At 43.6% G+C, this 71,606-nt stretch overlaps 1 protein-coding gene and 1 long non-coding RNA gene across 4 annotated transcripts; one reads left to right on the forward strand and one right to left on the reverse strand.

The window, feature by feature from the left end:
• Window positions 1-375: 375 nt before the first annotated feature.
• LOC104148213 (uncharacterized) lies at window positions 376-6,355 on the reverse strand. 2 transcript variants are annotated; one of them, XR_011138975.1, is made up of 5 exons: window positions 6,083-6,355; window positions 5,944-6,009; window positions 2,708-2,898; window positions 1,754-1,809; window positions 1,339-1,616 (listed from the first exon to the last, which is right to left on the reverse strand). It is a non-coding gene; the product is annotated as an uncharacterized lncRNA (long non-coding RNA). The 2 variants fall into 2 exon arrangements; XR_011138974.1 differs by lacking the exons at window positions 5,944-6,009; window positions 6,083-6,355 and adding an exon at window positions 5,463-5,711 and having other exon boundaries at window positions 376-1,616.
• BASP1 (brain abundant membrane attached signal protein 1) lies at window positions 5,666-58,852 on the forward strand. Of its 2 annotated transcripts, none has more exons than XM_009681264.2 (2): window positions 5,666-6,731; window positions 57,224-58,852. In XM_009681264.2, the coding sequence occupies exon 2, from the start codon at window positions 57,233-57,235 to the stop codon at window positions 57,962-57,964; it is 732 nt and encodes a 243-aa protein (XP_009679559.2). In that variant the 5' UTR covers window positions 5,666-6,731; window positions 57,224-57,232; the 3' UTR covers window positions 57,965-58,852. The 2 variants fall into 2 exon arrangements, with proteins under 2 accessions (XP_009679559.2, XP_068787560.1); XM_068931459.1 differs by lacking the exon at window positions 5,666-6,731 and adding an exon at window positions 34,404-34,466.
• Window positions 58,853-71,606: the final 12,754 nt, after the last annotated feature.

The raw sequence follows: 71,606 nt of genomic DNA on the forward strand, positions 1-71,606 counted from the left end.
ACAACTCATGCTATTGACATGCCTGGTGGTTAGTTAAGGAATAAGGGTTTTGAGGCACGAGTATTGTCTGGCTCTCATTTTCTGGGAAATATACCTATAGTTTAATGCTTCCAGATATTTTCGGTTTTAGGTACCTCAAATGTAACTATTTTGTTTGATTCTCAGTGTTATCATTTGCAGCTTGTGCTTGGCACACATAGATGAGTGAGGTACAAGAGGCAGACAGCATTAAATGTCGTGGCTCCAAGTTAAAGGAATAAAGGAGACTAAGACAAGATGGCTGTATAGGACTAAGGCTGCTCTAATTTATGTATGTTTAAGCTCCCCTCCAGTGACTACTTCATTCACCAGGGATCCTCAGAACACCTCATTTCAGTCAGTTTCTGTCTCAGAAATACCCTTTATTGGGTGAGGATGGGGGTGGGGAGAAAGGATGGGTGAGGTATGTAAATGAGTGCTACAACCTACAGCGATAGGATGCAGTAGGAGCAAACAACCCTACAAGTTCCACCTTGCCAGTGAACCCCCAGGTTTTGCTGAAGACAGCTTCTAGGACAGGACTGGCAGCAGCAACTGGTAGGTCTCAGGAATATTTGCCCCTCTTGGATAAATTTGAGGTGGGTGTCCATCTTGTCTGTTCTCTGGTATAGCTCTTTAGTGACACTGGAACTGTTAGGATTGCTTTAATTATAAGACTAAGTCTGCAAAAGTATAGGTGCAGGCACCCCTGAAGTGGCTTCACGTGACCCAGTTTGAATATGGAAGCAGTGCAGTGGTACTAAAGTCACGCAGAGCCTTAGTTAATCCTTGCCAAGAAGCAATGTGCCAGCTGAACTTGCTGGCTCAAGTTGGGATTATCTTGAAGAACTACATTTTGTGCTGTCTTTACACATCTGGGCTGCCAGGAAGCCCCTGTGATGAACTGGGTGTCAGGGAGCAGCAACAGTGGGGCTGCTCCATGAGGGAGGGTGAGCTGGGAGCTGTGGGGGACCCCAATGTGCAGGCAGTGCCCTCCCCAATGGCGCTCAGTCCCATTGTGTGGGCAGAGCCAGCTGCTGGTAACAGTGGCCATCAGCACTCCCAGAGAAGACAAGAGGATATGTCAGGATCCATCCAGGAGGCCCAGTCAGGATCAGCAGAAGATGGGGTTGGAGACAGAGCTGGGAATAGCCACCGCTACTGTGTCACTGGGGCAGGGACTGATGGCCCTGAGCTGGGCTGGGCTGAAATGAGGCCTGCGGCTGGGCAAGCTGAGGGGAGGCCTGGGCGGGGGAGGAGGGGGGCAGCAAGGCTGGGGTCCCCTCAGGGACCTGGCAGGAGGCGTCACACCCCAAAGTTCTCTCTCAAGTTAGGAATCCACCTTGTATTTCAAATAGAACAGCGTTTTAGTCCAATGAGTGACGTACATAAGCAGCCTTCAGCGCCGAGTTCAGAACATCATGTACTGGCGTACAGATTCATGTTTTCCTTGGTGTATTTGACGTTCTTTCCCACGCACCTCACTTCTCCTACCTTGTTGAGTGCTCAGTGGTAAATGATAGCTGTCACACCATGATAGCAGATCATCCAGTCGATCATGCATTTGATCCCGCATTACTGACATTCTTGTACTTGACCTGGGTGAGAACAGAGAAAAACTCTGCAGGGGAAGGACTTCTGATGCCAATTCTGACTAATATCCAGGTATTGATATTGTCTCTCTAGCTGTTAGGCGAAAGACATTTTGTGGCTGTAGAAGCCAAACAGTGAGTACCTTATTTGGCAGCTTCACTTGCAACTGAAAATGGAGCGAAGACATCAAGATCTAACCTGTAGATAGTCACAGAGAAGCATGACATATATAAACCATAGTAGACACACTAGCGGAGCACATTTGCGTCTTCTGTACATAAGCAACTCTTAAATATCCAGGGTAATCGGGGTAAGAGACAGAAATAATCTAGACAATCAAAAATAAATTACACTGACAGAACAGCAAGTATATTCATCTTTGGGAAAACTCCTATATAGACTTCTTTGGAGCAGGGATGGCTTTTAAAATAAATGGCTAGAGCAGGACCTCCTGGGAGGCACATATGCTCTGCATTATACGCTGAGCTGAATGGTGTACAGCAGGGTTCATAACCGACATGTCTTGACCTGGCTATAGGCAGTAAGTGCCATTTTTTCATGGTGGAAACAGTAATACTGGATGCATTGTGTAAAACTACACTTAGCTATCTCTACCGCCATAAAACTTTGGGTCATTAAGATAAAAAATGATCAGAAGCTTCATGTTAGGACTTAAGTTTGGACTGAGGCATGCCAGTAGTGATTTTAAATCAACGCTGTTTATTTTATGGGCGTTGCCTGCAAAAATATATAAAAAAAAGCACCTTGCATCTATTTGTGCTATGGCAGTTAGGTTTTGAAAAACATATAGCTGGTAGTTAGATATATGAACGGTATGATACACACTGAAAATAGAAAATGTTACTTATGCCCTACACTGACATCATGTTATTTTCCCCAGAATGAATGACTGTATAGCCAGGTGGATCAACAGGAAATTAGACTTTAATTACATTTTAAATACCCATTATAAAACTCACTATACACATATAATACTTTTATGAAATGTAAAAGAAATGCATTGCATGATAAAGGAAAAAATGTTATTATGAAAATGCTTATTGAGTAAATATGCTCGGGGAAAACCTCTACATACCAGAAACTGGGTTTTTCCTCTCTGCTTCACATAGGGAAAAATAGTCTTTGCCAATAAACTGAACAAAATGCTCCCTCTTGTGGTCCATGCTTGGAGATCAGCAGATGGCGGTTCTGGGTGCCAGGCTGGTCAGGCAGGTTCCTACTTTTCAAGTATTATTGCTATTATCGATAGCCTTATTGCTCCTTCCCCTGAGGAAAAAGATCAAAGGATGATAAAATAGAGAAATGGAGGTCCTAGGAGACAGCGAATAGAGGGATGGAGGTAGGATGGAAAGAGAAGGGAGGAGAGCTTGCAAGTCCTTTGAACTTGTGCTGTGATAATGTTAGAGTAAGACTTGTGGCTCGTGGCTCTGTTGCGAGGCAGAGTAAAAAGAGAGTAAAAAGATGATTATTATTCTGAAGAACAACCAAACACAAATTAAAGAGAAAACAAGGTATTAAGGATTGGATTTGTTCACTGATAGGGAAGATGGAAACATGACGCTGTGGTCAGGCCTGAACACAGACAGGGTTACGCAAAGTTGGGCCTGAAAGATCATAGGTGCACGGCTAGACAGTGGGTCTAGGCTGAGGCACTAAGATGGCATAACTGGCAAGAGGTGCCAAAAGGAGCTGGCTGAGAAGAAGGTGGTTGTAGATATCTTGGGTATCACAGCACTCAGCTGTCACAGCACAGAGTAACTGTGGATTTAAGAAAAGCAGTGAACTACTTACACATAAGGGCCTAGACATAGCTACTTTCCCGGAACAGGCCTTGTTGTCTGTCTTTTCCCAGCTGTCTCTCTTTAGTGCTTTTTCTTCTTGCTGGTATCAACCACTCCCTTTAATTCTTCTACATATGAGGAAGAGGTAGGGATACATTATACACATTAAGTTATGACAAAGAGACTGTCTGAAAGCTGTTTAGGATCCCCATTTGGATAGATTTGTGCTGTCTGATATGCATGTCTTGATGCAGCCAAGTAACCCAAAGAGCGGGTTTCATGGAGTCTGAATTTAGATGGCTGTTCAGAGATACATAACTTAACGTATAGATGTACTTAAAATAAGACTAGCTGGTAAAAGATGGCTTTCAGCTCTGCCCTCTAAGTGGTAAAAACAGCGGACCAAAACCCCTCCCAACCTGGAAGTAGCTAAGTAGCTATAGCTATTTCCATACCACTTTTGGTTGCACAGGCTTTCCTAAGAAAATGACTCAGTACACACTTGAGAGTTTTAGTTCCTCCACATGTTCGAGACTCTGGGTAACTTGCGCTACCAAGTCAGAGCTGGACTCCATGCAAGCGAACCTTCACTGCCTAAACCTACCTTGAAATACAGGAGAAGAGGCACTGTCCTTTTTCTTTTTTCCTTATTGTATTAGCTCACACTGGTCCTGCAGCAGCTGGCTTTTTTTACAGGACTATGTAGACAGATTCTATGTCAGGGCCTGGAGGGCACTGAGAGGTCTTAATGGCCTGAGCAGCTTGCCCTGGGGGCCTCCCTCCACACCCCCTGCTCCTGGGCCCAGGAGCCAGATTGCAGCTCAGCCCCGGCGGCCTTCAGTACCTGCCTGAGCTGTTTTGTTGGTATGCCTGTGCCTGAGCCCCGTCTCTGGCCTTAGTTCCTGGCTGGATTTAGGACCTATGTCACCATGTAACTTCAGATCTGTCTCACAAATCTAACGTGGCTCATGGAAATTAAATTGAAGAGAGGGATTTTCTCCGCTGACCTTGTCGAAGGCAGACAGACAGACCAAGTCCCATATTACTGCTCCCTCTACAGGGCTGCTCCGAAGACAAGAAGCTTGCAAGCGCACGAGCAGGCTGCCGCGGCCGCCTGCCCCGACGCCTGCGGGGGGCTTCGCTGGTCGCCGCCCGCGGGGCGCAGAGGTCCCCCCGCTTCCCCTCCAAGAGAAAGCCCCCCCTCCCCCAAGTCAAGCTGAGCTGAGCTTTTTTTTTTTTTTTAATATTTCCTCGATTCCCCGATTTCGCGCTGAGCGCTGTGCAGCCTCCCCTGTGCCGCCCCGCCCTCGAGTGTGCGCCCTCGCCCCCTCCCCAACCCGGCTCCCCCGCCCGGCGCAGCCTCCCCCCGCCGCGGTGCCGCGGCTCCGCGTAGCCGGCTCCGCTCCCCTCCGCGCCGCGCCCGACGGGCGGCCTCGCCGAAGGTGCGGCGTGGCGCAAACCGCTGGGCTCCGCCGCTGCGGGGCAAGGATTAAACCAGCGGAAAAAAAAGGATGGGGAGGAGGAGGAGAAAAAAAAAAAAGGCAAACGCAAAGCTGGAGGCTGATATTTGAACGGTGCGGGCCTGGCAGCTTCGGGTTTGCACAAAATCCCGGGGGATTGTTGCTGCAGTCGCCGGGGCAACAGGCCGTTTGGGCGGGGTGGCTTGTGCCCCCTCAGGCTCTCGCCGGCCGCGGCTTGGGGGGCGCGGGCTCCTTTGTGCGGCCGGCCGGAACAATGGGCGCTCCCCGCCCAACAATGCGTCCTCACCCATAGCGAGGGGGGCGAAACGTCCCCCCTCCCCACCCCTTGTAAGAGCTGATTGCACGTTGTGGTGCATCAAACAAACAAGGAAACAACCCCCCCCCCCAATCGGTTTTATTACCCGATATTTCTGCCAGAGCGAAATTTATGGGAAGTAGGATGGCCCCCTCGGCTACATCGCACACGGCAGCCGTGCAGCAGAACAGCCTCGCCGCGCCCACCACCCCCCGCCCGCGGCGCGCTGGTCCCTGGTCCGGCGACGCTCCGTCTTTTATCGAAAAGACAAACCAGAATTATCCTCCTGCTTCTCACTGCAGAGATAACGAGTCTCTCACTGGACGCCTGTCCCCAAACGAATGGGAAATGCCTTTTCTTTCCCCTCCCGAAAGATGGTGTTGCTGGTTCCGAAGCCGCGCCCGGCGCAGCTCCCCTCCGCCGCCCCGCACCGGCGTCTCCCGCGGGGGACTGCGCAGTCGCTGCGCGCTGGCAGCGGGCGAAGCGTGCCCTAGCCGGGCGCCCATCCCCGCTGCCCTGCCCGCTCTCGGGGAGCAGAGGGCGCCCCAGCCCCGCGCATCGGGCGCCGGCGGCCGCAGAGGGGCGCGGAGCGGCGCGCAGGGCGCACCCGGACTGTGGGAAGCTGCGGGCGGGGGGAGTATTCCAGAGAGCCGACGGGGTCTGCTCTTAGTTGGGGAGGGGAGCGCGGATCCGGGGGGTACTGTTACGCCCCATGGACGCTTGTGAGCGTGGGGAGAACTGAGAGATACCAGACCTTAAGCCCCGGCGATCTTCAGGCTAGCTCTCCAGCTGCAGGAGCACCCGAGGCAGATCCAGTCTCCTGCGAAATGAGTTGCTTTCCTTTGGTTTTTTTTTTTTTTTTGCCTCCCCCCCCCCATTTTTACAGAACAGACCCTCTCCTTAAGCATGCCGGTAGCACAGACGCCTGCGATATTTCAGCCTCTTCCGTCCGCGTCGCCGCTCCCAGAAAGGCAGCACACGTCGGCAGGCGTCCCGGCTTGCGCGCTCCCTGCGCGGCGCGGCGCGGCGCGGCGCGGCTTCCCACCGCGGGAAAGGAGAAGCAGTTTCTCCCTTCCCACTCCAGGATCCTCCCTGGGATCCGGCTAGCTTTTGGGGGACGGGGGATAAGGTTGCCAGGTGCGTTTCTGGACCTCCCGAGCGAGTCCTCCCGCCGCGGGCCAGGCTAATATTTAAAACCTTGGGTCCGTGCGCCCCCTAAGCGTGAACGCCGCGCAGCGCATCCCCTGCCTACGAGCCTCTAAAATAAATAAATAAGTGCGTGTGGCTTTTGAACTGCCCACACTGTCACAGAGAAAGGGGGGGGAGCGAGGGAAAGAGGGAGGGGGAGAGAAATGCAGAGGCAGCAGCCGCGGTAGCGGCGGCATTGCTCCAGCAGGCACTAGTCACTCCAGTCCCGGCGAGCGAGCGGGGGAGAGCCACAGCCCTCGGACCACGCCGAGCGGGCACCGGCTACCTGGGACTCTCTTGGTGACACCCCAGCACACAAATACACAAAGGGCGAGAGAGGAAAAATACCAAAAGGTAAGGAGCAGCATATCTCACGGCATTTGCATAGCAGACCCCGAGAGCTTTGCATTTATTTTGTATTTTATTCCGTGCGTGTCTCAAATGGGGCGGGGGGGAAGGAGATGTACGTTTGAACTGGAAGGAGTGGGGAGAGATTGGGAGTAGCCTCCCCAGGCACGCTTTAGGAGTATCGCTGCGAGGAGCTATTATATTCCTCGAGAGAGAGCTCCTAAGACCTAATTCGAGGCACAAAATGGATTAAAGGCTATTCTGTGGAATTTAAATGCCCGATAACGCTGCTGGGGAGGAGAGAGGGCAGGAAGCGATGGGTGTGGTGGGAAAAACAGTGTTTTATGCTGTATTTCTTTTTGGTGCCATCAATCTGTTTCTAAAGGGAGTCTGCTTACAAAAAAAAAAAAATAATAATAACGATGCCCGCACCTATCCGTGAAAGGAAGCGCTCGGAGGGGAAAACGCAGCACGCGAAGAAGATGGCAGGGCGGCTGGGAGGGGTGGTGGTGCAGGGAGGCGCCGGCGGGGCTGCGCGGCGGTGGGGGCTGCGCTGCCCGGGCGCCGTGCCTCCTCTTTCGGGGTGAGCTAACGTGGGGACGTGGGAGGGGATCCGGCAAGCAGCCGCAGACCCGCGGTGGCGCGGAGCCGTGGCGAGGCTAAGCGCAACGCGTGCCTATTGAGGCTCGCAACAATGGGATTGCTCCCGATTAGGCAATGCAAGGGGCTTGTTGCTTTAGCAGGCACGGGTGTGCGTGAAAATGACAGCGGGCGCGGCAACGGTTTTAATCCGGCTCTTGACAAGGCTTTATGTAAATGCTTTTTTCGGGGGGGGGGGGTTTAGCGGCGTTACTGCTATTTGGGCAGGGGCTACAAACCAGCCGTCAAACAAGGGCAAGAGACCGCCGCTGCCTCTCCCCGTGCTGCTTCTGCCGGACTGTCCGACTCCCAGACGCGTTTATTTCATGAATATTCATCGAACGCCTTCTCCCTCTTCCAACAGATGCCTTTCTTCCCCCCTCAGCAAAGGAAGCTACATCTCCCTGCAGCCTTTTTTGCTTTTTTTCTCCCTGGACCCACCTCGGTGTGTCGACCCCCCCGCCCCACGCGCGTGTCTTTAAAACGTGGCTCTTGCAGCGAAGTTCCCCGCGTCTCACTTGGGCTCGGGGGAACTAACGCAGGGCACGCACACGCTTGTCACGTCGGGTGGGTGCGGAAGAGCCCCACACCGCTGCTTTTCGGGGCTGGCCGAGCGGCACCGCAGCGCAAATGAATGAAGCGGCGCCGTAATTACCGATTCCTTTGTCTGGGCCCGGCGCATGCGCGGAGGCGGGGGCGCGGGGACCCGCCCGCCCCGTCGAGGATCGGGCCCGCGGCGGAACAAAGGCGCCCCGGGCCGCCCCCCCCCCCGCTCCCCCCGCCCCCCCGCGGATTGCATAGCGGCGCTCGAGTGGCGCACCGACACGCGTGACGCTGCGCAGCTGGCAACGTGCGTGAGGGCTGAGCAGCTCTGAAAAAAATTAAAAAAAAACCCCAGAAAATAAAAGAATCCCCCCGCCCCAACACATCACCGCCAGCGATTTACTGAGACTGAAATCTGGCTTTTTTGGCCAAGGAAAAAAAATGCTGCTGCTGCTCCTCCTCCTCCTCGCCGCCCGCGGCAGCTTTGGGTGGGCGCAGCGCCCCCCCCCCCCGCCCTCCCGCCCCAGCGCCGAAAAGGCGGGGGGGGTGGGGGGCGCCGTCAGCTGGCGCGGCCACCCGGCTCCTCGCCAAAGCGGCTGGCCGTTTGGCTCCTCCTCGGAGTGGGACGCGGGTGGGGGAGAGCAGGTCCATTTATGGGTCCTGTCGGTTCAAGAGAGCGCAGGGGGGTTAATTTATGTGCTGCAGTTCAGTGCCGTGGAAATGGTCGCGTCAAGGAGCCGTGGCAGCGGGCCGCGCTGGCGGGGAGACTCCGTCTAGGGGCAGGCAGTCTGGCTCTGCCCAGCCACACTGGCTGCCGAGGCATCTCGCTTCCCTCTGTCACCGCAGGGCAAGAACCTTCCTATAGGCAGGGCTTTTTGGGTTTTTTTGTGTGTGTGTGGTTTTTTTTTTTTTGATGCGACATCTTGAAATCTCTTTTGTTCAAATTGTTGCATCTTGATGCCGGTAGCGATACTTGTTCCTCCTCCTCAAGCCCCCTTCTTTCCCAGCAGATACTGTTGTTGAAAATTAGGATACGTGTTTTTCTTAAGGGTGAGCATTCTCAAGCACATTATAAATCAGTAATTTTGTAAAGAAGTGGCTATTGGTTTCTGACCATAGATAACTGATAGGTGTGCTAAACCCAGTTTAAGATGATGATACTGCAGGAATGGATGCCTGACCAGAGGGTGGCCATCAGTTTTATTACTTCCCCTCCAGTGCTAGGTACATTAGCTCGATACGTTACACCCCAAGACCCCTCAGTCTCACCTTGGGATTACTTGGTGTTTCTCGTCTTTTCCGTGAAGGCCACATCTGAAGAAGCACTGCCACCGGAGCCTTAAAATCTGCCATAATGTTGCCGCCCTGCTCCGTGGTGCACAGGTGCCTGCCAGGCACCTCCTAGACCACTGAACAGGCTTCGATACCCAGGTTTTCTTCCATTGTAGCTGCTCCCTGTTAAACGCAGCAGCACCGAGAGCGTGGGGTGGGATCACTGAACCAGGGGAAGATGCAGCATCTGCAGCTGCCACTGTCTCCAGTGGAGGCACCTTTCCCTGCAGGTTCCTTATGTATTCCGGGAGTTTCTGAGAATTTGGGTGGAAGAAGGAAACACAACCACCAAGCATGGGAGGAGAGGAGGGAAGGAGTAAGGACATGACCAAAGGTTTATACATTTGCTGCCTCTACTCATTGTCTCGCAGTTTTGCTTTGTGATCTTCCTACCTTCTGGATAATACGCAGTGGCTGCTTTCCTTTTGTGTAGCAGTTTTAGGTTCAGCTGGCGAGCATTAACTCTGTTCTATGGACAGAATAAACCCCCAAAGATGGGAAAATCATGGTAGCTCTGTCTATTCTTGTGCACTTCATGTATGAAAGAGCTGATTGTGTAATTCAGTTTGTTCATACAGAGCTGCCAAAAAGCATATCACGCAGCACTTTTTTCTGTTGAGATGAACCTCGGAGAGTATTGTGTCCAGTTAGAATAAAAACAAGGTTAACTGATAAAACTATTGTTCCAGTTATTGTATGAAGCAATGATCAGGGTGTTTTTTTTTTTTTTTGGCCTGTCTTCCTATGCTTCTTTGCATTTGAAGCGTAACACCCACTAAGACAACCTAGTAATAACAAATTGATTATTCTCAAAAAGAAGCATACCACTGGAGCATACCCTCTCCTTGAGATGGCTCCAAAATTTCAGCACTGTCTTCAGAACTGTCTTCAGGCCTTACATATCAGTGTGTTTTGGTCTTTCAACATTCAGTGTCTGGAATAAACGGCGTTTTCCAAATGAAGCCTCTTTATTTGCACTATGTTCCACTGCTAGCCTTGCCTCATGCAGCCAGCCATGAAGTCCTTCAGCAGAGCCTCTTGTGTCCAGGACACCTTCAGTTTAAACAGTTCTTCCCTTGTGTTGGCATCTGCACATGCCCTGATGGGATACACTGACTTACTATAAGTTGGAATACAGAATAGTTTGCAAGCTCAGAGCAAGGCAGAAACAGGCCTTCCCATGAAATCCTGGAAAACTTCCATGCGGCCCCATTTGCAAGTGCTCAGCTAGCATTGTGCTACTTACCTTTGAAAACTTACCTTTGAAAGTTGATTTTGCACTAGTTTTGAAAGCAAGAACTTCAAAATCTTTTTTCCCTATCTGCAAGAAGAGGATGCTACATTTCTATTTACACCTTCATATGCAAATCTCTGGCCTTGATTTAGGTCTGTAGGTACTGTAATACAGTATTACTGTATGGCTGTTGGGTGCATGGTAAATTTAATGGCTAAAATCTGAGTTCTTCAAGTAAGAGAACTGTATGGCATTAAAATATAATGAAGAGCCATCTGCCGACATTGAAGGCTCTACCTTCTTTCCTACAAGGGTAATAAAGGCAGTCCAGGCAGGCCATTTTGAAGCACTGCATGGATGCTTTGGAACAGCTTCATAACTAAAGAAAGAAAACCTAGGAGGGGCTTGGGTTATTTCTTTTTTGTCAATCAGGAATGACAAGAATGAGGTAACAACTAGAGAAATCAAAGAAATTCCTGAAAGCATTAGAGACTCGAAAATAGAAACCATATGCAGCATAATGGAGGTTTAATGCATTAGTAGGAAACGCTTTCAAGATTAAAAAGAAAAAATGCAGGGGGAAGAAGGGGGGAAACACCTCGTGTAGAATGGACTTTAAAGTCTTCTCTACAACATCTTGTATCTCACAGCTGTCTTTCTTAAAAGCCAGATAAGCTTCTCGCTTCAAGATGGAGAAATGTGGTTAGTATAAAAATGTAGCTATTGGTTATGTGATATGAAAATGCGTAAGTTTAAAATAGAAACTGATTGATAGCAACATGATTCCTCAAACATGAAAGGTGCCTGATTTGCCAGATTCTGAAAATAAAAACCTTTGACTTTTTTTCAGCACACCAATAAATGTAAAGAGATACTGATTTTTAGCACATGTGGAATGGCCAGGTTTTGCCTGAGAGCAAGATGTGTAGTAATTCCCTCTTAAACACAGTTAATGGAATTTAACTCTGAGGAAACATTTTTATTAATAAAACCCTCTGTCTTAGGATATAAATCAAAGGCAGATCTCTTCTGATGCGTTTGGTATTGTGTGCTGCAAAATACCGCTAGGCAGGGTGTGTAGTGATGTGACTTGTGGAGTATAGATTGGCAACTACCTCCCCAGGACTGCAGCGTTGGGAAAGCCACATGCTTTTTGGTTGCATGTTACATAATTTAGATTTTAGCCTGGCAGATAGTGCCGCATATGATTATAATCTGCCAATCCAGAGATTTCATTTTTCCTTACTCTGTAGGAATTTGAATATCTTTTCAAAAGGCAAGATTTAAGTTTATGCACTCTTCTCTTGCAGCTTTTCAGAGCAGCATGCACTTGGTGCTTAATGTAGACTGAAGGACTGATGGTAGGACCTTCATTTTGATTAGTGATTTTCTGTCCTTATGAAAGGTACAACACTGAATGTGTAGTAAGAGCAGGTTTTAACCACCTACTTTTTGCTACTTGCAAAGGTTTGTCGACTAATGCTTGCTAATGATGTCGTGATGATGGTCATAGTAACTTCCTGTTGGCATGAGTAGGACATGAATGCACATAAACTTTCCCTCCTGGCAAAAGCCTAGTAAGTATACTTGCAAAGCTTCCCTAAGGATTAATTTTATTGGCAGAAGTGTATGCCATCACCATTTTACAGGACAAATGGAAGCTGCTGCCACAAAGTAGTAAAATCGGTGACTGCTGTCCTTCTCATAGTCCAATAGTCCTTAAAATACTCAGTGGGATGTAGAAGGACAGAGCTTTCTTTTCTTTTTCAATTTATCTTCTGCTATTACTGTTTTTCTTATGTGACTGGTGGTGCAGAGGGGCTTGTATTCAAAAGTATCCCTTGAACTTATTAACCGCTTTAAGATAAAGCTGATGGTCACATAGCAGGATGCTGTAGATGTGCATTTGCTAAACAAATTTCAAATGACTGCTGAACTGTGGAGAAGAAATGAAGCAAATTTAGACAAAACAAAGAACAGATCAACAGTAACACAACTGATACATGTCTCTCTCCCTATCTAACTACCAGACAAAGCAAGTTCAAATCGGGATGTAGAAAACACAGTGTAAACCCCCAGCTGCAAACACGTAGTCAACATGGGAGAGTAAAACCGTGCCAAACACTTTGGTGTATCTGCTTGTCCAAGACAGATGGAGCCTGCGAATTTCTCCATCACTTTCCTGTAATCACAGTTTCTCAAAGCAGGGCAGTGTGTAATTCTGCCGGCAAAGAAAACAGGCTTTAAGTGGTACAAAACTCCACCGGGGCGTGGAAATGGATACGGCAAAACCTGTCACCACTTGATGCAGGGCTGAGATGATTACGGTGTTCTCCATTAACATGCAGAATTTCTTGTTGCTTCTTCTTTGGCCAGCACTGCTAAGTGCATGGGTGACTTCTGCTACAAATTGCAGAGTTGGTAGGAGGAAGCAAATTCAGCAAGTTCTGAGATGGTGAAAGCACCTTCTTTGGGTTTCTTGCTTTCACCACAAAAGCTTAGGCAAATGGGGAAGATGTGCTAGCCGCTCTAAACAACTGGCTCCTGAGCTAGATGGGCTGAGAGAGGGGGTATTCTTCTCATCCAGCTCCACTCAGCCCTGTGCGCGTGCTCCACATCAGGGAAAGCACAGCCCAATCTGGGAACAGCCAGGCTCGCTGAAGAGTGACAGAGAGCTGCCTGCTGACTCTTACTTTCCTGTTCAGACGGACAGGCCCTGTGAAACAAGGGAGACGACAGGTCCCCAGAGAGTAAAAATGAAAATTTGGCAAGATTTTCCAGCTACTTCCATTCCAGCCTTTGCTTGAGAGGATGGCGTGCCGTTGGTTACTAACTTCCATTTCACTAGGAGTTTGGCTGGCTCAGTTTAAGTCAGCCAGCGAGGCCTGCTGAATATACCTGAGTGCTCAGGATAGCCCTAAGCCTCTAATTTGAGTGCTTAAATTAGTGGACTAAAGCAAATGTGGAAGCCCTTCTCTTGTGAGCAGTCCATAAGCGTTCACAGTTGAGAGCCTCCTGATGCCACTAGAAAGCTGCATGTAGGACATAAGATTCAAGAAGGGTGACATGCAGTTATCTATGCAGACACATTTTTCTGATGGATCTGTTATCATTCACAGGGAAGGATTTAGATGAAGAAGGCATTATCCCTTTTCTGTTCTCCTTCCTCTTTTCCCACTCTCAGAGATCTTCATCTTGAAGAAAAAAATCCTCCAGTTCGAGGAGAACCCCTTTTAAGCCACTTGTGACAGTTTGAGATTTCATCAGTATCATGCATGTGAATGGTCTGCTCAGTGCTAATCTCCCTAGGTGATATTTAGAGAAATGCTCAGCTTTCTGCATAGTGGCCAGAGTTTTACATCCAGTTGCCTTGACTGAGGACATTGCCTTAATGAATAACACCTTTAGAACCAAGCTAAGTAAGTGCTGCCATGTGCATGAGCGTACTTTTCTCTGCTCATGTAATATTGAATAGAAGCTTTAAAAGCACTCAGGAAAACTAGCATCACAGTATTTTTTTGTAAGCCCTCAGATAATTACTAGGTCACTGCAAGTTCAGCTGTCATCCTCTTCTCTAGATGAATCAGTTGCTAACAAACGGATTCGTGAACAACTCACTGATGGCGGTGGCAAGAGCAGTGTGCCACATGCTCCCTCATTCCTGGCTGAACAAGGCACAGTATTGACAATGCATTAGGGCATAATGTCCCTTCAGTCCTGAGGTAGCTTCCATTACCAAGGACTCCAACTTTACTGCAAACCACCTACAGGTATTTGTTTCAGGTATTTGTTTTTGTAAACTTCCCTTGCAACAGCGCCGTCACCAAGGCGTTATGGAGAAATGCAAACATGTCAGGGTCAACAAATGGTGAATATAATGGAGTTGACTCTCTTCAAGTGGGCTAAATGTCGCGACTTTAAATACCTGCCATCTCCATTTTAACTTGAAGTTGATACGTGGATGATGGTATTGAGGGGTAAGAACTGCCTTTGCCTGCCCTTCTGCAGCTATTGACTGTGTGAGGCAAGGGGCTGGACGTCTGGGCCCTTCACCACCTAAAACATGGAGATCACAGGGCAAAAAAGAAGGAATGAAACAACTTACTAGTTCTGCACAGGTTTGTGGTCCAGAGAAAAATGTGTCCAGAAGTTTGCTGTGAAACAATGACGGTAAATTTAGAGTCTGAGAATGGAAATATGTATCTCAGCAGCTTTAACATGCTTTCTGCTTCAAAACTGAAGTTGTTTGGCACACTTGCTACTGGTTAAAGAAGCCTTTTGATACTCTTTTTGATAAAACCTTTGTATTCTAAAATATTAGCATGTACCTTATATATCTCAGTGCATATCACATATTTGTAAATGTGTCACAGTAAAAAATGTGTAACTGTCTTCAGGCTGGTAGTTCTCATTCATCAGCTAACCTTGGCTCTGCATCCTTGCTCATCATTTCCTTGTGGATCATTTATCTGTATTTCAATTAAATTATCACATTGGATCATTTATCTGTATTTCAGTTAAATTATCACATTGGTTATGTTGCTGTTCCCCTTGGCTAGCCTTTCTAGAAGATGGTATTTTCAGCTGTGAGCTAACACAACCTGTTCCAGAGAACATCCTGTTCATCACACACTAGCATGCAAGGTGCGCATGAGCAGATACACTGAATGCAGTTAAGATCTATGTCATAAGCTTAAGTGTACTGTCATTCCTGTCTAATAAGCAGGCATATGAAAACAGAGCCATTCATTTGTAGAACTTTAATTCTAAACTCTAAAACTCATGTTTCTAGACCCCAACTGTTTGCATGGGTATGACTGCCAAATCTGGATGTTCACTGGACTGAGATCATGTCAACATGAAAGCTTGATCTTAAACAAAGTTTTATGCAAATACTGTAATATTATAGACATCTTCTAGCATTTCCAGCCAAAAGCATTCAACACTTTTAACTTCTTAGCACTTGAAATATTAATGTGGTTCCTCCTTTTGCTGACTGAAAGGGAATATATATATTTTTTTCCTTTCTAAATGATGTTTTAGTTTTAAGCAAAATTGGCTTTTGACTAAATGAAAAAACTGTACGTGATGGTTTGCACTGCCAGTCTTATTTTTGAGAAGTACTGGATTTGTTTGGTTCTCGCAGGGCATCAAACACATTGCTGCACTATCACAATTAAACTACATTAGTGAGTAGCAAAACCTTCCAAAACACGTTCAGAGGGGAAGCATTTGCTATTATAATAGACAAAACTTGTCTGCCCAGTTGTGGCTTTGCTGGACTGCATATTGCATAAAGGCCAGTAGTTGTCACAGTCATATTGGCATGAGTTTCTTTCATAAAGAAACTTTTCTTTGGATCTCCTCCAGTTGCTTGAAATTTTCACTGTGCCCAAATAAAGCCTATCATCTGTAAATGATGGGGGCAGTAACAAGATTACTGTACAAATTCATTATGAAAGTCATCAAGATGAGTGTGGCATGTTCAGGCCAAATGAGTTCATGATGACAACTATACACACCTTTTTTCTAAAGGACAAGTTTGTTACTGCAGCGAGCTAATTTGTTACTGTGGTGAAGACACAACATTGCCTTTGGTCACTGTGGAGAGTCCCCAAGTAGGCCAGAGAACTGAAGTGGATCAGTTTAGACCATCTCCTGCATAGTAAGCTCCCAAAGAATACCAGAAAACTCAGAGGACCTTATTTTCATTAGAATAACAACTCGTCATCTCAAATAATTAACTCTTTAAATAGAGAAAACTCACAGTGATTAGGAAACCAAAATTAAATAGATAAAAGCTTTATTCACTGCCCACTCTCTTCCCACTGAATCCTTGCAAGTCTGAAATGCTAACATTGGCTCCAAGTGCTCCACTTTTTTCTGAGTTGCAGCAACTTTGCAGGATCCTCTCTGGCCCCAAAGAAGTTCCTTTCCAACACCTCTGGGGTCAGACCGTGGGGCTGCACTTGGGCAATTTCTATTCCTGAGCTGCAAGTTCCCCCCTTGAATCTCTTGCCTGTCCTACCCTGCTGTCTCTAGAAACCGTCTCCCCTCTGAGCAGTCTCAGGGACTCCCCAAGGGAAGGCGCTAACTCTTCTGACTATCTCACTCTTCTTAAAACCAGCAAATAAAATGAGACTGTCCACTGGAGTTCTATGCAATCTTGCAAGCACAGTGGCTTTGGTTGGGCTGTATCCATGGGGCATACGTGATCTAGAGTGCCAGGCATCAGCTGCTCCGCTCATGGTGTTCATGGACTCCCTGCCCTGGAAAAGAGAGCAACTAACAAACTTAATTATTACAAATGCTCTATTTTGTCTTAATTAATCTAGCCATATGATTCTGGCTCCCTGATCGAATTAGCTAGGGAGATAGTTAAATATAACTTCATGTATCTAGGCACATTTAACCATCCTTCCTAAGAGACTATATTTCAAAGTGCCGTAGTTACAAAGTCACAGCTGGGAATATCTCCCAGCTACCCTTCATCTGAAGGGTAAAAAATTATACAGTGTTCATCTTAATTAACGCAGTTAAATACATTTTTTTGTTAACAATACACTTCAAAAGTTATGGTAAAGTCTTTCATGAAAACAAGGAGGCATCTTTCTCTGTTCTCACACTAAGGACTCGCAAGTACTTGTGCTGTACCCAAGTAATGGAATTTCCATCGCTTAGGTGGATAAACATACCTTTAGACAGTATGGAAAATGTTTGCCCTTTGCTCTGCAGCGGGTGGAAGATGGTAAGCTCAGTTAAAATAATTTGAAATTAATAAATCATGGTAAAAATTCCTTGTCTCTGCAAACCTTTCCCATAAAACTTGCACTCTGTAGTCATAAGGAATTTATGGTCAGATTTACCGTAAAGAAGAATTTGTTGATCCGTGATGGACAGATGGACAACAGCAGTAACAGAGTTCGACTTTCTAGTTGTGCAAAACTTTTGCTACCAGAATTGAATAAATTACCTTTAAACTATCCTAAAATGAACACCTGAGAATTTTCTTTCATGTACTATCTGTTGAATATTTAAAGATAATAATATAATATATTATTATTATTATTATTATTATTATTATTATTATATTTGTGTGGGTTATATGCCACATAAAAGAGACATGCTGTTCAAGTGGATGACCATGTAAACCATGACAATGATCAGACATGACCTATCAAAGGAAAAAATGAAAACGTTGTTTTTGTGTAGTGTAAAGGAGAGAATGATGTTTTAAGAGCAGGTAAGACAATCACTTAAATATAAGCATTCTGCCTTGGGGCAAGAAGATCTCTGGAGGTCCCTTCCAGCCCTGCACTTAACGGAATTAGGAACATGTGTGACCTCTGGAATGTGCTTACTCTTGAGTTCAGAGAAGCTGGTTCAGTTGAAACAAAATCATTCCCAAGCATCCAAACTTATTAGCAGAATGTCTGAGCTCTGTTAAAATAGCGATGAAAAGATAAACCTTCTGCCAGTATGCTTTTTTGGATATAGTACATGCTACAAAGTAATATCCAAGCAAAGCTTTTCTAGAGCTGGCACAAGGAGATTTTATTTGATGCCAAACCGCATGGACTGTTGATCAAAAATTTCTGTAGAGTAGCTTTTGACCAAATCCCTGTCATGTACTGAAAGTTTGAGGCTCTTCTTCCAAGTGGGGCTGATATAAAAACTGGCGTGAAGTTTCCAAAAGTGATTGAGCCTTTTCAGTTCCTAAATTGTATTTCAAGATGGCAATATGCAGTCATGTGGGTATGTTTGAAAATTTTACTCCAGAAGCCCAGAATGAAATTTTGTAAATACACCTGAGGCCAGCTGTGTAATATTGATTTATACAGCACTAGTACCTCTTTTGTTACTTAATCTATAGGCTACAGAAACATATTGCTGGGTTATTCCACAGATGAGTGGAGGAGCTAACTGTGTAACGGAGGCTTTACACATGTTTTCAACCCATGGTTGCTCAAACTTAATGCTGTAATAACAATAGCTTTGAAGGTTGAGCCTGATATAAATTAGGCTTGTTTCTAAAGAAATCCTTGGTACATATTCATAAATGGTTTTAAATAGACTTAATGTGTAGCTGAACAAATATCTTTGTGCAATCTATTCTGGGTGCAGGTGGGCAGCTGCCGTTCAAGTTCCTGATTCAAAGGCATGGGCTGCCCGTTCTGCAGCTCCTTTGGGCTGCCTGCTTGAAATCAATCAACCTTTGGTACCTGAGGGCAACCAGAGATTTATTTCCTTTCCATATGGGCTGACTGGAAACTGCTTTGTGCTCCTGAGAAGCGCTCGCAGGATTCAGATGGATGTTTCTATTTAACGAATCAGATTCTTGGCTAGTTGCCCATATCTTGGCGTTGTTGGAGATGAGGAAATGCTCACCTTCATTTAACTGCTAACTGGGGGAATAGTTAGCTGCGTATGGATTTTGAGCTGTGCACCATAGCGCTATCGTATAGTTGCTTTCTGTATTAGGAACACTGGTTTCAGCATGTGCTGAGCATACAGACACCGTTTGATCTTCGGTGAATCTTTTAATAACCGAGATGTGTTTGGGAGCAGAACTGGAGCCATGGGCGTGATTCCTTTTTCATTTGCGTCATTTATCAGTGAGCATTTTCTCCGAATCTAACTGAGTTATGTCAGTAAAGTCAGAGTTGTGGGCTGCTAGAATTTTGTTGATTTGGATCAATGGGTGAGCGGCATGGGTGGGTCTGGTGTGCTGTAACAATGTTCGTGTCTGCATTCAAAACATAGAAGCATTTGCCAAAATCTGAGCACTCTGTCACGTTTGTCTTCTTTTCCTGCCTTTCAATTTTGGGTGGCCCCTCCTTGGTTCCTTTAAGAAACTAATGGTAAGTATATCTGGACAGCGTGGCTGTTGAAGACAAGTTTCATATTGCCTAAAGAGGAAGAATGATTATCATCTTAGTCCGTAGAAGATTTGTGCAGCACTGCTTTTTTATGTTGAGCAGATAGGTCAGGAAAAGATATGCCTTAGGCTAGGATTCTTTTGGTCAGAGACAAAATCCCTGGCATTAGATCTTATTAATATTAATACCTCATATAAACGAGCACAAAGGGCTGTAGAATAGTCTCTAGACTTCAGCACAGATACGTTTTTTCCAGTGCATGGATCTGCACATGAGAAACAGAGCAGGCCTGGTAATTACAGTATTTATTGATGATAAAGGGAGTATATGCTAGATATAGTAGGCTATACTGCTATGTAATAGTATATACTAGGGAGTGTATACTAGTGCATACATGGGCTTCTTGCTTCTCTGCAGTAGATCCCTGTGGGGGAGCTATTGAATTCGGATGGTATGTTAGGATGGTCTGAGGGCTTTCACTGCTGGAACTGGGTTTGAGTTAACTTTGTGCATAGGAATTGGCTTTAGCTGTGGTTCAGGGATGGATCTGGTCTGGGCAAAAGTGTGAGCGTGTTCCCAAGTGATCCAGCCCAGCCTGTTTCATCTGCTGCTGTATGGAGCTCTATAGAACAAGCAGTAGGTAAGCAGGATGAAGTGCTACAGATGTCCACACTGGAACTTAACTCAGAATTGATATTTCCTAGAAAATAGTTTTTTTCTCCAAGTGTTATGTGCATGCCAATGATTAAACTCCAAAGCTGGAATGGCTTGTCATATTGAAATATCTGATATGTATAAACCAGATATGGCTGACATAATTAGCATGCTTCTACCAAAACCTTTTCTACTTAAGAGACAGGCCAATGAAAATAAGCATGAACTTTAAAATCAACCCTCAAGTTTGTATTTCAGGATTAAAGTATGCTCTTGAGACTCCTATCTGCAACACTGGGATAGTAAAAACATTTCCATTTCCTACCATAAGGTAAATATCCACTTCCTAAAGACTACAGTTTGTAGAGTTTTGAGGTTTAAGACCTAAAATACCCAATAGTGTGCATAGCCTAGGGACTAACAAGTGTTAGTGTTAAAAAAGGCATATATCACATGCCTGTTAGTAACGCATCCTGAGGGTGTGCAGCAATAAGAGAACTTGTTGCAGTGACTATAGTGTGCATTATTTAAAACGTGAGTGTATTTTAGTAGATTTGGTAGCTTCCTCTATAGTGCCACATCCTATGCATTGTTTCACCAAATGAGAAGTGTAACATTGATAGGAGGGAAGTTTAAAAAAAATCCTATCAGCAGTTTCAACTGCTGAACAGTGCTTTGGACTTTACAATTATTATTTTTTACTTTTTAGAAAAGATTGTAATAAAAAAGTTTGAGATTTGGAACATGACAGCGGAGCAGGGTGAGGATCTTCATGCTGGAAAACGTTTGAATTCTTGCAGCTCCACTCCCCTAGGAATAATCATGCAGGTTTTGATTTCTGGAGGAAATAAAGGACAGACTTCCCCACTTTGGGCTAGTTAATCATTTAATGTATAAGCCACCCACGTGGGTAGTCAAGGTTCAGATTTCTGCTCTCACTGATTCCAGCTAGGGAATTGGACTTCTCTCTCTTGACTGTAAAGCAAATAAGTAACATATTCAGCAGCCTGTTGTCCGCTAAGGTTAGGTCAGTGTCAGCCTCTACTAATGGTTGCCCCACGCTGTATGACCCACCGACTGGCAAGAGAGCATCTGTGGTCAGAGTTTTTCAGTGCTGGTGTGCTGAAAGCTGAGTTTCAGCTCTGAACTGAACAGAGAAAATACTTGAAGCGTGCTCTTTTACACGTGAAGTGGCTCTCTTTAAGCAAAGGGCTAATACCTGTGAGTAATTCTTTGGCTGTCTGTTTGACAGTGAAAGGTCATATAAAATTACCCCAAATGCCAGACTTTTGAGGGCTTGGAAAGCCGTTTCCCATGCAGCTCTAGTTTAAGGTTAGTGTCTTTGTTTGAATTCATAAATTAAATGCCTTCCCATTCTGCCATTTTTCAGTATTCATTTGTAAGAGTTTCTGGAAGGTGTTCAAATCCCTAGGTGTCCGTCCATGCCTGGCATGGATGTTAACCAGAGAGCTCGTCCTGCTCTGCTTTAATTTAGAGGCAAAACCCCTAGGGTGAAAATAGTGACCCATTTGGATTTCACGTTGTAGTCTCAAGGCTCTTTCACGTCTCTGAAGCCCAGTTCCATCTGGGGTGATAGCTACTGCCACCTCCATGGTTAGGACAGCTGAGCTGATTCAACAGCTCTTTGCTGCTGCAAGAGGTGGGCTTGCCACTTGCCCTCCCCTGTTTACTTGTTTGGGTTTTGTTTTTATTTTGTGGCTGGGCTTATTTTCTCCCAGCTTAGTGAGCTGAATCACCTTACCAAGGGAGCCGCCAGGAGAAACTAGCTGCAAGGGAGGGGGAGCGGGCAGTGGGCCCGTCCCATTTGGACGCAGCGAGCTACCTAATTTGGCTCAGTTATATCGCCCAACTGCACCTTCACTGCATGGCTTTAATGATTTTTAATGTTAACCATGTAAGCATGTTTTTAATCTAAAAGCACGTTTTAAGACTTTCCGTCTTATGACTAGAACATGGAAACATCACATTATGGGATTTTAAAAAAAATTGCATACACTCTGGCTAATTAAAACCGATGGTGAAATTTTCCAGGAAAATGTTTTTTGTTTTAAAAGCTAATAAGTGAATGATCTGAGTGCCCAGGATTGAATTCTGCTCTAAAGTCACTGTAAGTCTGAATTTACGGTGGCCTTCCAGTGCTGGAAATCAGAAGTGAGTTCACTCAGACTGTGAGCTATAATGACCCTCTACATCTGTTACATCGGTATCTGTTTCGTATAAATTAAGACTCACTTATACCTTAAGGCTTCCTTTTTGTGTTTTTTTAAGGTGTTTTGATTCATGTGAAAGCAAGTAATAACCCTTATGGCTTATAGCCTGATCCTTTTGTTTACCTCTGCATTGAGAATAATAGGTAAAACTCCGGTGTGAGTAACTATAAAGTGGTAGAAAGAGTAAAGAAATGCCTCTGAGCATCTGATGCTTCTGGGCCTTGGGCAGAAGCCAGACATCTTATGGGATATTGTGATCCTGGCCCTGCAAGGGAGCTACAGAAAGCGCACTAAATTCTTGCTTAATGTTGTCTTTTGATTCAAATATTAAAAATAGTGAGTAGATTGTAATGATAAAACTATTATATTGGACTGGGTTCCTTGGGAAACTTGGGTTCCTACTTTCAAGTGCTTCTTAATGCTCATTTAATGCCAGCTGGAGGGAGCTGGGGGGATTTCCATCAGTTTTAATCATGGGGACTAAAATCTTAATTCCTAATACATATTTATAATCTCTTCAAAGGAGCTCTTATTTTTGTTATTAGAAGAGCCACTCATAGTTTTGCTTCAAAAGATAAAGGATATTTAGCTCAACGGTTTCATCTATAATTCCTGATTCCCATTGCAAAGTAGGTCATTGAGACTACAGATTATACTACTTGATAGAATTAGATCAGTAAAGCAGCCATCAAAACGTGTTACACGGAACAAATTGCTTCACTGGGGCTGGTTTAAGAAACCCTATATACTGTAAAAAAGGAACTTTTTTAGGAAGCATTTTTTATGAAATGTCATATCCTGTAGATAGCTGTTAAGCATAATTTATGCATATGTGTTGTTTTGACTTAGCGTACCTATGGGCTGGCTATGAAACTGGGCTTCAGTTTGTACAGTCTTTTGCAGTTACGTCAGCTGTGTCAGGCATTTGGCTGTAGGAAAACTGCAAAACTTGCTCGTGGGCAGGGGAGTTAGGACTGTTAGCCAAACGTAAGACAGTTTGTCAGGACAGTGAGGTAAGCGCGTTATTCTTGTGTAAAGCCGTTTTTTACGAGGCGAGCCCGCTTATTACATTAACTTTTCATACAGTAACTCACAAGCTCCTTCCGGCTTCCTGAACACTCGCTGAGAAGTGTTTTCTACCATGTCCTGAATCAACACTGTAAGAGGAAAGGACTACTGATAGGATTTGGGGGAAATCGACTGCAGATGAATTTCTTTTCTGATTTTGTCTGGAACTGGACACCAGCTGGGCATGTCCTAACCCAGCAGAGCCACAGCTGCAGATCTACAGCGTTCTGCTAGTTTATACAGCAGCCAGCAAAGCAGGGATATGCCGTGCATTGGGTACTTTAGCGAGTGCCAGAGTTAGCCCTGTCACCAGCAGCGCCGCAGCCACGTTCATAGGGACGCTCTGCGGAAGCTAGTTTTATCCTTCGGAGAAAGTTTTCTGCTTCTTGCAGAATTTCCCATGCATTTTCCCTCCTGTTTCCGCTAACGCAAGTATCAGCGTGTTGCACGGCTCCGTGCCTCGCGCTTCTGCTTTCCAAGCAAATGGCCCAGTGCTCGTTTCAGCGTTTGTCGCCTGGAGTATTAAGCGTCCTTGTTTCCTCCTTTTAAATTTTGAATAGAAATAGCATTTTAAAAAGTCAGTGCTAACCGTATGGGGTTTATCTTATTATGAATCTGCGATTTTGTGCACGGAGCATTAGAAACACCTGTAAAAGCTAGTGGTCTCTATTAACTTCAACCTTAGGTAACTGGATGTGTGTAATTGTAAGGTGGCGACATGAGAGACTGCAGTAATGGCACAGATCCCACTACATTACATTTGGACAGCTTTTATACAAATGAATGGCATTATAGAGACTGACTTTCTAATATAAATGTGAATGGCTCCGGAGTCAGTCTGTCCTTCAGCACAAATGGTCAGTAAAAATACTGTTTATAGCAAACCAGGGTTCCCTCTGTTATAGGGAACTAACCCCTGTTTTTTAATGGTTCTACCTCCATTAAACAAACTCATCCTGGACTCAAGAATTTAAGCTTGTAAAAGGTGTGATGTAACTTATATTCAGATAACAAGAAGTATATGGCTAAGTGTAGCATCCCTGGTACCCGTACTAGAAATCGTCAAAGAGAACAGGCTAAAACTCTATTTGATGAGCAGCGTTTCAGAATGAAGTTGTGATCAGATGAAGCTCTCTGGCTTCCCACCTGAATTATGCTACGTGCATTATTATTATTATTATTATATATTATTATATTTAGGGATGTGAGGGGCTGTGATTGCAGGACTTCATGCTAGCCCTGCCGGGCAAGCGACATAGTTGCACTGCTGCCTTAAAAGCTGCCTTGAAAGTCCCTGCCTATGCCAATGGTTGGCCACACTGAGCTGTGGGCAGCTGTATCTCATGCAGCCATGAGTACCTGGCCTGGCAAGCTTTAAAGTTAGGCTGGATGCATCTGCATTGCGGATGGTCTCGTGCGAACGTGTGGCTGGTGAGGCAGAGGAACACCCCAGCTTGCTACCTAATGCAAGTGGGGTCGAAAATCCATGCATTAAAAAGGCTCTGGTGACTGTAACAGCCCCTGCTGCCTCTTGGAGGAAGAAAAGTGGCTGTCTGAGAACTTCTTGAGAAGAGGAAGAACCTGTATTAACCTTGAGCTGAAACTCCAGTGCTAATGATCTGTAATCATGACAGAAACGGCCCCTTGTGCTCTTTTGCAAGGACAAACCTTTCTTTCTAAATCTCAACAAAGTGAGCTTCTGATATGGGTCAAATGGAAATCATGTTTTATTAAAAATCTGCTAAAGACAACTTGATTTTTAATTTCAATGGGAGAGGCTCCCCTGTGACCCTTGAAAGCATGCCAGTGGACTCGTCCAGCACATGCCTCAGTAAACAACAAATGATTCACTGAGGTGCTCTAACGAGGATTGATGTGTCCACCCAATTAGAGGGACATAAAGAGCGCTCCCTTCAAATTCTGGGTTCATTTGGGTTGCTCGGCTGTTTCCACAGTCTAGCAGTGAAGCATTGCTGCAGGGGTATTGCTGGCCTCAACAACTGGCCTGTGTGCATTGTCGTACGTAACAAGGGCAGATTTTGTACAAATGTTTCTCCTATGAAGTACTCAAACAGTGAAATTAAAAAAAATCTGAATAGTGAAGTTAAATCAGTCATTAGTGCCAGCTTAAGCCAAGAACAAGACCTCCAAACTTAGCACTGCTACAAGCGTGATTGAGAAGACTCTTGAAACGCTTGTCTTAAGGAGCTTATAATTTCTCCATGTTACTTGAGTTTGATTTTCTCATGCCTAAAATATGTGCAGTGTTGGGAGGTGAGAAGGTGTAATGCTTCTGGTATAGTGGGATTAATGCAACCGATCAGATGCAGCAACGCATGGAAAATTCATTATTTTGAGACTTTTTCCTCTTTTACTTGGAACACCGTTTCAAGTTTCCATTTTAGGCCTACATGTAATTTGCAGTGCTTCAGAAAGAATTTCCTCATGTCATATTGAAAGAAAATGAAAAATAAGACCATTTTCTCACTATACAAAATATTTCTACTCCCAGACAAACTGTCCAGTTGTTTGCATAGAACAACGCATGAAGTAGCCAAAGAGGGGCATCGTGCAGATTGCCAATGTAACAAAGATCGGATTACGTTTTGTTTTTCAGCTAGGTGCTGCCTAAACAATAGTGGAGCACTTCAGACTTTAGAGCATATCTTGCAGGTACTATTTAAGGATACACTGTGACAAAGTGTGGCAATGTGAAATTTCTTGACCATGTTTCTGGGAAAACTGTATTATGTTCTTATAGGGAACTACTAAGAAAGTAAGACACTGGCACCTGCAATTTTATTTCCTAGACAACAAACGAAACCCTGCCTTCGGAAACAAACTGCTAGGCCAAGCAACAAGTCATTACAAGACAGCAGATCGAGATATTCAGCTTAACTCTTAGAGAGGATGCTTTAACTCTTCCTGCTTCTCTTCATCCCTGGAGTTTGATGCAAATCTTAAAAGGGAATTGTCGCCTAAATGTTGTCAGCAGCTTTTGAATTCAGCTACAAGTATATGCCTGGGCTATATGATATTTTGATGCCTGAGTTCATTACGTGTGATGGCCCTTACGAGGAAGGGCTAGTAGTGCACTATAACAACAGCATTACTGTGTAAGGGAAGACTCTGCTCTGTTCTGCCGATTTTATAAAAAATGACCATGTAGTGTTGCACTTCTGAGTAGCTTAAGAAATTAAGTTAAATGCCTAAATTAAGAACCTTGATGCAAGCCATTGGAGGAGAAAGCTAAGCTCTTCACGGCTCTAAATTATCCGCTGAAGATAGTTAGTAGACGATACCTGGATGCCCAGGCGAGATGCCCACAGTTATCCCACCTCAGACTCCCCAGAGATTTAAACAGACTCCCCAGAGATTTAAACCTGAGGACTCCTTCAAAGCAAAGATTCAAAGTGTGAGCTACAATCAGATTCTGTGAGGTGCTGCCTTTCCTCTTTGTATAACTGCAATCCTAATATATCATGTGCTCAATGAAGCAATACATGATGTTGCAAAAAGCTGCCGATACCGAAGATTGATTTAAGCCACGTTAACTGGAGCTAGTAACTTTAAACTCTGATCTATGCCATCTCCTAAGCCAGAGAGCCTTCTTTACTTGCCTTTAGCCAACTCTTGATTTTTCATCCCCAATGTGGGTTTATTTTATTAATAGATCCCCTGTGCTGGGCATGATGTGAGCTCTTACTTCCACTGTTTATGCAACTGAGTCACTGACCCGCTGTGGAAATTCAGTAGCACGCAGCTGCGATGCAGAATATATGTGTCTTATGTCGTTGGCCTCTGTGTCCATAAACTTGCAGGCTGCTGCCTGACCATGACCGTGCTTGCCAAATTGGCCTGCTTGCCAAGTCCTTGAGAACATAAAAGAATCAATGTGTTTTCTTAAAATTGAGCCTTTTTTTGTGAGATTTTCCCATTAGGGGGAAAAAAAAAGCAAGAATATTCTGGAATGACTTCAAACCGTAGCCCACTACAGTAGTGACTGGAATCTCCATGTTAATAGAGTTAGATACGTACTCAAGCGGATGGAAAAATAGATGAACCATGTGCCTGAATTTAATCCATTGCTCTCTGCTAGTGTGGGTTATTTTTTGCACTGTGGGGGACTGTGTCACCTCTGCTCCCCTTGGGCAGTTGTTCTGGGACTGGACCAGCGTAATGGGCAATTCTTTACCAGCTGTGGTAGCAGAATCCACAGATAAGGGGAAGGGAAAAACAGATGCGACAGGTTTGGTAGAAGTTGGTGCAGGACTCCTTGAATCCAGCTGCCCCTGAGCCCTCACGAATCCTGATGCAGCCTTCTGCAGCCCTTCGGGAGGCAGCACGTGGGCGCAAGCACTCACCTTGCTCATTATGGAGACTGGGGCAAAGATTCAGGTCTGGCTGTATGAATTAGGGGATTGCCTGGTTGCCTTGAACGACCTTCCTCCCCTTTTCTCTTCCTCCCTCCGCCCCTAAACCAAAAGCAGATAGCGAAGATGCTTCCCTGGCTCTCAGCCCAGCACATATTCTGCTCCGGTCACCGTAGGGTCCTGTTTGCCCTGTCCGGCACTGCACGTCCATGTTCCCACACTGGGGATGTCTCTACCATTAGGCAGGCACTCCTGGTAGTGCAGTTTCCTCCTTCCTCCCGTAATTCCTTAACATGTCTATCTTTGCCTTTCAGGGTTTTTCCTCAAAGTTAATTCCCACCCTTGTTCTCCCTTTGGGGTCCTGTGGCGCCTGCTTCCTGCTAGCGCTTGTCCCCTGCCCCGTGGGCTCCCCTTGCGCTCGGCTCTGCTCGTCCTGCCTCCCACTCTGGGCTCCCTGCTCACGGGGTGCAGTGCTGGCGAGCCCCTGCCTGGCGCTCGCTCACGGGAAAGGTGACTGCCCTGCCGCGCTTGCCAAAGCCTTGCGCCGGGGGACAGCGTAGTTTGTTCTGGCTCCAGGTCTGCCAGCTGGCAAGGATTCCTTTATGTACCTGTGGTATCTCCAAAAATACTGCTCTTTCCCAACTTCGTGTTTATCTTGAATTGCTCGCTCATATGGTCTGAATTTTATGGCATTAGTTTTTCCACTGGAGGGTATGGAAATGAATGGAACGCCGTAGGGACGTACCAAACACCTGAACAAGTGGAGGGCAGCCTTGAGCAAGTGGCTGCTTTTTGTTCATTGGCCACTAGACACTTCTTCAGCAGCACTTAGTTGAAATTCTCTTACGGGTTAAGAAATTCTGTGAGAAAAGCCCCTTTCCCTCCCACAGACAGTTATGTATTTTGCAAATGAATACCTCAAAGCAGAAGTTTCATCCTCTGGATTAGCTGTTCTGCTAGAGCAAATCATTCATTTTATCTGCAAGTATCTTCATTTAAATACTTAGAAAATTTCTTATGGGCTTCATATGTTGGAAGTAGTGAATAATTTGAATATGTAAAATAAAAAGAACTTTACATAATAAAGTTTCACAGGCTTGTGGGGAGACCTGAATTTGCTCAGTCCTGTTCTGCTGCATGAACCTCCTGAGTTTTTGCATTGCAAATACAGATGAAAATATAGGAAATGTATTGGACTAGTCATCTCTTGGCATAACAGATCTCTTCAGATCTGTTACGAACCTTTCCTACTCTCATTTCTTAGGACATACGTTACTGCTCTTCAACTGGATATTTTCAGCTACAACTTTTGCTTTTTGCCTTTCAGGATACACCCTTAGAAATTAATGACTTTACCCTCATCAGGAACTCCTAATCCTTTTCCTTTCCATTCCGTGACCATCTCACTGCTGCCCCTGTCAAGTATTAATGAGTTTTCCTGCAGTCACTTTAGACCACTCACTGTAAACAGTGGATCTCTTCTCTTTGGATCCAGCTGACTCTTTAAGGACTTTGTATCCTATCAGTGCATGCAAGCTGAAGAAATAAAAAATATGGAGCTGTCTGAGCAAAGTTCTGTTTGGACAAGATGGCCTGACTGACTCCTTTGAAATAATACTGATTGACTATTGTCCATATCGCTGTTTTACGTTTTTATTTCATTTTTTTAATTGAACAGGGAATAAGCTGAATCACTGAAAATTTCAACCGTCTTTTAAACTACATCCAGTCTACTGAGATAAGTAGTGTTGGCCTGATCTTCCATGCTGAATCTTGCATTTGCAGATTTCTCTTGCTGAGTGCTAGTTTTACTGACTGGGTGCAGGCCACCTACTGTTTATACCTCAATCTTCATTATACATATGTAAGCTTCTTTTTTGACACAATAATCAGAGCATGATGAAGGTTTGCTTGAGCAGCCCTGAAATATTCATCAAATCGTGTTGTGGTGCTGAGGTCCTTGCAAGCAAAACATCCTCTCTCTGCTAGTGCAGGTGGCCTAGAAGATACTGCATTTCTTATAACAAATGTAGGATGGAAGCTGTAAAGTTGGCTCTATCTATGAAGTATTTCACTCTGCCCTGGGTGGTCATGCTATTAGAAATACTTTTGCTCTCTTTGAGATTGTTGCATTGAGTCTGTGTTGCTGAAATGAGAGTCCCATGTGCTACTGAGAGAAGGCGCTGTTTATGCTGCTCACACCAGAATGCACCATTCAGATTGGTAGGCAGCCTTGTTAAGTTATCACAGGGATGAGAGAGTAAAATTTAAGCAGCAAATTTAATGAAGAGTGTAGGAATTCTAATCTTGGATCTGGCATATTTATTATGTGCAGTGGAGGAAAAAGCGTAACTGTTTTTAACAGTAAAATGGCACCTCTGCCACAGAGTGGCATTTTGTACTTACTCCTCTTGAATTTAGGGAATTTCTTTTTTAAAATAAATTTTAAATTTCACAAAACCAGAATCTTGGCAGTGTTTTGAGGATACTCATAGTTTATGGTTTGTTCACTGTTATTCGTCTTATTAGACTTACTAGTTCTTAGATTGCCTTCTTGGTGCTGGAAACCAATTCACCAGGTTGATTTCCATCTCTAGAAAGATGGAAATCTTCTTCTCAGGAAGAAATAACAATGGCACTCCTTTCTCTTAGCATGCCTGGGACTATCCCACATCCAATTATTTTCTGGCTTTGTACTTTTACAGAGTTTGTCAATCATATTGAAATAGCTGTATTTACTCAGCGTTCCTGTCTTTATCTTCTTGCAGTGGCAGGCATGCAGGAACAGAGCTGATGTTTCTCTGGAGCCTCAGCTTGCTCTCTGTTATATGGGGACTCATCGTTTCAAAGTCTTTCTGTCAATAGAAAAAGCTAAAACCAGAGGAGGAAGGGAGAACTTACAGTAGTTAGTTATAAGCTTTACAGAACACACACAGCTTGAAGAAAAGGCACTGCTGGTCACCCAGTTCATGCCTTCTTGCAGAATATGATGTGAAAATTGATGTGCGAGCCAGTTTCTGGGTAGTCCTGGAAGCTACAGACTGCATGCCCACTGAGTTTCCTTTCTCCTTTGCTCGGGCTTGTACGAAACATGCTTAAGACTATCCTGGAATGCAGGTAGAATTTCATAAGTATAAAGATAAAAATGTGATTGTCTCATACCCTTTTTAAGATTGGCCTTAGCTGTTGGGCTAAATATTTCGGTACAGCCTTTAGGAAGTCGTTCCTGCTTCTAGTTAAAGTTCTACTGGTGCACGTGTGCATGCGTGCGTGCATGTGTGTGTGCACATGTGTATGTAAAGCTTATATAAAGCAGCTTATCTTGCTTTTTTCCTATTGATTCATGGAAAGTCCACAATGATCCCACACTTGTGGACACTGAGGACTCTGGAAATGCCACCGGAGAGATATGCTTAGATGTTTAAATGACTTCTACTGCAGTACTTCAAAGGCAGCATGACCAAGGTTAATGATTACCTGATGACCTCCCAGAGGCTTGCTCTGTTCGACTGCCAAGTTTTTAGATCAAAATTAGGGGATTTCTAAATTTGCTTTAAATATTAGAACATGCACCAACCCATTTAGGTAACCTCAGAGATGATTTCAATCTGCAGGGGAGAAATGTCCCAGATTACAAAAACACAGCTTTTCAGTGTGTTTTTCTTCCTCTCACCGCATTGCGTGAAGCCTATCGACTCTGCTTTCCTTCCACGTTTCAGCTCGCTTGTATTTATATGCAGCTGTGCGTTTGAAAACTTGCAAAGTTGCAGTAGTTTCACTTCCTGTTCAACGTTGCTCATCCTGGGCTGGCGCGTGGTCGGCGTGCGTGCTGTGTGCCGGCGCTCGCTTGGGCGACTTGCCTCTTTCTGAAGCTGTGCCCTGGGGAGCGAGCAGGGCCGTGTAATGCCAGGGGAGGGGGGGGAAAGCAAAAAAGCCTCATCTCTAAAATACACATATCGCATAATATTTGTGGTCATCTCCTCTGAAAAACGTGAGATCTGGACTGGGTTTGTATTCTTTTTTCACTTAAAAAAAAAAGTTGACTAGTGACACTTGCTGAAGGAGGAATTTTTGTATACCTGTGCCATACCTTTTCTGGACAGGAAAAAAAGAAACTCCTTTTCTATTGACATTAACTGACAGCCTCTGCAAAGCCAAGAAATTCTGAACTGGCAGAAAGGCAGCGTTTGGAAAAACACTTCTCTCCGGTATTTACTTGAGCCTCTCTTCTGTCCACATAAACTAAAATTAGCAATGTCACTCTAAATGTTGGGCAGTTGAGGCACGCATGGATTTATAAGCTTGCAGAAATGTTTTGTTATTAAAACTTGAAATATTTAAACTGAGAGTCTGCTGCCCTTTGGACTGTTGTGGGAATATTTCTGAGCACCAAGATTGGGTTTTTCTAATCGAGAATATTCTATTGTTGATTTTTTAACATACAAAAGTGCTGCATTGCTTTTTTAATCAATGGGTTATGGGTTAATTTACACTCTATCAAGGCTAAAGTGTTGCTTAGTCATTTTATAGTTACAGGGAAGGTGGACCACTTGAGTGTAGCAGTAGAGCTTTGAAAAAGAGCAGTTTTTTTACGGCTTCAAAGCAAAGTTAAGCAGGTCTCAAGGTGCTGGTTCTTGTTGGTCTCTTCACATTGCAATTCTGCAGGCATCAGGCGTATTCCTGTGTAGGGCACTCAGGAAATTAAGTGTTGTGCTAACTGTTCATCTTAAGGCCCAGCATAAATCCTCCTCAGCGCGACTCCTATTGTTTTTGGCGAGAGCTGAATTGGGGCATTAAATCAGAAATCATTATGGTAGGTTAAACTTTAAACTCTCTTCTGTTTAGCTTGTATATACATATCACAAAACATGCCCTTGGCTTGCCAGACATTATCCAGTTGGCAATCGCATGGCAAACAACATGCTGAAGATTAAGAGACTCTGTGCTGGAGACAAAATTTCTATGCTTGATACAATATTTCAGCGTTATCTTTCCATTTTAGTTATGTAGGGAATTAGCACTGCTAAGGAGAGGCAAATGAATTGCCACCAAAATTTGCAGATTTTCTGAGTAAAAGTATAACTTCCAAATAGTAGCAGAGAGGAAATGTTCGTCCAAGGAGATAAGAAACAACCAAATGTAGCTGATGGAGGGACTGACTTATAAATGAATGGGTTTTGGACTTGAAAATGGTGTCACCTGGCAGAGCTGCAGACTGTGAAAAATTACTCATCAAGTAATGCAGTGCCAGCTCTCTTTTTAACAAAATAGGATTGGTCTCCAGTTGGTGTGGACAGGGAAATCATGGAAAGTAGCAGTTTGTTTGCGCCAGGGGAGCAAACTATAGTTCCAGTTGCTTGCAGGGGATCTATTTCTTTCAGTATTTTTAGAATAATTTTAATTTATTCAAAGAACAAGCTAACCCTAAATTTTTCCTCTTTTAGAAATTTAGGAGAAGGCATCAGAAGGAATAAGTAATATCTTAGGAATTTTACAGTGAACATGGACTTTGGCTCTCGGTTGCTGTAGCTACATCATACATCTCAACATACAGTAGCTATGGGAACAGCACTACTGGCCACTGCAAAAACAATGCAGACATTGCGTTCCTGATTTGTCATTTGTCAGAGTCCTTTTCTCCGAAGACTTAACGTCATTTCCGTTCTGGGCTTGGCTCTTTTCAGCCTAAAGTGATGACCACGGCATCTACCTCCTACTGAGTCCATCTCAAGGCAAACAAGTCCCTTTTCTTTGCATTCTCCAATCTTTACATCAAATTCTACTTTGTTGGCATAGCTTGGTGCATGACAGTTTTCTTGGGTTTTCTTCCTCCTTGACTGAGGAATCACACTGAGTAAAATATAGCTGTAGAAAACATGAAACCAAGTGGAAATGGAATAACTTCTCTAGCATGAGAAACAGCGTCACTGCTTAAGACCCACCTGCAGCTGGGCAGCTTAGCTACGGGATCCCATGGGGGAGGCCTGTGCAAATGCTTCGTTTAACCCAGATCTCACATAATATGGGGGTGGGGGGGGGTGGAAGAGCAATTTAAATAGCTTGATAGAATAGCTCATTAAAATAAATGGTAACAATAAATTTTCTTGTGCTTCAGAAAACGTAGTGGTCAACAGCAGCAAATGAGGGACGTTAAGCAGTTGATCCAAAAAGAAGTTTCATAAGCAGAGGGTGCTCATACTTAGTGGAACATACATATGTGTGTGTGGAGATATACATATCTCCACACACACTAACACACACACTCACTCACTCAAATTAATTAATTTAAATGTAGCTACCCATGAAAGTTCTCTTTTTCTGCATGGCATCCTGACATATGCTACAAAATTCCTGTCCTTGCCTTGCTGAAAGACTGTGGAAATTAGGTCTATGTGTATTAGGCTACTTTATCTGAGCACTGGTGGCCTTGGGGAGGAACTGAAGTACCGTAAATATTGCTCTTTCAGAAAGCTACAGGAAAAGAAAGTAAGAAAGATACTAATGTAGATATTGCTGTTCACAGCATGACTCTGTCAAACCTTGTCATAACAAATTACAAGCAATTTAGCAAAGAGGACTGGTATAGTCATGAAAAAAATAGCCATACTCTCCCAGTTTCTGAAAGCAGAATGTAGTTGAGTTTGATTCTCAAGAATTTGATCCAGGCTTGCAATTTCTGGCTTCAAATCAAACCAGTAACAGAAATATCCTTCTTCCTAGGAGATGAATTAAAATAAATCACCCATGAAGCCTGATTCTGTTTCTTGCTTCCATCTATTCAACTGCAAGTAAGATTTCTTATTAAAAATCACCATGGATACATGATCCTTATAATCCTATGAGCCTTTTCCTGATTGTCTACATAGCAACAGCAAGTTAACTAATGCTGTGCCCAAAATTGGAGAAGTTTTTATGTGGGTAAAAATGAGATTAATATCTTCAAAGCCTCAGGTGAGAAAGGGAAAAAGCAAATCCTTACTGCTTGTTTATGAGACCTCAAGTTCTCTGCCAGAGAGTGAATTACAAACTGGCATTCAGGGGAAGAAGAGATTTGGATTGGTGCCATCGTTTTTTATACTATGGAGTTGGGAGAGGTCTTGCCTGGCAGCTAGAAAACTGCTGCACAGTTTTGCCCCTATCCACTCCTTCCTCCTCCCCCCAAAGTAGTGTGTTGAACAGAGATGGCTGTAGTGCTTCAAATCAAATTTAATTGCACTGTTTTTTGCGGTAACGTGTGTGTTTTTTCAGAGTTTTCCATCTAGATAGACATCTTGTCCAGGGTACTCTACTGTACTTGGAAGAGGGAAGGCTGCCTTGCACATGGTGTACGCATTAGCTAAAGGACAGATTGGGCTGTAGGAGACCCAGCGTTCAAAGTATGTGTCGAGATGGAGCTTTTTTTATTCTGGGTCACGCTGAATTAGGCAGAGCAGGAACTTGAAACTAAATCTCGTGTATCACAGGCAACTGCCCCAGTTGTTGAGCACGTAAGGAGTTTTTGCCTTCTCCAGCCCCTCAGAGGGCACTCAAGAAAGGAGTTGCTGCTCTTCTCCCACAGCCCTAAATTGAAGAAGCTCACATTTCAGTCAAACACAGGCATTATGATCCAATTTTATCATGGTAAATACACTCAATAGTCTCTTGCCTTCATTCCAACGGGGGAGAAAACTAAATTGTGTTATGTGCTCTGTGCTGCGTGGAATTTTGCAAAAGAAGAGAAATAAAACATGGTGCAGGAACTTGCTTAGGCATCTTTGGAAACAGTAGAGCAGCAGGTCAACAGAAATTACTTTGACGCAGAACTCTTTCACAAAAGGCTATTGATTCTCCATCAAAAGCCTTTATTCAACAACCAGTAGGATTGCTATGGAGCAGCTGGTTATTACTCGTAAATGGGTCAAATCAGTGCTCTGATTTGTATCCGCTGAGAACTGGCCTGGCATGTGCCTGCTATGAAAATATGGAGGTATATTTTTTGATATCATACCCTCTTGTATATAAGCATGAATTCAAGTTTCTTAAACCTGCTGACATACAGTACTTTGGGTGACTCAGTCACTGCTGAGGGCATCTCCCAGGCTTTCTGCAGGCTGGTTGCTGGGCATGTAGTGATGAGAAAGGAAGGACAAGGTTCGAGGATATTGATTTAAGTAACTGGGGCAGAATTTTGTACACCAACATACCATCTCATTACCTTTCACTGGTATGAGCTTTCAGTAAAAGCACAAAGATTTATATTGTATGTGCCCTTTCTGGGTTTCTCCTTAGTAGCACAAATGCAATATCATTCTGAGCTTCTCTTGAAAGAAGTTGCATTAAAAATGACTTCTGTGACTGTTTAACATACTGCAGCAAATGCTGCGTAGATCTGTAAATCAAGACATTTGTTCTTCATTTTTAGCAATGCCCTTTCCCTGAACTCTGTTAATGAGACTGAGTTGTAATATGTTTGTATGTTTTCCAGCTGAACTGAGTGCACGATTCTTGGACTCTAACTCTTACTACATTCCCATTTTAAAGTGTTAAAGCTATACTCTGAGGCAGCCATATTTCATATAATATCACTCTAATGTCGTAAGCGGCGTAATGGACAGGAAAATGCCTAAGACTAGGAGAATTTTGGGATGTCTTTGTTGCTGAAGTCCTTGACAGCTGGGTTTCATAAAAGTGCAGGTGCATTTGCAATGAAGAAGGAGGGTAATTTATGAAAGGATATGTATGAACCAAATTGGGGCATACAGCGGAATGTGACAGTGAAGAATGAGAGATTGTGCCTTTTGTTATGCCTCTTTGTCCAGTGTCGTGTCCCATGAGAAACGTGCCCAGAAATCAGTTCTGGCCTAGAAATACAGTTTATGCAGTTATAGCTATATAAATGACTCTAACAATAGTAATAGAGACATAGGTTATTGCTGTAATTTCAGATATTGCTTAAAACAGACTAAAAGGAATAAATCCAATTTTTCCTGCTGGTGAATAACTGAACTTGTCATATTTTCTAACTGCTCTGAATTAAACTCAAGGTGAGAAGTTTTCTATGACCATTTAACAGTTTTTCTGCACCTTTTCCACTGAATGTAGTGGCAAATACAGATTGCTCAGATTCCTTGGTCTACTATGCATCTTGACCTGATGATACTGAATAGTTACTTACCAAGAATGAGTTAACTATACTGCCTTTTCTATACACTTTCCTATTAAATTTCTCCTGGAGTCTTGCTGGCTCTAGTCGCATGCATTCAAACTGTGCCGCTGCCTCAGTGACGCGTGACACGTTTCGTGAGTCAGGCTTGTGGCCAGACTAATGCAGAGCCCCAGTACCCTCCTTGGAATTGCTACTGCCAGTCTGAAAGCGAAGTATTGCTTTTGTTGATGGCCGTTTTGCTGTTTTGTTTTTTTGCTAATGCCATGCATTTCTCGTCTAGGTCAGTAGAACATCTGAGACCTTCACACAGCCTCGACCATAATGAGACATTGTCCAATGTAGAGCTGTGGGTGGGGAGGACTTCCTATGTGCAGGGGCTCCATGAGAAAGAGGTGATGGCTGTACTTGTGGCAGCCTATTCTTACTCCTTTTGAACACGAAGAAGGGTAAATTTCCTGTATTATCTTTTTATCTAGTTTTCTGTCCTCTCTCCTGCCCCTCTCCTCACCTCCTCAAAGTATAGAAGTAAATATCCTTGGTGCGTTTTCACCTGAAAACGTCTTCCCTGCAGTCTTTTCTTTTATGCCTGTGCAAAGGAAGCAGGGAGAGGATATTAACTGGTGCCAGGCGAAGGAGGACTGGGCACTTTACACGCTGAACGTGGAGCTGAGGGGCCATATCATAACAGCTAAGCAGCCATAAGGACCATACTGACCCTGTATATAAATCAGTTTGGTGTCTTGACTGGAGCAGAGGATGCTTTGCCTTCTCTGTGTGCAGGTCTGCACTCCCCTGCACACTAATTTACTGGATATTCCCTAAGTGAGGAACATGGTAAAAAAACAGAGGAAAGAAAGTGGGAGGGAGGCAATCGGTCATGTTCCTGTATCTGTCGTAACGGCAGATAAGGGACATCGTTTTTGCAGGCATGCTCTGAAGGGAAATCCTTTGCTGCCAAACTCTACTGGACGTAAGAGCAGTTTCCCTTTTCGACATTTACACAGATTGACCTCAAAAGTTGGCAGTGGCATCCTGAAATGATTGCTGATATCTGGGGCTATGGAGATGCCTACCATTCTGCCAGATACTTATGCAAAACTTGAATAACCCAAAAGGCATAAGGACCAATTTAGTAACCTTTTCCGGTTGTACCTTTTCCTAATTTGGTGTTAGACCGTGCTCAGCATGGACAATTGCAGTGAGTAACTTCATTCTGTGAATTACATTAATTCCTCACACTTCAAAAACTCCTGCTCTGGACAGAGGTCTTTGGTTAAATCTGTGGTTTTAACTTTCCTCAGTACCTTCGACAAATTCTACATATGAGCTTTTCTCAGCAGATATATTTGTAATGTCCAAATCTGTTCTCTCATGCCTTAATATTTCGGGGTTCTATAACATTTCTGGAGAATAGAGTTAAAGTGTCGCTTGAAAGAAAAAAGAAGAATAAATGGTCCTTGAATGAAATCTTATGAAAAATCCTAAATACAGGCACAAATATGATATTCTGACAATATTTTGACATGTTTTTTCTAATTCACATGCGTCTGAGATGCAAAATCCAACAGTTTTGTAGGCAAAAAAATGGTGAGATAGCTTGCAATTTTGTCTTCTTGTGTTTAAAGTACAGCTGAACCTTTATATCTTGGAAGGGATGAGGTAGATAGGAATAATAAATCCCATGAGCCTATTGTGCCAAATTTATGCTAGTACCTGATTAGAGAGCGACTCTTATTAGTGCTATAGAAACCTCCCAGGAGTATCATGCTCCAAGAACAAAAGTACAGCTTGGCGGTATCCATACAATTACTGTGGGCAAATGGCTTCATCTACATATTGACGTTTCAGTACAGGGAGATGTTTTAGGCTGTGACTGGTTGTTTGGCCCACAATGCCATAAACATGCATAGAGATCCCCGTTGCTGATTGTCTCCCAGATCAGCAAGGGAGCATGGCGCTTTCAGAGCTGCGAGGCCACTCATCATCTCAAGTGGGACGTAACCGGAAAATGACAGCTCTGCGATGCGTTCCTGTTGCTTCTGAACACCCGTCAGCTGCGAGTGGGCACAGATCGACAGGGTCAATAACATCCCCAAGCCTGAACGGGAATGCCAGCAACTAACTGAGAATGCAGACTGACATTTACTCTATTTTAAAATTGGTAGTTTCAGATCTGGAGTGACACATATTGGCAGGCCAGGTTGAGAAAGCTTGCTGCACCTTTCCAATACCAAATTTATTCCTAAGAATAAGGGAGAACACTCTTTTCTCGGGTCTCATTACCTCTTTACACACTCTAAACTCTGTTTCCAGCTAAATTTAACTGCAGTCACAGCCTTATGTCTCTCTTTTTAGTACAAAAAAGTCACTGAGCCCAAAGCTGCTCTGCCATTGCTCCCTCATCCTGTCTATTAAAAGATCTATCAGCTTCTTGGTAATGTCACATGCAGAAGACAGGGCTTTACATTTTTTTAAGCATTAGTTTAAGGTAGAGTTACGGAGTGCTAGTAGAAAGTCAGGCCTTTAATTTTATCCTCCTGTAGTCAAATATTTAATTAATTGTTACATTTTTTTTAAATTGAGTATTAATGCTTTTGCTCCCCATGCTTAATCACATGCACCAAATCTTCCTCAGCCCCGTGGTACGTTCTGCTCCGCAGCGTTTTATGGAGGTGCCAGGCAAAGGCAGGCTGTAAATCCCTGTGGCTGTTGGCATGCCCCTGCAGTGGGGAAACGGTACTGTACTTTCAGAATCATAAGAGTATGTTGTCAGTAATCTTCTAAACAATGTTTTAAGGTCATTAAAGCAGTCTGAGGAGAGTGATGCTCAGTTTAGGAGAGGTGTTTGCTCTCACTCTGTGTGGGCAGATGGCCATGTGCTGCTGCAAAACTTTTCTGTGGCTATGAACTTGCAGATGTTGACATCCATCTGGGTATACCATTGATACTAGTATTGGCCAGCAATTGCTTGCTAGTATGAGCATATTTCTGGTAGCTGAGGATCATACTTACCTAACTGTAGGTATCATTGAGTTGGGCTGCAAATGCAATAGGTGATTTTTTATGAATGTGTTAAATGCAAGGTTCAACAAAGCCAACAGGCTTCAGGGCTTCTAGTTCAGTACTTTAGCTCTGACTCATAACTTCACTACTAGAACCGGCGAACAGTGTGTGAGTCTTTCTGTCTCTTCTGGCGTCTTTCTTATTTTACTGAAAGGACATTGCACCTGTAATACCAAGCCATTACTTCACTCCTAAACATATTTGCCTGAAAAAAAGATTTTGGTCGTCTTCTCAGTTTTATCCCCTGAACCTATCCTCCATGTATGGCCCGCAATGCAGTCTATGGGACTCTACATATTCCATGGGGTTACCTAATCCTATACTTTTTAATTTTCCAGATATCAGCATTTGGAGAAAATGCTAGAGGTGTGATCAAAGATCCCAGCTAAATTTCACTCTCCTAAATATAAAACTTCCTATTTTAATACTCATTTAAAAGTACAGAATTAAAGATTCTCATTCCAGATTATGATCTTTTTGTTTAGCATTTCTAAGCATTTCTGTGTGGCTCTTTGAGTTAACCTGCAAAATTGTTCTAAATGGTGGCAGCATTTTGTAAAGACTGAGTTTGTGCTTTGCACTGTTATCTCTATTGCTGGTAGAAAGGGCAAAAAGATCACACAGAAGAACTCTCAAAAGCTGAAAATATATAGCTCATGAAAATAAAAATGGGAACTTAGCAAGTGAGGAAACTCGAGTGAGGAAACTCCTCTCTCTGCAGCAACACTGAAATTGCACATTGATTTATATATGAATTACTTGATGTAGCAAATAATCTGGTGGCATTATTCTGAACAAATTTGAGAACGCCTTCTGTTTTAATCTAGCCTGATAGCATATTGTTATTTGTCAATCCCTAAAAATAGGGAGGCAATAAGAGAAAAGATGGACAAAAATATCTAGGCGAAACAGTTGAAAGGGCCTAACAGGCAGCCAATTTCAAATTCTCATGTTTTCATTGTGAATTATTTCTGTGCTATAAATAACACAAATAAAGTCAAATGACAGTTATAGTGCTCCAGCTGGAGAACCACTCAGAGCACCAGAAATATCAATTAAGTGCAAAGGAACAAAGGAATTTCTGTGAAAACGCTGCAGAAGCTCAGAGGATGGAGAACTAAGAGCACAGATCATCTTGCGGTGATGCACTCTAACTACCTGATCAAAATAACAGAACTTCCCTAGAGGCTTTTGAAAGATCTTTCTTATTGAAAAAGAAAAACTTGTTAAAATGAAGCATGCTAAGGAGACACGCTCATTCAAATCTGAAAATAGAGAACTCAACGTGTTTCTTACATTTTTTCGGAACATCAAGCTAACGCGTATGAGTGACTAAAATAATATGGCACTCATTTTCTTAATGAATGCATCAGATATTTTTCTCTCCTTGTAAGCATGCAGTGTTCCCAGCCGTAAGCATTAAAAATGAATGATCTCTTAAGAAACCAGGGAAATAAACCACGTTTTAAGAAACAAAAAAATGTCCTCCGGGTTTAGGACTCTTTCAGGACTTTCCCTGCTAAAATGAGGATTGGAAGTAAAAGCTTAGATTATTTTTGTAAAAATCCTAGAGTTGTTTCTTTAAAAAAATGCTAAACACTTTGAGGCTATGATAAAATTATGAACTGGCAGCTTATGTACGCAAGAGTTCATAGAAACCGAGTTCATATGAAACTGAGCGTCATATGGTTACGACCCCATCTGATTTAGTTACATTAACCTCACTTCTTTCTCAGGCAAGGATCTCTTAAGATTTGTTGATACACATGATGCTTTTCATGACTGGCCTTTGACAAATGTGATAATGAAAGTAGCTTTCTTTCAGTTTAAAAAAAGATACTACTCATAATTTTTTTACCTCTGAAACAGTTGTTTGAATTTTGACATGGAAATAGCATTTATTTTTGAAATTCATCCAGAAACCTTTTTTGCTATTAAGAGAAATTTATTTTCCAATCAGTGACTAGAAAAGCAGTTGTGAACCTGTTCAGAAGAACCTGAGGTGAGATTTTTCCAAAGGGGTTACACTTGTCCCCATGTTACCTGCGCGGAGGCAGAGTGACACTAGTGACGAAGGTGCCAGGAATTCCTTCCCCAGACGATTTTTTGGCTTGGATGCAGATAAACGATTCGACTCTCTCTATTACCAAGTGGCTTGTGATAACAGTCAGTGCAATCAGATGTGTATTGCCCTTTGTCTAGCCATATTAAAAATGAAAAATAAAAATTGCATCAAAAAGAGAGCAGTGTGCTTTGTATAAAAGAAGTCAAAGAGTACAATGTTAGAGGTTCCCACGGCCAGCCTGGGACTTTGGACCAGCCATGGGTTGAGCGAGGTCTTTTGGAGCTTCTTGCCCCCCCTCGGTGCTGCGAGGTACCAAGAACTGAGACCTCAGAGGCTGCTCTTCATGGCTGCGGCTATTTTCTGCCTGGCCAAATAGGAGCTGCTGGTCTTAGCTACTTGTCAAGGTTTCTAAAACTCTAGTATGCAGACTAGCTTGAGTAAACAGTGTGAAAATGCTGCTTAGATGTTGAGGTGAATTTACCTGAATTTGTCACCCTTCTAATTCCTGATTCCTACCACTCCTTGCAAGCGGCAACTTCTGTTTCCAGCTCTCCAGAGCACCATCTCCAGCCGCACAGCATTGCTGCATCTGTGTTGATATTTAATCATGCACTTGCGGAAAAAAACTTTTCATTTTCATAACTTGCCATTATTATAATGATGTAGTTGCTACAGCTCAGATCTATAGATAGGAAAGGCAGCTTCTGCAATCTCTGTGACAAATATAACCCAGAATTTCCAAACTTACACAACATTTAAAAAGGTCTTAGACAGTTAGTGAACCAGTTTAAAGCTTTGTGTTGCACCTGCCAATATTTGAATGATTACCCCTGAAGGGGTTGTATTTTAACAAAGATATGCTTCTAAATAATATCTTTAAAAATAGTAGACCCAGCGTTGACCCATGATGTCACAGGCCAAAACCTGAAAACCTAGTGAAAACAGGTTAAAATGGGCTTCTTGTAATTTTTCAGGCATTCACAATGGTCTATTTGAGCAAAATCACTTTGTTTTCTTATGTCTGTCTTTAATAAAGCACTAAGATGGCTGCCAAGGAGCAGTTTCATTTTTATCCAGCTGGATACACCTGAGATTTCTTAACCTGAAGAAATAATCTCTCTCATCAGATGAAGTAAAAACTGACTGAAATGTGTACATTTGGAATTATAAATCAAAATGTCCATGTTCAGATGTTCTCAGCCTAGAGCCATAAGTATGAAGGACCTTGATTCCAAAAGTAGCTTTACAGTAAGACCTGAAAATGTTCAGAGATGCTTTGCACCTCCACATTATAATATTAGCACAGTACCATAAAATCTTGGTGAGTGGCTTGCTCATTTTGATGCTCATTTTGATATAACTGATATAGTAGCTTGATATAATGATAACCTTCAGAAACAGTAACTAGTGCCATACCTAGAAAAACAACCTTCTCTAATGAAGAGATTTAGGGTTGAAGGATTCATATGGAAAGAGGTTGCTTTTTAAAACAAGGAAAAAATCCCTCCAACCTTTTATGGCACCTGTTGGCAGGAGCCAGAGGTTTTTCTGAGGAAGGTAAGTAATATTCTCCTGTTTTGCAAAGGAGGAAGTTGGGGCGCAGATGCGGTGGCCTTCCAAAGCACATGCATCAGAACTGGGAGAAGCTGAGCTCTGGCCTCCTCTGTCCCCAGACTTTGGTGAACGTCTGGAACAGAGAGAGTAATGCTGATGATTTTGAATTGTGTGACAGTTTTTTTGCAGTACTACTCGTCAGCATTTGGAAGGGAAGATCCCATCTATCATTTTTACTGTGGCATCTTTTGTGCTATGACAGCAACTAGAAGCTTGTACCAAGCCATATTGTCTGCCTACTCTGGGATGGCCTTGAGAAGAGAGCTCCTGCCCCAAATGAGCATGCTGAGATTTTAGGGATGACTGGGAGGTGAGGTTGGGTAATATGGGACCCTAGACTTGCAGAAAGAGGCAGACCTGGGATCGGCTCCACATATGAAGCTACGTGTGAATGGAAAGATATGACAGAGCATGGTAGTGTAACGGCAGTCTTGCATAATTCACCTGAGTGGTCCTGAATAAGGGGAATACTTCTTCATATGTCCAATTTCGATGTTTGAGTAAGGTAGGTCACATCTGATTTTGTCAGGAGGAAGGTGTGATATGAGAAGAGCTGGCAGGTGTTGGCAGCTAACGTAAAAGGCCTCCTCTTCTTCCCCCTAAATACTCGCACAGAAATTTGAGAGGAGATTAGTCTACATTTTCAAAAGAAATCATTTGGAATCATGCCTGTGCAAAAGCTAATGAGTACTTACTTAAATAGAAGACTTGCCCTTTCAGAATGAAAAATCATTGAACTGAATGTGGACAGTGCAATTAGCAATTTATGAAAAAAAAAAATTATTCTGCTTTAAGTACAAATTGTAGAACAAACTTGTTTGTGGAAGTGCTTACCACATTTTTACCTGATCCAGGATTAAAAATAGAAGGAATACCAGAGAGTCAGAAGGGATAGTGAAAGGTAAGGCACTTACATGAAGATTGTGGGTTGCAAGTACTCTTAAAATGGCCGCATTGCCACATGGAGAGGATTTGATATTCTTTTACTCCTTTTAAAATCTGGACGTCCTGAGCCATGGATGGAATCCTGTATGTCCCCTATATCAATAGGGGACAGCAAAACGGGACCCCAGTTCTGGTTTGAATTGTGGGGTACCACTGACGTGTCTCGGTGATGAAAGAGCTAGCAGAAACTGTCTGCTGACATTTTTCTTTTTATTTGTGGCTGCATCTTGAAAAACGAATACCACTCTCCCTTCTCAAGTCTCCGTTGCTTTGAAAGACGTCTCTCATTTTAATCCCCAAATAGCTTAGTCATACTTAATATTGATGCCTGCCAGCCTTATTTGGTTAGATTAAATAGCTTTCAGATAGCCCTGGACAGAGAGCTCTTTAAACTGAAGGAGTTACTCCCAGAGCTCTCTATAAATGACTTTCTGTACAGCACGTGGGGCTTGGAAGGAAAGGTCTTTTCTGGTACATGGCCTGAGGTGACCAAAATTGCAAATTGGCATACATACAACCTTGACGGCGGGCTTGTCTATATCAAGAGTAATATAATCTAAAGCAACTAATAGGCATCGTGACTGCAGAGATGGCCCTAGTCAGTACTGACTACGCTCTGTGTTGCCAACCACCAGTCAGTGCTCAGGCGAGGGCCAGGGAGGGAAGAGCGCTGCATCCCCCTCCGCAAGTCTGCCTACACCCTTATTTGTCTTTTGCTTTCATTTTGCGAGTTTAGATTTGGTAGGTCTAAGACGGACAGACTTCCTCCTGATGCTTAAATGCAAAAGCAAAACCAAGCTACTTTATTAAAAGGAAATGTGAAACCGATCACTTTTCCCGATTTCTAGTTTTCATTAGATATTCCTTTCACATTGTTTGTTCCTCTCTATTTTCTATATTGTTGCGAGCTTGGAAGGGCTCTGGCTGAGTAATTATTAAATTGGATTTCTGCCTTGCTTGGTTGGAACATAAATCTCTCAGTGCAATGCCTGGATTGCACTGGCTGCTGACTTTAAAACTTGCCAAATGGAGTAGCTAGCAGCCAGCCTTATGTAACCTTGGCTGTCATACGGCTGATCGGCCATTCCGCTATAACCCGAATCAAAAGCAAGTAAAAGAAGAGAAAAAGTGCAGTCAGTGAAGATGTCAAAAAGAAGCTTATGCAATCAATCTAGAGCTGGGAGTCTGCAATCTAAGCTGACATATGCAACAGTTTAACACACGATACGGTACGGCTTATTTCCTGGCATAGCTCTTCCTTGGGGATGCTTTAAAACACTTTACATTTTCAAAGTGGATTTCTCAAAGCTAGCCATTATCTTCCTGGCATGCATGAGAAAACCAAACCAAAACAAAAACCCCTCTAATAAAGATTACTTTTGTTCTAAAGCACTCTCTGTCAGCTTGCACCACTGAAACAGAAAAGCAAATTCTGTGGCTTTCTTGCTCATCTTCTAGGTCGTTGATTGTCCCTGTGTATGTACAGCTTGCTAGCAAATGTGGCGCCTAGGTAGTGCAATAGGCTCCACGTGACAGCGTTCACTGATGGATACCTACCTGTGAGTCTTCATCTGGGTCAGGAAACGCATCTCTCGTTTCTGAACAAAGGTTTAAGAAGTGTTGCTGGTCTTACTGAAAGGTCACCTAAGACATCCTGGTATTTCAAACAGCGATTAGAGGAATGCAAGTGAGTAATGGTGAAAAAGATGAAGAGAGATATTTGTAAGACACAGATAAAAGCTGGGCGTTTAATGCTCTTTGCTTGCAGGTAATTGTTGTAGGCTGGATCTTTGTTATTCTGAAAATCTTCTCTCAGTGACTGAAGTGAAACCGGTAGGCCTGGTAGTTTGAATGTGAATGCTTTGTTTAAAAAACGAAAAAAGAGAGGAAAAAAAGCCAAAAGTCAATAATAAATACTATCTAAATAAGACGAAAAAAAGAAAGTCTGGAATAGGAGATTTCCTTTTGTGTTAAGTGTATGCTGCTGAAAAAAATCCACATTGTGCTCGTGTGAGAACCAGGAAGTGAGGATGACCAAAGTGACTAACTGGATGTAACACACCATACTAAAGTACAGTAGAAAATGTAAATGTCAAAACTAAGTGTCAAGGAACACGAATGTAAAAGGTTTTCCGAAGATGTTGAGCGTTCAGACTTGCATTTTGGTCATTTGTTTTGAGCGTGTCTAGAATGCGAGGCATTATTGCAGCAGAGCTGTGAAAAGCTGAGAACTGATAAGGTGCCGACACTGATATTGAGGTCACAAGGAGTATATGTTCTTAGCAACATCGAAAGAGGCTTGTAAGTCAGCCCAAAGTTTTGCAGGATTCAACTGCAGATAGTTTTGATGTTGTGCAAAACAGGACATTGACCGCAGCACAAAACTTTTAGTTTGGAACGAAACTTTGCGCACCAGCCTAAAAGGCAACAGTTTCAAGGAGCAAATGCAACGGCTCTTCAGGCAGGCAGGACAGAATTACCCGCCCCGAGCGCTGCTGAGGTGCTGAGCAGGCTGCGCATTGGTCACTAGCAGAAGGTTAAATTTTACAGGAGAAGCCCGATGCAGAACGTTATTCTACAGACATAAGCGTACTCTGCTTTCTAATACAGCTGTAAGCTTGCAGGTATCTTCAGAAAGGCGTTGTGCTTACTAATTTAACTTTCATTAGCAGTTCCGTATTAACTGAGAAATGAAATTGGCTCAAATCTGTGATGATTGCATAGAGCTGCATTTCTTAGGAGCGTCGTTCTGGCGTTCGAGGCCCCCGTTAAAAGGAAGGAGGCACATCATCAGGCCCTCGAGCAGTTGCACACTCTGTGATGCAGATTTGGGAGAACTGTGGGTGTTTTTTAAAATCAGCCAACCTCTTCCAACAGCTAAACCGAAAGCTGTGGTACCTGCTAGGGCATCCAGTGGATCTGCAGTTGTTTCCTTCTGAAGAAAATGGAGAAAAGCTAGTGCTGCAGCTTAATAGAGAGCTGCTACAGACAACGAATGTGTTAGCTAGATGCTAAACCTTAAAATACTTTAATGGTTAGGTAATGGACTAAAAGACTCTACAATAAATAATGCGTTTGAATTGCTAATTTAACCTTTAGTTTTGCTGAGTAAACTAGATATTGCTGTTTTTGTAAGGAAGCTTTTGCAATGTTCTCGTGAATGCCACAGCACTCATCGCCTAGGAGGATGCTGGGTTAGTAGACGGCCAAGCTTGTCTGGTTTCCCTGTTTTTCCTCCTCTCTGTGATGCAATTGAGGAGTCATGTGCTGCAGTGAGAAATGTCATGCTGCAGACCGTGTAGCTGGTATTTAAAAATGCAAAGCAAAGTCAAGAATCGAATTTGGTGCCTAGTTATAAACATGATTTTCAGTGGTTGTAGTGTCATGCAAACATAAGAAGGAAAATATACAGTCCAAGGATTGTCTGATCTATCATAGGTCTTAATGTGCTAAGAGGCCTATTCGTAGCTGCCGGCTGTTTGCCTACAACTTGGGCGTGTGCCCAGCGCGTTCTCAGATGGGCAGCACTGTGAGCAGCCTGCAGATGGGAAAGGAAAATCTCCAAGAATTTAGGAATGGCATTGGAGAACCATTGCCAAAGTAAAACTGATAGCTCTACCATTTCAAAATTAATGTGCCCATTTCTCGTAACGTACTGCAATTTCAATTTTAAGGACTGCCTCAAGTTTGACTGAAACTTAGTTTGACAGGTTAAAGTAACATTTTTTTAAAATGTGGAATGTTAAAGGAATATAATGTCAACGTAGATCTCTATACACAATAGTCTCCAATGACTTTCTTAAATAGTTTAATGCCTTTTTTAAAAAAAGGAGGCATGGCTCTTTGTGCCATTCTTAAGGAAACGGCAGATAAGTTTGCTACTTATACAAATAGTAGCCGAGAATCTTTGCTGTTGAAGAAAATGTGCAAATGAGGATTGTATGACAATTTCTTCTTTTCTAGAAAGCATGGGTTGGAAATCTGTGCATGTGCTTCCTACTGTGTATTTAGTTAAGGCTGCAAGTTCCTTGTTCAGTATGAGGTTAGAGAAATACAAGCTGTTGGCGTGACGCTGGAAAAGATTCAGTACAGTCCCTCCAGGCCTGATGTCTTGGCATATCCGCTCTTCACCACGAATGTAGTCCATAGGAGGCTGGCTTCTTCCTTGCTTACTAGCACCTGGCTTTTAAAATGTCTGAAAGTGCCTCTTTTGGAGGCACCCAAAAAGGTTCAGGAGTCTGCAAGACAAGCATGGCAAGATATTCTTGGTTTTGGGATGCATGGTAGAGATAATGAAAGTGGGACAAAATGTGAATAAAATGAGAATTTGAATGCAATTGCCCAGATGTCTAGGCTGTTGTTACTTTGCATATATTTTTGTAGTCAGATATATTGACAGTATATTAAGCATTTGAGGGTGGCAAAAAATGGCTTACCATAACTGGAATAATCCCTCCCTTGACAACAGTCTTTGGATCTGGACAGTTTGAAAGATGTGGGTACTAAGCACCGTGGATATTTGCATCATTTCCAGTTTAGAAACTTAATTCTAGGATACAGATTACAAAGCTGTGGCTAATAAAAAATAATAATTAAACCACTTACTGGGGGGTCATGCACAAAAACCAAAGAGATGCTGCAACTCAAAATGAATGAAGAGGAGCACGTGTTTACATTTTTGGTGTATTCTTTCGGGTTATTTTTGAAGCCTGCAAACTATTTCTACAGGAGGTCTTCCTGTAAAATGAATCTCGGTCTCTGCAAAACAAGTGTTTGCAGCAGCGCTCCCCCTTCCAGCCGTGTGCATAACAAGAGCACGATTAAGATCTCAGTCCAGGGCAAGCTGACTTTTGGCTGCAAGTGGGTACCTGCACTAGCATGTCTGCAAGCTGGCTTGATTGTTTGACAAAAAGAATATATGCACCTAAGCTGAACATGGGAGATATGCTTTGAACGTGAGCTGGGTCTCCAGTCTGTAGGAAGGCTGCTGCACTGAATGGGGCAGATAAGGCAATTAAAAATTTATGGCAGCATTTTTGATTTAAGCAATCAGAGCGTCCAGTGAACTGAACACACGGCTGAGCAACACACACTCTACACTGTTAAAATGAGCTATTTTATGCTTCCTCTGTGTTGCTCAGTTTTTAATAGGACTGGTGTTTCTGTGTAAACAGTGAGAAAGAGCCTTGGAGGAGCTGCCAGGGATGATACTGGAGGCACTGGCAAGCGGATCTATGCTGCTGGGCAGGGCAGGGCGGGATGGCTGAAAAAACAGATGAGGAAAACCTATGTGGCAAAACTGGTGTGGGTCGGATTTAAAACCAGCAATGGGAAAGTATCAAATAACAGTAACACTAAAATGGATCAGCTATAGACAATCCCCTAAGGGGAGTAAGGGTGATATCATTTCTACCTCTATTAGCTGGTCCAAGAGCAGATGTTGCTGCTGTAGATGCTGTCTGCCAAGCGTTGCCTTGCCTGCGGTGCGTCGGGAGCTCACACAGAGCAGAGCAGTTGTTCCACGCTGCTTGTGGGCTCGGGAAGATGAGACTATATTGGTTGGCGGTCTGGTCCTGTTTTCTAGATCGCTTTGCAGCTCTAGAAACTAGAAGCGTAACAGCTTGAAGGAATAAAGCGTACGGCGCTGTGGAGTGCTGTCCTGCAGAGCGGCTGTGCAACACACCGCCTGCAGTGTTCAGGTCAGTACTTCACACAAGTGGCTTTAATGTAGGGCGATGCCCCTTGAGACTGCATCCTGCAGCACCTTGAACCGGCAGTGTGCTGCGTGACGTGAGATGCATTTGTTCCTACAGAATCTTCTATGCTAAAGTAGTTCTGGTGTCTGACCAGAATCAGGGTATCTTCAGTGAGCGTCTGCCTTCGTGGTCTTCAGCTATGTGGTCCTCCAAGGGAGAACTCAAGTTCAAAGTCTTCGATAGTTGCTTTTAGTCTAACCCACAGAATAGTCATCACTTTTTGAGCAAATATGGGATGAATTTTATTTTTTTTCTGACATTCTGTCTATCTGGCTAGCTTTTTTTCCATGCAAGGTGAAGAATTACATGTGCAAAGTACTTCTGGTTTCAGCTTGATGCTAGTATGACTTGATAATTTTGGCGGAGCCTTTGCCTCTGATGAATCTGCTGATCTTCATTCCTGCTCTGTTCTTGGAGGAAAAGGTTCCTAACTGATGAATTAATATATGTCTTGGAGCTCAAGTATTTCACATGAATCTTACTAATAGCTCAGGTACAACTTTTTCATTTACTCTCAAAATAATCATCATGTAATTATTTTTCTGATAAATCACTGTATATCTTACTACTAGTTGCACTTTTCAAATGAACGAGTTAGTTATGTACTAGCTACTAGTTCCCATACACAATTTTAGATCAGGCTGCAGTGTACTTAAATTATTATTTCTTAACGGTCTTAAAATGCTGCAATGGGAATCTGTTACCAATTATCGTAATTTAGATATATTAATGATGAATGGCCTATATTAAAAAACATGATGTGTCTCCCTGGAAAATTTAAAATGACATAAAGTCTAAACTTTTTTTTTTTTTTTAGAAATTTACAACAAATATATTCTACTTCTAACCAGAAAAAATTTGCCCGGGAGTTAAACCCTTAGACTTGGCCATATTATATATTCCTGATTGACTTGCATATTAAAAGAAAAACAGGACGGTAACAAAATTGGCATTAACTTCCTTTAAAAGAAGGAAGTTAGAAAATGAGGTGAACACGATTTCTGTGTCTTAAGCCTTCACTCTTCTTTTACTCTATACTACTTTACGGGGTCTTGAGATTCATGAGTCTTTAGGGGAAGAAAAGGAGGGAGAGTAGTTACAGGCCTGCGCACACACTGAGGAAAGGAGAACAAATTATCCGTGGCGACTAAGGCGAGTGGAGCAGGCTGACCCCGTGCGCCCTGAGTGCCACGCTGAGAACTTCCCAGTTCATTACCCTGTGTTTCACGGCGATAAACGCGCTGACTTGTTCTGTGTTGAGGACTCGGCTTGAACAACTGAGGCCTTTGGAGACTGCAGTCGTGTTTTGCTGTGTGCACCTAATGGGCTAGTATCTTGTTGTATTTAGATATAGGCGACTGCGCCAAGGTCGCCGCGAGTTGGTGGAGCTGCCGATGTGGAGCGGTGGGAGGTGCCGGCAGCCGGGGGGCTGAGCCGCGCAGTATGGCCGAGCTGTGCCGTCAGGAGGCAGAGGGTGTCGGGTTGGCACCCCTGCTCCCCGCCTTGCGCCGGCACCGGAGCTCTCCCGGCTGTCGGTGAGGCAGGGTGTGCGCATGTGTATGTGTATGTGTGTGTGTGTGTGTGTGTGTGTGTGTGCGCGTGTGTGGAAGGGGAAGCATGAAGCTGTACTGTGCATTTTGAGAAGTAAGAAGTTATTTTTTGCCATCTGCAGTGGAAATAGGCATCCGTATTCTGGTGAGCAGGCTTCGCTATATAAAACGATGCTCAGCACCTTGTGTTCTCCGTGGAAGCTAATGGCCGCTAAGTGCTTCAGAAAATTGCATTTGCGAATCCGTTTTTTCCTTACTTCTTATATACATTCCCTTATGCTAAGCTCCCATAGCTTTTTTAAAACAGAGGTGTAAAGTGAGTCAACGAAGTAAGGGGATGCAATGGTTTGTTCGATATGAGTTTGTTTATTTTGAGTGGTGTGGGTGAGGCAGCTTCTGGCATCGGCATCGCCTTCGGTTTGGGGCATGGCAATCCTGCCTTGGGAGGGAGGCGCGTTTTAGAGCGCTTATCGGCAGGGGACGTGAGATAACTTGTGCCTGGGAACCTGCTTGTGCAATGGCAGCTTTGGACCGACCACACTGCCCATGCCCACCTCGCGCTGAAGGCAGTGGGACTTCAGAAGATACCTGGTGTCTTCCTCAGCGGGGATTTCTGGGGCTGCAGTGAACTCCCCCTACTTCACACGAAGCTGAGCAGGAGCTTTGAAAGTTTGGCTTTGGCAGTCAGAGAGCTGTTAATTTACAGGCTATCATCTGTGTTTTGGTCCTTGCCTGATGCGCTATACATCACAGGGTGAGGCTGATAGCAAGCCCTAGTGTGACCGTTCTTGTAGCAGTTTGACCTTTTCATGGGATGTGGAAGCATTTGCTAAATGAAACTTTTAGTAAGTTGTATGCACATACAAAATCTAATTGGGTAGACAAATCATTCCTAACAGAAGAGGGAGATATTAAGAGGCTAATTCTAGGGCCTTTTTCATTATAGAGCACAATTTGAAATATAAAACTTAGAAATAATTTATTCTTTCCCTAAAGCAGGCAGATTGATGCTGCCTGTGTTCCCGGGTCTCATCTCCATCATATCAGCTCAGTTTTCAAGCATAAAATCTGAAATGTTGTGTGAGTTCTTTTTCCTGCTATACTATGGCTAATGAACGTGCTAAGTCATTTTTTGACGCTGTTATCCCAGTAAATCCAGCTTACCATGAATATCCAATTTTCAAAGTGCATAGCATGCTGTGAGCCTTCTGCGAAAGTGATATTTTGTAATACAAATATAGTGACAATATTTCTTCTGTCCAAGAAGAAAGATACCTGTGGAAGCTCTCCAGTTCTGCTTTCTAGAAGAGACTGGAAACTTCAGGATGAGCGTATTGATCACGAACTCTTGAAAACTGAAAAAAAAACCCCTTGTTTCTGTTGTAGAAACCCTTCATAGCGGTCTCTGGATCTGTTTCTTTGTCCATGAGAAGAGCACTACAATTGAAAGAGTACTGAACAGGCTGAGAAGCAGATGGAGTCTGTTGTCGCTTTGCAGTCTTAGGCTTAAGCTTGCTCTCCTGGAGCGCCACTCAGCAGACCGCCCTATCAAACTTCCTCCAAAATAACCGACACATTGCATCTCCTTATATCATAACTGCATCTAGAATCTCATGTTTCTTCCTGCTTCTGCCTTCCAGTGAAGAGGCACAGCCCTCAAATGCTGTGCCAATTCATATAAACGGTGCTCAGCAGCAAAATTTGCAAGAATCCTGCGTTTTGGGGAGGGCTTGGTGCAAAGTGCTCCTTCAAAACCAACGTACGGCAACAGTGGTGCAAATAACTAGAAGGCATGCTGGCTTTTAGCTCGTAACGGTAAATAGTTGCAGGCGATTTATTTTCAAGGTCTGTCAAGCAGAGAGCTGGGTGCACTGGCCATGGGGCCCGGGGCAGGCGGGAAGCGGGAGCGGCGTGCGGGAGAGCCGCAGCCGCAGGGCCAGGCGTCTCGTGGCGGCAGGCGGCGTGTCTCCTTTTGGGGGGATTTAGGGTTAGTCTTTGGGGCGGGGGGCAAAGGGGGCTCCACTCTGGCAAACTGCTATTATGTGGGCAGCGACATAGGGCAGATTAAACGCCGTAGGAATATTAACCTCAAGGATTTAAGGATTTCAGTTGTGAGATGCTTCACTGAGACTTTTTTCCAAGGAGTTCTTTTTTAAATAAAATAGCACTGTGACAGTTTTCTTTTTTTTTCTCTCTCATTCTTTCCTTCTCTTGCTCTTTCTCTCTCTCTTTCTCTTCTAAGTTTTTTTTTTTTTAACTTGAATGCCTGCTTTCAGGGCCCCAACACTCTGCTTAGACAACTAAGAGACCTGCTTTTCAGCCAGGCTGTTATTTGGATAAAGAGATTTAAACTGGCACTGGAAACGCAGAACAGGGCAACCTTTCCTTGCTAAGGATTTCAAAAAGGGCACCGTCATCCATTTTGCCTATGGCACTGGGCAGGATTATCCCTGCAGAAATATCCAACACTTCAAAATACTTGTTAATGCCTGGGCAGCCGCTGGGGCTTTTAGGGCTGCTGCCCACCAGCCCCGGCACCTCTTGCAGGCCAGGGGAGCACGCAGGGGTGGTTTCTGGAGGACCTGACACCGGACACCAGACACGTTCTCGGGGGTGCTGGGGGAGGAGGAGGAGGAATTGACATTCAGGTACGGGGTGTGTGGGGGGGGAAATGCACACGAGACCTTTGCTGCCTGCAGGGCCGGGCGGGAAGCCTGCCGATTGCCGGGATTGTGCGTGACAGCCCGGCAGAGCTGTTACCGTGATGCTCGAGCAGGCTTTCAAACAGGGAGATTTAGGGCTCTGTGGCACAAGCCAGGGAAGGAGTGAATCTCTTCACTTTTAAAGTGCTTGAGACTATGCTGGAAAGTGCTAGCCCGTATTTAACCATAAATACCTCCTAACAGAATAACAGTCTCTGCACCTCTTGGCCACCTTCTGCTCCAGGAGCTCGGGCCAGCTGGCCGTAATGGAAATCGCGCGCCAGGCGTTTCTCGGTATAGCTCCGAGCGATGGCAGCGTGCGCCTCTCGCCGTAGTTTTGGAGCGCGTTTCTCCCATGTGTGCTTCTCTGCTTCTCCCAGGCCCTTTGGCACCTGGATTCTGTAGCTATCGCTATTCAGAATTGAAATGCTTTCTGTGGGAGAAAATATATGCTGTGGGGAGTTACTGCACCTGAAATAGTGCAGTAGCTATAATCTGGAAAAATGCAGAAGACAGAAGCAATGAAATTAGGCTCATGGTGTCTGGGCTTTGCCAGGAAACGAACCCAGGCTTAATCAGGGATTGCAGCTTGGGACATGCATGTGACTTCAGTATGAATCTCTGCTCCTGCTGACTTGCAAAAGCCCTTTCAGACGCGTTGCTTCTAGCTGTATGCAAACAGCACGCTGGGGCAATACTTAGGGAGCATCAAGGAGTCCATAAACGTGTCAGATAACAACCTAATGACCACAGCCTGGCCCGGACTGACTAAAAAGCTGATATCTCTGCTGCGAAGGTAGAGATTAGATTTCTCAACCATGTCGCTGCTGGAAGTTAATCCCTTTTATTGCTGTCCCCTTAAAATCTCCGAGAGAACAAAGTAGTGTTTCAGTAGCATGAGGCTGCCATTTTGCAGGGCTCTGTGCTAACCCTTCCGTGATATTTGGTAATGCTCCCTCTGCTTGAGGCCTGGAATCAGAAAGGTCCCTGCTGACCATAATTTCTCATTTTTGCCCAAGACCTGAGGATTTCTGCGGCTGGGCTGTGCACGTACCTCGTTGCTGTGGCAGCGGAAAATGTAGTAAGAGGCAGCTAGTTGTTAGTGGTATTTGAAATTATGTAATATGCAGTCTGGTATGAGCTGTCCTATGGATTTTTAATAGTCTGTACTCACAATTTTGGCAAGTGCGTGTGAAAAAGACGGGCCGTCTAGAAGTATCTCTCTTTGCAAAGTGGAAGATTAGAATGGTTCAGCGCCGCATGGAGAAGGTCTTAAATTAAATGTTTATGTGACAGTGCTTCCAAACAGTCACCTTCTCCACTATTTTCAAATAGCATGAGCCTGGGCATTTTTTTTATTAACCTTTGATTGAGTCGGAATATTTGTTTTAATAGCAGGAGTGTATTTTTCAGACAGTCATAGGGATATTCAAGTTCATTAAGGAACCTGAACACAATTTATCTCGAAGTGTCTCCTCTTGCTTTAATAGCTAAAGTTTGCTCTGCAGTACTGCAAAAGCTTTTGCATATTCTTACTTAAGACTCTTGCATGAAGGGAGAATAAATACTGATATCGTTACATGCATGAGGTCTTATTTATTCGCGATGTTGAGATTTTTGGAGGTGACTCGGGATGCTGGAAGTCCCAGCTCAGGGCACCTTTAAAAGCGTAGGGTGACCTGAACTTTGGAAAGCTCAACTTCTTTTAAATAACTGCCCTGAGTACCCGATCTCTTGTCACACCTGACAAGCTTGAGCAGAGGCTACAAAGCATGTACCCTTTCTGATGCCTGTCAACCTGTAGCAGGCTTGCTGCATTTCAGCCTTTGTGTTTCCGATTCGTACCTGATGCCGCCGCGCTCGGCCGTATGGTGAGGGCCAGGTTGTGGGTTCGAGGGGCCAGGAGCCGCGAGGCAGAGGGGCTGGGGGCTGCACCAGGAGCAGCTGCTCCGTGGGCCCCCATTGGGCTCAAAGCTCTTGGTAAGGTCTTAGCCGTGGGGGAGAGTATAAACGCCTGAGCCGCCCGTGTTTAAAATTTGGCTGTTAGACAAGCCTACTTCGTGGCTCGTCATTGCTGCCTTTGTGGAGCGTTTCTCGGGCAGGGCGATACTGTCTTGCTCTCATGGGAGCACGGGTAACAGTCTGGGAATTACTGCTCGCTTTGTTTTTCCATACCTTAATAAAAAGTTTGTTCGTAGCCTTTGCTAGGGTAATAGTGGACTTTGTGTTAAGCGGGGTTGGATGTCAAGATTACGTCAGGAAGTGCCTAACACTGCTTTTTTCTCCTTCCACCCATTATGCCCCTTTCTCGGGACACAAGAGGTTGCAATGTATGCTAGTCCCCCAGCATCTTGTCTCTCCCCTCCTCCCCCTTAAAAGTAACTTGGGTTAAAGGGGTTCAGAGGAAGACTGTTCATGTCCTAGTGGAATAACGTAAGGGGACGTGGCGAAGGTGGGTTTGGTGGCTGAAGTGCTTCAGGGCCGAGCAGGACCTGAGCTCCAAGGCAGTGGCATGCAGCGGGGTCTGTGTGTTGAGCCGCTCGTGACTGCCCAGACGTCTGCTCTGACCAGACCAGACTGTTGCTGTCTGCTTTTCGGGAGCCAGCATGACAATTTTTCTTGCACCTCAGCTGCTCTGACTTTGCTTTTTGCAGCAATACAGGCTGGGGCTTTGGGTAACCACTTCTTGCTCTTTTCCGTTACAGAGCTCCAACATGGGAGGCAAACTGAGCAAGAAGAAGAAGGGGTACAGCGTGAATGATGAAAAAGCTAAAGACAAAGACAAGAAGGCTGAAGGAGCAGCTGCTGAGGAAGAGGAGACTCCAAAGGAGGCCGAGGCCGTGCAGCCCACCACGGAGACCGCAGAAGTGAAGGAGAACAAGGAGGAGAAGGATGAAAAAGATTCTCAGGTCGCTGCCAACAAGACGGAAGAAAAAGAAGGGGAGAAGGAGAAAGCAGTGACCCAGGAAGAAACCCAGAAACCTGAACCAGAGAAGTCGGAGGCCGTTGTTGATGCGAAAGTGGAGCCGCAGAAGAGCAACGAGCCGGTGCCCAAGCAAGAGGAGCAGCCTTCGGCTGCTGCTCCCGCTGCCGGTAGCGAAGCACCGAAACCTTCTGAGCCTAGCAGTGACGCCAAGGTTTCCCAGCCTTCAGAAGCCACGGCTACTAGTAAAGCAGATGACAAGAGCAAAGAGGAAGGGGAAGCCAAAAAGACTGAGGCTCCCGCAGCGCCCGCAGCCCAAGAAACTAAAAGCGAAGTGGCCCCAGCTTCAGACTCAAAACCTAGCAGCAGCGAGGCTGCCCCTTCTTCCAAGGAGACGGCGGCAGCGTCGGAAGCACCTAGTGCCACTGCTAAGGCCTCAGACCCTGCAGCCCTCCCAGAGGAAGCGAAACCTTCTGAAGCTCCGGCGGCTAATTCGGATCAAACCATAGCAGTGCAAGATTAAATTGGACAGCCTGTTGAAACAACCACTTAAAACAACCTGTGTCTTTTTTTTATTTTTTCAGCTATACTAACTCGTTTCAGATCTGAAATAACAATATGTATTGCCCAGAGGATTAAAAAAAAAAGGAGAAAAAAAAAAGATGAAAAGGATGTCCCATCAAGTTGGGAGGGAGGGAGGGGGGAGAATCCAAATAGTATTTTTGTGGGGAAATATCTAATATACTTTCTGCCAACTTGACACAAGTCCTGGATTAAAAAAAAAAAAAAGTAAAATAAATGGATGTCTGAAAGTACAGCACATCTTTTGTATCTGAACTGCTGTAAATGCACTCCACCAATGTATCAAAATCTTCTTTTTGTTCTGTAATGGGGTTTGGGAGTGATGCGTTTGATTCTGCCCACTGGGTTTGTGCCAAGGCAATCAGATCTTTATGAAAGCAGTATTTTCTGTGTTTTTTTTATTTACAGCCTTTCTTATTTTGATATTTTTTTTATGCAGTGGATGAATGCCAACTTTCAGACAAAACCCACTTAGCTGTCCACATATTTCTCAATGCCAATCCTCCAATTCTTCCTCTCCAAATATTTTTTGGGAGTAAAAAGCATTCTCATCCTACTTAGCCTACCTAGATTTCTCATGACGAGTTAATGCATGTCCGTGGTTGGGTGCACCTGTAGTTCTGTTTATTGGTCAGTGGAAATGAAAAAGTCTGCGTTCATTGCAGTTCCAGTTTCTCTTCCATTCTGTGTCACAGACACCAACACACACTCATTGGAAAACAAATGAAAAAAAAAAAAAACAAAATGTACAATGGATGCATTGAAATTATATGTAATTGTATAAATGGTGCAACAGTAATAAAAGTTAAATAATTTAAAAAATATAAAAGTGTAATGACTGATTAAATCTTCACTTTTGCCTCTTGGGCACTTGCCAAAGGAAATCCTTACATTCAGAGAAGTGTTACACCTGGGGCTGCTTACTCACCTATTTAAAGCAAAGTAGGGGTAAAGAAAGTACCATCAGCCTCATGATCCTACAGACTTGCTGCTCTAATCTCCTACTTCAACAGGCACAAGCCTTCCCAGGTGAGGTTGGAAATGGTGAATGAACAGCACATCTCATATATTTTTAGCCCAAGCAAAGTAAAAATGGCTTATATCTGCCTTAACCTGTGAAAAAAAAATGCTCTCTTGCTATTTTAAAGAGCCAGAGGTGTGATAACTGGGTTTTAACTGGGAGTAAAATGGTGCATTTGATAAACTGATCTCATAATGAGGCAGTTATATTTAACCAAGTCCTGTTAAAATATTCCTAGCACTGATGGACTTGTTCTTTTTTTCCAGTGCCATTGTGCAGGAGATAAAGTGCTCCTGCCACCATCGGCCAGTTCTGTTCATTTCAAATATGGTTACCCTTGTGTAGCTCAGCGCTTTAGCCTAGTATAGGCAACATTTTTCAACAGTTTTGCCTGTCTGCTGCTTTTTTACTCGGCAGAACTGCTGGATACATGCAGCTTCTCCTGAGCGATGTCCTTGTTGGATGCAGACCAAGATTTCACTGCACCACCCAGAATGCAGCAAAAAGCAGTATATTTAGTCGGTCCATCAGAAAGCTGCTCTTAGGCTGGGCGGAGTTTCTGAGAAGTGAGCAGCAGTAAATAGGAGAAGCACATCTTGTACACGTACCAAAGACAGGAGTGGACTTGTGTTTACTAGACGAGGGCGATGTTGTTTTAAAATGATAGAAAGTATTTCACGTGCTCTCTCTCCATGCAATAAGGATGATTCTCTCTACGTACTTCCATAATGGTTATCCTTTCTGTTATTCAGAAATATGGGCTTCATGTACTGTGCTGGGGAGACTAACGTGCCTCGCTGTCCCCCTGGAGAGCGTACTGGAGCAGGCAGGAGTACTTCTCCTGGTTTTAGGTCAGGCCAAATACTTACATGAATCTTGGACCAGCACCAAGCTTTTGCATCCTTAATCTGCGGGAGTTAATTTTGCACATACTGTCTCCAAATAAAGGGAATTCTTTCCTGCAGACAAATATCAGCTCAGCACTCTGGCTTAAAAAGAAGGGAAGTTTTTCAAAAAAAATAGCTAAAGCGCTGCAAGGGGCCAGGCAGATAACACATTAACACTAGTGTAGCAAGCTTTGTGCATACACAGCTGTCATGATCTACAGCATCCTTGCGCGGCCAAGTCTGCGGCTTTCCTGCAAATGTATTAGAACCATATGCCATCATTTTCCAATGTAGATGTGTCTTGGAGATGGAGCACTTCAGGTCACAACTCCCACATGAATCTGCACGAGACCAGTCTGGGATCGAGAGAGGAGGAGTGCAAGGATCCTGGATTACTTCTGTCTCGATGCAACAAAGAATCAACCTTGAAGTGATGGGACTAAATCTCTTCCTTGCCTTTGGGCTGGAAGTGGCCAATGGAGTGTAGGTACATAACTCGTTTACTCTGCTGGTACGCAAATATGCCTGGTAACAAATATCACACCCGGGCTGAGATCACACAACTCACTCCAATATAATGTTCAAAATGATGTTTAATCTCTATTACTAAAGTAGTTTGACGATCAACACCTGCTTTGGGTTCCCTTGAGCTCCCTACAGTTGGCACACGTAGGATGGGCGAGAAGATCTCGGCTGCTTTCTTCCTTTAGTTCTTCTTTGAGGCAGTTAAAAACACTGTGCTCCGCAGCTGCGTCCAGACCCAGCGGTTCCTGCAGCAGTTGGCAGTGAACTCGAAAACGTGTGCTGCAGCCTTCACGAGCCGTTTGTTGACGGTAGTTTCTTCCTGACTATGTCGCTGGTGCAAGATAAAGTCAAGCCCCACGTGACTAACGCTAGCGTATGGGCAAAGAAATGTGCGCTGGTGTTTGGGAAGTTGAGAGGAAGTACAACGGAAAACTGATACACTTTCATAAAAATAAGTGCTGAATCCTCTCCAAAACTAAAGAAGAAAGTTGCCGTGTAATGTTTTTAGTTCTCTGTTTCATACAGGGGCTTGCCACATTGGTCTTGTCACTGTAGTTAAAAGGTTCAGTGTCTAACTGGTGGTGTTAAGGCGTTCTTACTTAGACCGCTGCTCCGTAATGCTGCTCTTCCACACCTTTCTATGCAGAGGAAGAAACCACCTCCATTCAAAGAGTTTCTAATCTAAGCATATGTGGTGGGGAGAACAGAAAAGCAAGTATATCATTTGCTGGAAGTGGAGTAAGAACAGAGGTTCTTACGCCTTGCTTTTCTTCACCTCGGTCCAGTGCTGCTTCTGTAAGATCCTCTTTTTCTAAGTTATAGTTGTTCCTTAATAACAGTAAAGGTATGTTAAGGGTACAGAGCTAACCAGCATGTTAAAGCTTTGAATGTAAGCACATTAGGGATAATCTTAAAGGACCCAGCCCTTTTGTGACAGTGTACCAGAGAAATAAAGAGAGAAATTCAAGCCTGGGAAAGAACCTTTTCTGTTGTTTAAAGTCCCTGCAGAGAGCTGCTTGTAAGGTCTCCCTCATTTTGCCTTGGAGACCGTCAAGAATCTGCTGCTGTCCCTTCGATGACAGGAAGGTCAATGCCATTGGCTTTGCTGACAGAAACGCAGCCGCTTTTAGCTGTACAGCAACTAAACTTTTATTTATTTATTTATTTATTTATTTTTACTATTCTTGAAATGTACCTGCTGATGTTCTGACTTTTAGAGATGGAAAAAAAATCTAGGCTTTGTTAAAATGTTCCTAATGAAATAGCTTTCTAGGATCAATGCTTGCAACCTGCCCTGAGGCTGATTTCTGGACATTGATTTATATATCCCTACAGGATAGACCCTTCTGTGAAGCTAGAGAAAAATGAAACATTACAGCATGCATCGGTGCCTTGTGTGCTAGTCATTCGTAGCTGTGTGAATATGTGACTGTCTGGAGCTGAACAGTCACTGTTCAATGACTTCCAAATTTCTCCTGGCACTTGCTTTGCTCCAAAGCTTAACTAGAACGTGTGTCTCCTCTTTATTTCACTTTATCGTGGCAATTCCCTTCCCAGGGAAGGCTTGAGCTCTGGCTTGATTTTAGTGTGCTGAACTGCATTTGAAGCAGCGGGTGAATGAAGTCCCCAGGCTTGCTTCAAGCGCTCTTTATCACTAGATTGCATTTCCATGAATTTGTTCTCATGTAGCATAACCGGATAGAGTGTCAAAGAAATACCTCGGAATTGTTTCCAGTGCCCCAGAAAGCATTTTCTCACAGTAAATTTCTCTACTTTGTTTACTTTTATATTTTGCACTGCTGTCTAATTGCACTGAATTCGTGGTCTTGAAGGCTTTTTTTCAGATTTTTAATGCTAATCTCTTGGTTTGCTCTTCTTTATGTCACATATTTTTTCTGTATCAAATTCTTCCTCTGTCTCCACATTAATCCTGAGTCTCATTAGTTGACTTTCTGCCTCTCGTTTCATTTTTTTACATCCGGTTGTATATCTAACCTCCCCGCCATATTTCATGCAATATGAACACATGCCAGCTGTTAGGCAGACAGATTTGGAAACCATGCTCCTCCAGTCGTGGGAAAAACACAGTATAAGGGATAGCAGCATACGTGTGTTTTCCTTCACTGCCATGACAAAGAACCTTCTCCAGGTTTGTTTGCTGCCTTTATCACAGCTTTCTCAGAGTCAGTTAAGCGGGAGAGGTTTTTTGGGGGGGGGGGTTGTGTATGTTTCAAAACACGGACGCAGAAATTGGGAAACAGGGCTTGTGACACAATATTTTTTCTTTCCTGCAGACAACACTACTGCGTGTTAACTGTCTACCATAATGCTACCAAGTCCCTCCCACTTCCTGCTGTCAGGATACTTGTCTCTCTTTCAGTGTATTTGCTTGTGTGGGCAATAAATATTCATTCCAGCACTCACTTTCACGGCTATCTGAAATAATTCCCACCTTCCTTAGCTTGTCTTCCCTCTATAACATAAGCCTTATTTCTCTGAGAGTCCCTTATTGCATCCGGAGGCTGCCTGAGCTTCTTGATGTCTTAACGGCATCATGCAATTGGCTTGGTCAAGATGACTTTTTTTGAGACTGCTCAGTCAAGTGAGGTGCAGATTTGATTCAGTTAAAACTTTGCTCCACTGGCTAAGCACAAGTTCAAAGGCTTTATATGATGTTCCTACAGTGGGTAAGGTGAAATCTTCCTACAACCCCTACCTGTCTATTATTTGGGAAGTCATCAAGTTGCTGCAAAACGAGTAACTTGCTGAACGTTGTCATCAGTGCAGCTGACCAGTAATTTTAGATTAACCCTTGGGAAAGTTCCATGTTCAGTCTCACCTGAAAATTAAACAACTCACGCTGGGCTTGTTAGAAGGACAGAATAGAGCTGTTCACATTAGGAGGCAGAAAAAAGTAGAATTCAAACTCTTTTACTCCACTCAGCTCCAGCCAGCTCAGAGAACCAGTGTGAAACTAAAGGCTCTCCCTAGGTGGACTTTTCAGTTTGGGAGTGGGTCAGGCGTGGCAAGGCTCATAGCAGCCAGACTAGAAGTCATTCTAGCCAAAAAATTGAGAAGGTTTTTAAAACGTGACCATTAGCACCTTAAACCTTAAGCTGTAATAGGAGGGGTTTTACTCACAGGCTCCAGAGCTCTGCTCAGAAGCTGGGCTACTAGAGATACCTTGTACTGCAGGAAGCCAACTTGTGGGCTTTTATTCCAGTAGCTCCCATTTTTAGCACTCCCTTTCCTCGATCCCTGTTCTATTCACTTTCTGCCAGCTTTAGATTTGTTATGTGTTAATGAGAATAGTGTGCTGTAATGGCAGGCTGTACTGATGATCCATCAATAACTTTTTTCCAGTTTTTAGTTTTTTATAGAGTTTTAGTATTATTTGTAGAGTTCTGGATTGGGATCATAAAATTTTATATGTTTTACCGAGTAGAATATCAATTGACCTGGCGGAAAGAGAAATTGAAAAACAGTTATATTGTTGGGAATAGGTGCAAGGCTGAAAGAGCAAACCCTCCTTTCTGCAGCAGTCCAGGATTCTGAAGTGGCACAATATAAGCTAAAAGACCCTATGGAGGTGTAAAAAGATGTCCTGTGCCTGTGGTTTAAGCTTTGCTGCTCTATGCAGTTATTTAAACTTTGTCAGCTGCACTTCATTTTTTTATTTCTACGTCAAAGGGAGCATTCCTAAGCTAGCATTTTTATTTCAAAAGGTAGCTCATAATTGGTACAGTGCAAAGGAACAATTTCAGGCCCATTGAACGTTGAACGACCTTTCCCAGGAGAAGAAATTCTAAAACTATTTCAGAATCTTTCATTTAAAAGAAAAAGTTTCGTGATGATCATTTTTTTCCAAGGACATACACTTAAAAGCAAATTTTTATAGTTTAACTTCTGTTGATAAGCTACATGGACCAACTAGTGGAGTCTGGCCGCATCTTTAGCTCAGGCTAAGAAGGAACATGGGAGGCCAGTCCATCAGCTAGCAAAATCAATACAGGTCCTTTGAAGTGTATGAAACTCCTTCCTTTTATTTGCAGTTATTTCATATAGATCTGGAAAAAAAGATTAGCAAGAGAATGTTGCATTACAATAGGCAGCATTGAATAATTGGATATGAGAGAATTAAGCTGTTAACCTTAGCAATAACCTAATTACAGACAGATTTGGATTTGAATTGCAGCAGTTTTTGGATACTGATTAGGTACCTAATGTAACTATTGAAATAGTACATTTAAAGGATTTATTCAAGACTTTAGGTAGTCGTTTTTTATGAATGTTTCACAGTTTCTGTGAAACAAGTGGGACAACATAAGGCTCAGTACATTTCTATATATGCACATAAAAGAAGGAACAGAGAAAAAGTTAATGAATATAGGGAGGAGTGCTATATTTTTACAGTAGGTGTTAAGTCTAAGTAAGCTGGTGCATTATGCTGAGTGATGGTGCTGCACTTAAATATCTTTGGCTTGAACTATATGCTGATGTTCCAGTTTAGCTGCATCACATGCATATTGGGCTGAATTTTCGATTGTGACTTGAATAGCAGCTCTGATTTCACTGTGTTGTTGCTGTTCATGTAGCCATACCTGACCTAATTTAAAACTAGTTTTTCTAGTTTAAACTGCCAAGATCAACGTGGCGACATCAACAAGGTCTCAGCGGGTGATGACCCAGTCTCTCAGATGGGCCTTTATGACCTGAACTATGTTCTCTCCTACCTTGGCCACATCAGTGGTTGCATCTGGGCTAGTTACCTGTGGCTTTGGTGTGTCTATACCACCAGCAGTAACTGTGGAAAGCTACCAGGAGGCTTTCATTCCCCCAGCATCTGGCACAACTCCTCCATGCTGACAAAGTAAAGGCAACTGAAATACTCTAGTATGCTGAGCTTAAGAACGTTTCTACGGATCAGCTGAACTGCTGAAAGCTTGGGTAAAACTGTAAAGTTACTTGGCCAAGATGAGTAGAGAATGAACAAGAAGATTCTTTAATAAGTGTGATAGCATAAAAGTGATGTGTAACTTCATGGTAGGGTTAAAGTGGCAAAGACTGAGAGTGTGTCCCCAGAAAAGCAGACTCTTACAAAAGGAATCATATACAGTACTCTAGAGGAAGAAGCTGGGTACCAAAATGAAGCTACTGGAGAACAAACATTGCTTTTAGGCAAAAGCAAAACTTGTGATAATTCAAGGGAGATTCAGGTTGGGTGGCAAACGGGTTCACTGCTGCAGTTATTTTCAGAGAATGCATATATATATGTGATAGTCTGTTAACAGAGCTTTTCTGTATGAGGCTTACATTTCTGAGCCTTAATTCTGACAAATTTAGCTTATAAATATAAGCAAATGCATTTTTGGATACCTCAGTGACATTTTGTGACAGTCTAACAAGACCTTTTCCACAGGATAAGGGAATGGGAGTGTAGAATGAAAGGAACCAGGGCCCCGGTGAGGTATGAGCTCCAGTAGCTGGAGCACTGAATACATGTAAACTTTCTAATAAAAGCTGGGGTGAATGGGCTTGACCTTGTGGCTGCAGTTCCACATGGGGATCAGTGAGTAACTGTAGGTGAGGGAAAAGGGCTACTTTAGAAATGTTGTCATCAGATAGTATCAGAGCTGATGATACTATCAGATCCAATTGCAATCAATTCTAGTCATCATGCTGCAGCACAGACGTGACTTATCTGAAGGAGCAACTTTCGTGAGAATGGCTATTTCCATTGATTTTATAACCTTGCTTTCCAGCTTGACACTCCCACGATTGCCTTGAAAGCCCTGAAAGTAAGAAGTGGTCTCTTGCAAGTCAGTGGCAGAAGATAGATATTGATAGGGAAGAAGGATATTAAAAGGCCAGAGAAGCATTTAGGAAGGAGTTGGTCAGAGGAGGACTCAAGAAGAAGATTGCAGCCAGTGTGAAAGGTCAGGATAATGATTTTCACAGCGCCAATTTTGAATAGGTGCAAAGAAGAGACACAAGCTGAGTCTGGTATAGAGGGACAGGATGGGTTGAAGGCTAGTTAAGCTAGGCAAGAAAGGAAGTACAGGACTCTTTGCTTGCATGTGGAGGCATAGAGAAGGCCACAGAATGCTATTTTCTTCTCTTCTTTTTTATTCCAGCTCTCTCACACTGGTATTTACTTCCTGCTGCAGGTCTAACCTCTACCCTTTACCCCAAGACTCTCTGTCTTCTCTTCCCTGAGACATGCTCCATTCATGCAAGGTGACATTTTCCTAAAGCAGTCAAAGCTCCCATTTGAGGAGAACATGTGACATATACTACATGTCTTCCAGAGAGCTCCTGCACTTCTAGAGAGGCCTTTATGTACAGCCTTGCCCTTGAAGGCGGCTTGTACTAAAAAAGGGCATGAGACTGTAATGGTCCTATTAACTCCAGAGAAAGCATTTTATGAGCAGCTTCTCCCATCTGACTCACGTCCTTCTAGGCCTGGGCTGACCACGAAGGTGAGGAGAGCAGTGCTCCAGCTCACCAACCCTGCCTGGACCGAGCGTCTGGGGGGATCTGCTCCAACCTTCTTCTGAAGAGATGCACCTCGAGAGACAACAGGTCACCCAGGAGGCTGCCAACTAGCCCAGGGGAGTTCAAGGATGGGGAGAAGAAATGTTTTTCAGGAGTTGCATGGACAGGGTTGTAACCTGCTTGGGGCAGGGTAGCAGGAAGCCTTCAAAGTTTTCTATGGTCCTGTGATAAACAGAGGTTGTCCCAGTAAGAAATGTTTTTCTTTAGCTGAATAAGCAAAAGCTAGACTGTATCTGCTTTCATGAAATAATAATTCACTCTATATTGACTTTGGCAGGACTAAGCTCTGTATGAGGTATTGTTCAGTCTTAAATAAACCCCACAGTGCTGTTTTTCAATAGCTGCAGACTGTTACTCTGGGATACTGAGCTATCCCTTTTTCAAAGAGACTTTTGAAGTGTTGTCTGAGTGCCCAGAATGAAGCATTTCTCAGTTTTGCTTTACTTCTTTTTTTCGCTCTTATATGATTTCATTCCAGCCATTCTCTTACCTACCAGGCCATCAATAGGCAAAACTGTTAACTTTTCCCTATACCCATCAATCAAACCACAATCGGGAAACAATAGCTTGCGTTTTGGTCAGAACCTTCCTTGGGTGTACTTTTGTGGAGATTCAGTTGATGTTTCAACCTGCTGTAGGCAAGGACAGTATTGCTACGTCAGCTGGGCAAAATCTTCAGTGGTTATAAATTGACTTGGGATGAGGATAGTCTAATGGTGAGAATATTCTAATATTTGCATACTTTAGTAAAAAATGCACTTGGCAATGGCTATGGGATGCAAAGTGCTAGTTAGCCGGTGAGCTCTCAGAGTGCTGCCTGGGCAAAACGGCGGGAGGCTTTCTTTTAAGAAGTACATCTGCTGACTTGGCAGAATTGGGCCAGCAAGTTGTTATTGATGATCTGGATAAAAATGACCTGGAAAATCCCTCTCCTCTGGACAGTGCTGACTGCTGAGCCATCACTGCTGTCCTCTGCTTTTTCTTTTGTGCTGGCCTGGGCATAGATAGACCAGTACTGAGTAAATTTGTAGCTGGGATTGGTATAGGGAAAATCACAAAATTTTAAACTCCCTTTTTCTCTTCCAAGGGGAAAGAAAATTATTTTCTAAACCTTTGATTTTTGCTATAGAGAGGAAGCAGTGAGGTGAGAGAGTGAAGCTAGGTCTGACTTTCTTGAGTCTCCGCACAGCCGTGTGCGTGCACTAGGAACCGCTCAGAAGTGACTCATTTGGACACGTAAGAATAATCAATCGATCAGATCCGTTTGAAACTCAGGAACAGACAATTTTGAGGATTTTTTAAAAGCCTTTCCAGTTGAAACCCCCATGGGTTCACCTCCCTATGTACTCTGTCTTGGCTCCTGGCATCTATCAACACTTAAAACTCGAAGCAAAATTTATGCCAAAACTGCTGAATTTTGTGTCAGAAGTCTTGGAAACCACCACAGTTTTCCTACTCCCTTCCTTAGCTTGAGGTTTGGTCAAATTAATCCCAAACTCAGTGAACTTAAGGACCAGATTGCCTGTACATCTTGCCATGGTTTTAGCCAGAGTAATTATACTACTAAAATAATCATTAAAATGAAGTTATTAAAATGAAGGAAAAAAAGAAAACTAAAGATTTGTTCAACTAGAGCAACTATTTCTAGTCGAGATGCTTGAACTTCTTCTTCCTTTTTTTTTTTTAAATAAAAATTAGAACTGCCGAGTAATCAGCCGTGCCCTTCTACAAAATCTGGAGTTTTGATACATGGGTGGTTCCCAGTGAGTGAGCTCAGCTGCTATCTGAAACCAGTAGGCGTCCTACCCTCTTACCCTGTAGATTTTCCCTGCTATTTTATCTACCATGCAGATACAGGAAGGTGTGTAATATTTTAGTACCTGCCTATCTCTATTTATAATACTCCCAGAAAGTCCCTAATCTTTATTTAACAGCTTTATCTTTTTCAAATAAGAAACATGAGTTTCTTACAGAGTGTACAATTAGACCTGTCAGAAGAAGTTACTGAATAACTAAGGGGAAAGACGTTCCTTGAGCCATCGTATCAAACCTAGACGCAACAATAAAAAGGGGAGAGCTCCTTTTTCTCTTTCTGGTGCAGTGAACAGAGCTCTAACAGAGTGGCAATGACAGTATGGCTTGATTTACACCCCCCACCCCCCCTGTCTGGAAAGTTACAACACTTTCATTTCTCAAAATTTGCTTTTAGGGAGATACCCCAGACTTCTCCTATGCATAAATTATTCGGCAATATCAACGATTCCAACCACTCATGATACTCATTATCTTTCACTGTGCAGAAGTGATGCTATTTTAAATCATTTAATGACTGGAACTATTTAATATGTACTTGGCAACTTTTACCCATTGGAACAAACTCTTACATGGATCCTCTCATGGACTATGAGGTATCTTTGATTAGATGATTTCACCATGGACTATAAATGGCTTTATATGTATATACATACATATATATATATATATTTATATTTATATGTGTACATACACACATACACACACAGATATATATATACTCCCATTGCATATAGGTATTACAGCAGGCCAGGTAGGTCATTTTGTTGTGTGTCATGCTGTCTTGCGGCAACTGGGATCCAGCGGTGCTGTAGGATAAGTGAGCCCACCTCTGCTGTGGCTGATAACCCCAGATAATTACAGATATCACTACTCCGTTTCCTTTAATGACATACTTTTCCACCCTTTTGGGACAAAGACAAAACCATTTATTTTAAACTTGCTACCCTAGATTTGCTTAGATTTAAAGCCATTGCCTAAGCAGATAGTCAGAACAGCTCTCAAGAGATGCTGGAGGGTTGCAGTGGGGGGAAGGTGGAAAGGCAGGAAGAAAAATATTTAAATTTTTTTTTTATTTTTGATTCGTTTCTCATCATATGACAGTTGACAGTTTCTTTACTAACCTTATTTACTTTGGGGGAGATCATTCTTCTATTTTTGAGTTTTTAGTGCCTGAGGTTTTCTATAGATGGTCTTACATGCATGATCTACTCTTAATGAAGAGAAAAATGACATAGAATTTTGGAAAAAAATGCCCCCCATCTAAAACAAAACTTCAAAGTAACCTGCAACAGTCTTACCCAGTTCAGGTTTCATGTGCGTAAGCAATGAAGCAGCAGGTAAAGCCAGCGCTTGTTACCAAATGATGGCCTAATTCAGTTCATTTTTGGAAAGCCAGACTGGGAACAACACAGCCTTGTCCTGGACAAGATTGTTGTCCATTTTTCCCCTCCAGGTTTTCCCACTGCATTGCTGTGTTCCCTGCCTTTAAGGGTCTGCGGGATGCTTGGTGAGCAGCCAAGCATCGTTGTCTGGCCAGTCGTGTTTCATTGGGGAGAGAAAAAAATTGTGACACGGTCACTCTGGTCTAAAACGGGGAGAGAAGTAATTTGGGTGAGATGCAAAGCTTAAAAGCTTATATTTTCCTGTATTTGTAGCAGTACTAACGCTATTAAGTTATCCAAAAGGGTAAGGATTTGCTAAACCTCTCTGTGCAGTGCTGGGCCAACTGGATATTTCTTTGTTAAGCTGCCTTTATGTAGATCTCTCTACAATGTAAGCTCATGGTTTGCAAAGAGAGCAAAAGTTTGGGATTATCCTGCAATGATGAAGAGGCACGATGTGAATTACAGGGGCATACATTGCTGCCTATGGGTTTAGTTAGTTGGGGGCGAAGGGGGCGCCTAGGTTGCCGGAGAAGCACCAGGGAAACAGTCAATGAGAGGGTTTAAAAGCACTAGGTAAACTTGAGAGATGGGGGCGTGCGAGGGGTGGACACTTTGTCTGCTTTCTCCTCTTCCTTCCCTCCCCGTTTGTAGACTCAACAGTTCATGGCGCTTCTCCTTTTGTGATGTTTCTGTGGTGCTCTGCTGGTGGACACTGCTGAGATACTGCGAGTCTAGTGCCTCTGCTGTGCACCTTCTTTATCCTCTCAAGCTTTCCTGACCAGCAGTCCTTTTGGAGAACCTATGAAACAGGCTTTCACAAAAATACCTTATTTTTCCATCCAACCTACCACCTTCCTACTGTCCCCTTCCACAGGTATTATAGTAGTGGTCTCATAGACAGCTGTTTCTGTTCTAGCCTTTATTTTTAAGGACTTTTTTCATTTCAATGTTGAAGGAAGGAACATGACCACTTTCCCTTCAGGGAACAAATACCCCAATTAATTTGTTTTTTTTTTTTTTTTTTTCTCACGGAGTAAAAGTCACTGAACGTATGTGACCCAGTAGCCTCTGTACTTTGTCTGTGCCTCACCTAGCAAGTACTGCTGCACAAGACAAGCACAGCATATGTCCCATAAGCCCGTTCTGCGTGAAACCCGGGGAAGCGTTGCTTTTGCTGGTCGTGTTTCAGAATCAGATGGCTGCAAACCAGGGGTCAGATCGATCATGCCACCGCAGGCGGCACTTACATCACCGCTGATTTTAGTCAGCAGTCAGAAGTAGTAGCGAACAGCTGATTTTACAAATCACTGTTTCCCGTGTTTTTTTCTCTGACTCTGTCAGACCCACTGTTCGGAGCCTTGTTATGGCGAAGGGCCAGCCTAAAGGCAGCAGAGT

This window comes from Struthio camelus, chromosome 2 (assembly GCF_040807025.1).
Source record: "Struthio camelus isolate bStrCam1 chromosome 2, bStrCam1.hap1, whole genome shotgun sequence".
NCBI lineage: Eukaryota > Metazoa > Chordata > Aves > Struthioniformes > Struthionidae > Struthio > Struthio camelus.

What these genes read in the sequence shown, in the direction of transcription:
- BASP1 (XM_009681264.2), top strand. Translation starts at nt 57,233, where the DNA reads ATGGGAGGCAAACTGAGCAAGAAGAAGAAGGGGTACAGCGTGAATGAT.